This window comes from Mustelus asterias, chromosome 19, assembly GCF_964213995.1.
Source record: "Mustelus asterias chromosome 19, sMusAst1.hap1.1, whole genome shotgun sequence".
Classification (NCBI taxonomy): Eukaryota; Metazoa; Chordata; class Chondrichthyes; order Carcharhiniformes; family Triakidae; genus Mustelus; species Mustelus asterias.
Window position 1 is genome coordinate 66805667 of NC_135819.1, and position 60948 is coordinate 66866614.

Genomic DNA, 60948 nt, shown 5'->3' on the forward strand with positions numbered 1-60948 from the left:
ACTTCCCCTCTGACAAGGGAGTTGTGAAACACACATCAGACCATGATGATGTGAGACAACCTCTCTGAAGAGTACTGAAGAGACCGATCTGAACGGTCCATCTTCAGGATGCCAATGGTTTGCCCAATAATGTTTTGTGTTGCCTTATGCACCTCAGAGGATGAGGCACTTGTGTCATGAGCCATTTTTTTGATCAGGTACCCCTTATCCCTAAGCAGCCAACCCTGTATTTACAGAGGCCCTTTGACTATGTGAGGCACCTGGGAATGACTCAGGATGCACGAGTCATGGCAGTTCCCAGAGTACCTGGCATAAACTTGCATGCTATGCTTCCGATGATCACAAAGCAGACTGATGGACAATCTGCATGCAAACAAACTTGAGTCTGACAGTGATCTTTCGGGCCATTGGCAGAGGATGTCCACCGAGTCCACAGGGAATTAGTTCCTCCCACATATTGTAATAGCTTGGCACTTCTGGCATCATCAAGAGATTTCAAGCTTTGTTAGGAACAAAGGGTATTTATTGATAAGAGAAACTAGGTACAAGAGTTTTCAGTTCTAGGCTGCCCTGGAGTTAATGTTAACTACATGGCTGCTAGAAGATACTGCCTGAGAGAGGACTCCACCCTCTGGGGTAATCATTCAGTCTCAGTTCCCATTGGTCCCTCAAATCAGGTGACTCACTTCTTCTGTGCTGTCTTAAAGACAGTAAGGAGGCTAACAACACCAAGTTAAAGTCCAACAGGTTTATTTGGTAGCAAACGCCACTAGCTTTCGAGGAGCAGCGCTCCGAAAGCTAGTGGCGTTTGCTACCAAATAAACCTGTTGGACTTTAACCTGGTGTTGATAGACTCCTTACTGTGTTTACCCCAGTCCAACGCCGGCATTTCCACATCCTGTCTTAAAGAGACAGACACCACATACACAACAGATATGATCCACCAGTTCTCTTGACAAGTGCAGACATGCATGGCATTTTCTGTTGCTCACTCCAATTCGGAGAGTCATCTATGGCAGACCCTTAGTCATGCAAGTCACCTCCTTGGGATGGGTGTAACCTCCTCATCCTCTGGTTGTTGCTAGGCCTTCCCTGGGCCATGGAATTCAGCCCAGGCCTCCTCTGCAGTCTAATCATAGCCATCATTAAGGCGGTATTGAGTGCAGGGTCTTTTATTTAATCTTCCTTCTCCCTGGGGAATGATAGATGCAAGGCATTAATGAACACTGGGCAGATATAATAGATCTCCCACTCGCACATAGAAAGACAATGTACTGCCCCAGAGCTGGGTCTGTGCTAATACAGCTGAGATGCACACTTATATACCTAGGTGCCCACAATGCCAACCCTGACACTTTACATCTCAATCCCATTGAATTTGTGAGAGCTTTGGCGGCATTATGAAATATGTGACCTTACCAAAGGAACTCCTGCAATCAATTGTCATGTATACTGATCAACCTTAGCTTGCCCTTCAACAATGACTCAATTTCCTTTGACCCATGATCCATGTCAATTGGATGAAGCTTAGAGGTTTTCATTGAAGATGTGGCACATGGCCAGCAGCTGTGCTTCTTAGACTCTTTCCACATTAACATTCTCACATTCCAATCAGACCAGCATTCTATCTTTTGCAGCCCTGAGAACAGCACAGATGAGGAAACCACAGACACTGACATTGTTGGATTGTCACAGCATTCACCCACACCCCCCAGTAATGTAGAGACACACACCTTGGTGGGACTTTGTTCCACAGGGTCACAATCTAGTGGGCACATCATACTGTCTGATCCACAGCAGGTTGGGGCAGGGACATCCCAGGGTGCTAGCATTCGGAGGATTGGTGGAGGCCAGGAATCTGCTGAGTCTGAGTCAGATGTCTAGATTTGGCCATGCCTCAGTTGCTGGACCTGTAAAGACAAACTCGGAAACATCAGGAAGGGATGTCTGCTGCACTCATCAGACTGCAAGGCTGATAGAGGAGTCCGTCCACCTTCAGAATGAGGTGATTGCGCCAACAGGCCAACGCACTGAGATCAAGACTGATAGGTGGTGGCCACCATGGAGACCTTGGTCCGGGACCTCTATCCTGCACTGCTGCGGAAGCTGCACTTCATAGCTGAAGCACTTGCTGGCATCCATAATTGTCAATGCCAGAGGTGGGGCTGGGCATCTCAAGCTCACTCCAGCTGCCCCATCTTCTCAAGGAGGCAGCCAAAGGCCCTCAGGCATCCATAGAAGGAGGGGGATCAGCAGGTGTACACCCCAGGACCATCCACCCAGGTGACTCTGGGAGAGAACAGCTCATCCAAATCCCCACTTCCTGCGACCCCTTCAGTTCCAACTCCACAGGCCGAGGATTATGCCGCACAGCAGGACCCGAAAGCAGACCGGGCTCTCCAGAGCTCGGCTCTTCACAGGACACCCGCCAAGGTCATCATAGACACAGATAGCATTCAGTAGGTTGCCTCCACTGTCATTGTGGTTGTTGGGGATGCACTAAGATGTAGTAGCAGGACTAGAAGAGTCAAGAGGTTATAGTTGCACAGTGTGAGCACAGATGTAAATCATTTGTACATAATGTTAAATATTGTAAATAAACTCCCAGCAATGTTACCCTGTCAATGGCTCCTTGTTATGATAATCAGTGTTCGTGTACGTCCAAAGTGAAAGCTTAGTTCCTGCACAGATAAAGGCAAGTGTCTCTGTCCAGGGCTTCCTCCCCATTCTGTGTGCAATCTTCCCAGCACAATGATGGTGCACCTTCACAGTCCCTGGACACATCAGTCATATATACATCTCGATGGGACTTATCGTTGCTGCCAGAATGTTCTTGGCTGGTGTCATAGTGTTCTTTCATTTTCACTGTGTGCTCTCAGAATCTTAGAGGTGTGGTTGGGCCCCACCTTCTCTAATGACATGTGGTCCTGAAGAGATCAGCTTACAAAGAATGTCATAGGATTAAGAGGAGTTAAAGTTTCCCTACTGCATCTCCACGATATGACTCTGCTCATTAAGAGCAAACAAGCTGCTATCAGCCAGGCAGGAGTCCGACAGTCACATAATCTCTGTGAGGATTTATGGACTGTCCCCACTGCAAGTCAACAGCATCCTCCTGGAATGTAGGCACTATGGGCATCTGCTGAGTCTCCATGACAGAAGCTTTATAACAGAGGGTATGTGTGCTGCCAGATGTGAGTGTAATGTTTACAGATGCAATGTGGGGATAGATGGATTGTCTTCATTGCATGTCATCATTCATCCTCCATGAATCTAGTGGCTATGAGGGCATGCCAAGTGTACCTGCCTCATCTGAACATCGCAATAGCCTCGTAGCCATCATCTATGCCTTTGAGGGCCTCCTCACTCTCATCCCCATCTATGTCCTCTTCATCAGAGGGGATATGCAGCTCCTCCATCACCTCCTCGGGCAGTACCTCCCCATTGTTGTGCAGGATGTAGCAAGTGAAAATGATGCATGACATCCTTTGTGGATTATATTGTAGGGATCCACTGGACCAGTCCAGGCACCAGAATTTCATTTTCAGCATCCCAATGGTTTGCTCCACCAAAGTGTGAGTTGCAGCATAAGCCTCATTGTACCTTCTCTCTGCTGGACTCTGAGGCTTTCATCAGCCACATCCTCAATGGGCATTGCTTGTCCCCAAAGAGCCAACCCGTCAGCCTCTGGGGACCCTGGAAAATGTCAGAGATCTGAGACAAATGTAGGAATCATGGACACTCCCTGGGAATCATACACTGACCTGGAAGATGCATTTGCTACAGTCACAGACCAGTTGAACATTCAGCAAGTGGAAACCTTTGTCATTGATACAATTAACTGCTTGTTGCCATGGAGATCTTGAGTGCCACATGAATGCAGTTAGTTGATAGCATCCTGTATCTGTGGAAAACCAAAGATCTGTGCAAATCCCAGCACTCTTGCTTCCTGGCTTACCTGATCCCAGTGGAAATGCACAAAGTTGTGGACCTTCACGAAGATGGCTACAGGATAGAGCAGGGAAATGGACTGACTGCATTACTTTATAGAGCTGACACAGATTCAAAGCACCGAATGGCCTCTATTTGTGCCGTAATGACTCTATAGGTGGAATTTAATCAGGACGGCAGGGTTCAATGTCTGCCCCAAAACTGATCATATCCCAAGATAAAACATACCCCAAGACAAGATGCTTCATGAAGAATACATGGCATAACAGTGCACACCCTCACTTACAGGATACTAGAGACAGAGCCACGTAACGTACGTTCCAGGATTTTCAAAGTAGCTCCTGCCATTGTGTATTCACAATAAGAGTTTTAACAACACCAGGTTAAAGTCCAATAGGTTTATTTGGTGGCAAATACCATTAGCTTTCGGAGCGCTGCTCCTTCGTCAGATGGAGTGGAAATCTGCTCTCAAACTCTGTGCTGTCGTGTGTCGTGAAGAGTCGCTGAGCAGAAACTGATAGCCAAGTTCCGCACACATGAGGACGGCCTAAACCGGGATGTTGGATTTATGTCACACTATCAGTAACCCCCACTGCTTGCCTCCTGGACTTGCAGAATCTCACTGGCTGTCCTGTCTGGAGACAATACACATCTCTTTAACCTGTGCTTAATGCTCCCTCCACTCACATTGTCTGTATCTTTAAGACCTGGTTGGCTGTAGGGATTCGCATTCTAATCAGTATTCTGTAACTTGATTTTGTGTCTCTGTGCCCTGTTTGAGAGCAGATTTCCACTCCATCTGACGAAGGAGCAGCGCTCCGAAAGCTAATGGTATTTGCTACCAAATAAACCTGTTGGACTTTAACCTGGTGTTGTTAAAACTCTTACTGTGTTCATCCCAGTCCAACACCGGCATCTCCACATTGTGTATTCAGCCAAGGGGAATATAGGATATTGACACAGGTATAGAAAAAGCTGATCAGCCAAAGATTCCCACACCTTGCTTAGGCGCACACCAAAGCATACTTTCCCATTTCCAGTTATATAGTGGCACCATTGATACAAAACAATGTCTTTTCCCAAGATATGTGCTCTGTCTGCCCCTTTTATAGGAGTCTGTCAGAGATTCTTTGACCCCTAATTAAATAAAATACAGAAACAAACTACCCGACACGAATAGTTCTAAGGCGGCGTGTGGGGGGAGGAGGGGGGGATGTTCTCACAAGCTCTGAGGACTTGTTGGGTCATATCCGTTACACCAAACCACCCACCCACCTCCCCGCAGTGGTGCTACTCACATTAGCCATGACAAGAGTAAAAGATACCACACAATACATACCATCATTATCAATGCAAGGATTATAAAAAGAAAAACAGATAAATATAGCACAGCTCTAGTGCCATACAACCTATCCAATGCACTCCCCAACACTCTTCAGCTCTTTAAGGATATTAAACCATTGCATTCAATTTTGACACAGGACCAGAAGCAATGCAGGTAGTTCCCCCTGTGCTACCTTGCACGCCTGGCATAATGAGGATATAGTAGGATCAAATCTGTGTCTTAAGCTTGGAATAATTAAAAGGAACATGCTGAGGGATGCATTCCATTATAAATAAATGGACTTCCCTAGTTTTCAAAGGGTGACAGGCAAAATTTGCCTCAATGCTCATATACTAGATTACCCCCGTCAACGTGATAAATAACATTACAAAATCAAAAAAGGAGTGTAATGACAAGAGGTAAAGTCCACGATTAGTAATGAACTAAACCAATTTTGAATTTTTTCAGTTCTTCTTTAAATGTACAAATGTTTTGAAAAGTTCAAATTGATTCCTACCAATCCTCTTCATGACTTCAGACTTATCTTTATATTTTGGGAAACAAACTGTAGAGCCTTTTTCATTGCTGTACAAATACATTTAATTCACTTGGGGTCATACCCGAAAACCTTGCTTTTGCGAAGACTTGACGGTGTTTCTAATATATAGTACACATTCATTTGGGTAAGAGATAAGGATGAGGTTGAGGTCAGAATGCTGGTCATGGAGAAGTCAGAGTAGACCATCATGAATGGCTGATAATTTCCATTATCAACAGTGCGGACTTTTGATCTTGCACTACCTTTTGCATGCCTCTGTCACTACCTCATGTTCCCAACAGAGTTGACTGTGCAGAAGACTAAATGCCAACGATCATTTTCCTTTTAGAACATAGAACATTACAGGGCAGTACCGGCCCTTCGGCCCCCGATGTTGCGCTGACCAGTGAAACCAATCTAAAGCCCATCCAACCTACACTATTCCGATATCATCCATATGTTTATCCAATGACCATTTAAATGCCCTTAATGTTGGCGAGTCCACTACTGCTGGAGGCAGGGCATTCCACACCTTTACCACTCTCTGAGTGAAGAACCTACCTCTGACATCTGTCCTATATCTATTACCCCTCAATTTAAAGCTATGTTCCCTCATGCTAGCTATCACCATCTGAGGAAAAAGGCTCTCACTATCCACCCTATCTAATCCTCTGAGCATCTTGTATGCCTCTATTAAGTCACCTCTTAACCTTCTCTCTAACGAAAACAACCTCAAGTCCCTCAGCCTTCCCACCATACCAGGCAACATCCTATTAAATCTCCTCTGCACCCTTTCCAATGCACCCACATCCTTCCTATAATGTGGTGACCAGAACTGTACGCAATACTCCAAGTGCGGCCGCACCAGAGTTTTATACAGCTGCAACATGACCTCCTGGCTCCGAAACTCAATCCCTCTACCAATAAAAGCTAACACTCCGTACGCCTTCTTAACCACCCTATCAACCTGGGTGCCAACTTTCAGAGATTTATGCACCTGGACACCGAGATCTCTCTGTTCATCCACACTACCAAGTATCTTACCATTAGCCCAGTACTCTGTAATCCTGTTACTCCTTCCAAAGTGAATCACCTCACACTTTTCCGCATTGAACTCCATTTGCCACCTCTCAGCCCAGCAATGCAGCTTATCTATGTCCCTCTGTAAGCTGCAACAACCTTCCATTCTGTCCACAACTCCACCGGCTTTAGTGTCATCCGCAAATTTACTAACCCATCCTTCTATGCCCTCATCCAGGTCATTTATAAAAATGACAAACAGCAGTAGCCCCAGAACAGATCCTTGCAGTACACCACCAGTAACTGAACTCCAGGATGAACATTTCCGATCAACCACCACCCTTGTCGTCTTACAGCTAGCCAATTCCTGATCCAAATCACTAAATCACCCTCAATCCCATGCCTCCATATCTTCTGCAATAGCTTACCATGGGGAACCTTATCAAACGCTTTACTGAAATCCATATACACCACATCAACTGCTTTACCCTCTTTGGTCACCTTCTCAAAGAACTCAATAAAGTTTGTGAGGCACGACCTACCCTTCACAAAACCGTGTTGACTATTCCTAATCAAATTATTCCTTTCTAGATGATTATAAATCCTATCTCTTATAATCCTTTCAAAAACTTTGCCCACAACAGAAGTAAGGCTCACTGGTCTATAATTACCAGGGTTGTCTCTACTTCCCTTCTTGAACAAGGGGACAACATTTGTTATCTTCCAGTCTTCTGGCACTATTCCTGTAGACAATGACGACATAAAGATCAAAGCCAAAGGCTCTGCAATCTCCTCCCTAGCCTCCCAGAGAATCCTGGGATAAATCCCATCCAGCCCAGGGGACTTATCTATTTTCACACATTCCAGAATTGCTAACACCTCCTCCTTATTAACCTCAATCCCGTCTAGTCCAATAGCCTGTATCTTAGTATTCTCCTCAACAACATTGTCTTTTTCCTGCGTGAATACTGACGAAAAATATTCTTTTAGCGCCTCTCCTATCTCTTCAGGCTCCACACACAACTTCCCACTCCTGTCCTTGACTTGCCCTAATCTTACCCTAGTCATTCTTTTATTCCTGACATACCTATAGAAAGCTTTAGGGTTTTCCTTGATCCTACCTGCCAAAGACTTCTCATGTCCCCTCCTGGCTCTTCTTAACTTTTGTTTTAAGTTTTGCAACTTATCTATCTGATCCCTAAAATCCTTGTACTTTTTGTAAAGTATGTGTACTGTAGGCCAACTCTTTCTGAACTTTCTTCAACCTAATTTTGTCTTTCTGAAATTCTTTATCAAAAATATGCTAGTAATCTTTTCCTCACCTTCCAGAATATTTCTCGTTCTAGATGCACTGTTTTCGCTGTTGACTCTCTATCTGTGGTTCCGTGATTACTCCTGGTTGCAATTAATAAATACTCTACATGTGTTGACAGTTTACTCAATGTGCTTATCTCAGTAGCTTATGATGACAGCATTCTGCTCTCAGCTGAAATATTCAGAAACCCTTCCCCCGGTCTTCCTCTATCTTCTCTGGCCCATCTTCCATCTGAAGAAGGAGGCTGCCCTACAAGCGGCTGGCAGTTTCGCCATGTCAATTGCTTGTTTGAAAACTTCAAACTCATTAATGCAGGAAAGATACCCAAGATGTCAGGAAAGCCAACTCCCCCCACTCCACCACCCCGCGCCCCCCCCCCCCCCCCCCACCCAATCCATTACTTAGTTAAAGGTCATTCTTTTAGTGTACCGTATGCTGAGGATCTGTTGCTAACCTTTCCCAGATACTTGTACAAATAAAAGGATAGACAAGGCACTAAAAGGCTCACTGCTAGCAGTTCTGGAATGTGTACACCTTTGTTTTGTCTCAGTGTTGGCTGCTAGGAATATTTTTTTCTGAAGAGAGACAGAAACAGAAAGCATATAACCTTCTGCTAAGGGTTTACAGTACAATTCCTGCTAATTCTATAATATTCTTAGGGGGTGAGGTGACAATATCCATTAAAGATAACAATGCAGTGCTAAAGAGAGAGGATGCCTTTGACAGGGATCAATCCAGTTGACTAGAGCTAAGAAACAAAAAAAGGTGTCATTATATTGTTCAGTGCGTACTATAGGGTACCTACCATTGGGAAAGTTGTAGATGAACACATTTGCAAAAAAATTATTGAAAGGTGCAAGAATAATAGAGTGCAAGAATAATGGGATACTTTAATTATCCACATATAGACTTGGTTAGTAGAAGGTTAAAGGTCAGAGAGGAAAGAACAAAGAACAATACAGCACAGGAACAGGCCCTTCAGCCCTCCAAGCCCGCGCCACTCCCTGGTCCAAACTAGACCATTCTTTTGTATCCCTCCATTCCCACTCCGTTCATGTGGCTATCTAGATAAGTCTTAAACGTTCCCAGTGTGTCCGCCTCCACCACCTTGCCCGGCAGCGCATTCCAGGCCCCCACCACCCTCTGTGTAAAATACGTCCTTCTGATATCCGTGTTAAACCTCCCCCCCCCCTCACCTTGAACCCCTCGTGAACGTCACCACCGATCTGGGAAAAAGCTTCCCACCGTTCACCCTATCTATGCCTTTCATAATTTTATACACCTCTATTAGGTCACCCCTCATCCTCCGTTTTTCCAGTGAGAACAACCCCAGTTTACCCAATCTCTCCTCATAACTAAGCCCTTCCATACCAGGCAACATCCTGGTAAACCTCCTCTGTCAAACGCTTTACTAAAGTCCATATAGACGACATCCACGGCCCTTCCCTCGTCAACCATTCTAGTCACTTCTTCAAAAAACTCCACCAGGTTAGTGAGGCAGGACCTCCCTCTCACAAAACCATGCTGACTATCGTTAATGAGTTTATTCCTTTCTAAATGCGCATACATCCTATCTCTAAGAATCCTCTCCAACAACTTCCCGACCACAGACGTCACGCTCAGCGGCCTATAATTTCCAGGATTATCCTTCCTACCCTTCTTAAATAACGGGACCACATTAGCTATCCTCCAATCATCTGGGACCTCACCTGTGTCCAGTGACGAGACAAAGATTTGCGTCAGAGGCCCAGTGATTTCATCTCTCGTCTCCCTGAGCAGCCTGGGATAGATTCCATCAAAAAAAGCATTCCTAGAATGTGGTCAGGAAAGCTTTCCACAGCAATCTATTTTTAGTCTATCAAGAAAAATGGCATTTCTAGGTCTGACTCTTGGAAATGGATCGAGTGTCAATAGTTGAATCTAGTTGAATAGTGATCACGATATCATAAAGTTTAGGTTGGCTATGAAAAAGGACAAGGTACAATCGAGAATAAAAATAATTAACTGGGGAAAGCCCACCTCAATGGGGTGAGAATGGATATGACTCAGATCAATTGGAATCGAAGACTGGCTGAGGATTGATAGGGAGTAGATGTAGGTGAATATTGCTCCTGGGGAGAGCTGGTGCAAATATGATACAAGTGGCCTCCTCCTGTGCTGATTCAACACTTTGGCGGATGGGCAAGGGTATGGGGGCGGGGGAAGTAGCAGGTAACTGGAAAATTCCAATTCCGGACAAAAGCTCTGTGATCTTTAAATGCATTTAACTGACTATCTGTCACTTGTGGGTGGGAAGCCCTGCCGTCCCCCTTCCCGGCCATTTTGCTCCAGGGAAAATGGCCCTGGGGAAAGATGCGGCGGGCAAAACCAATTTTCACACCCGTCAGCACACCTGCATTCAACCCCCGGAATCCTGCCCGGTTGGAAAGTCTTGACTTTCCAATATCTCTAACTTTTATTTACAGATCAGACGGAGTCCAAAAGCTAGTAGCTGACGAGCGGATATCTGCAATTTTATAGATACAAGTTATTTATGTTAGCCGCTTCCTGTAAAACTTTGGGGAGTCGGTTATTCATATTTAGTTTCGATTTTGAATCTCAATACAGGAACTAAGTTAAACTAAAGCAGCTTCTGCAATCGACACAAAGGCCCACAGCAGAGAATGAATTCTGGAGCGGAGCTAACAACTTCATTGTGGGAATGGGTTTCAACAGAACCTGCAATTCAGAGTTCTCCGTGTTTTGACATTTGCAGCAATGTACAGTACAAAGTTCACTCTGACACTGTGACCTCCCACTTTCTGATAAAGCGATACCGGGAAACTGAAAATAAACTGCGCAACTTGTTAATGGAGAAGTGAAGGTGGTAAATTTATGAAGTTAAATTGCCCAAAATCACGGAAGGGAAAGATTCTGCAACATTTAGAAAAGTCTTGTAAGTGAATGTGTATTATTTTTTAATCGATGATTCGTGTTAAATGTTTATCTTGAAGTTTTACAAGTTAGTTTCACTTTTGCAATGTTGACCCCAACAATGACAATGGTTCTGAATGTGAGGCCGAAACCGACCCCGCGATCCTGACCTGAATTTCCTGCTCCCTGGGATTGCAGGGACGACCACCCCAGCTCACTGCCTGTCCCGACCTCACACCGATTTTATACTGAGGCCGTGAGGCCTCGGCGCGAAGCCCGCCCTTGCCCCGAAGTGAGGCTCTTAACCTGCCAATTAGTGGCCACTTTCGAGCCTCAAATTTTAGGCAAACGGGCGGATTGAAGCTCTGTGAGGAAATCCAGAAATAAAGGCTGGAATTCCCCAGTCTCACGCGCACCAGCGAGAACGGACAATTTGGCGCTCAGCCAAATCTCCATTCACAGCAGTGGAGACTCCAGGCCAAAGAAAATTCAGTAAGAAGTCTCACAACACCAGGTTAAAATCCTACAGGTTTATTTCGGATCACCAGCGTTCAGAGCGCTGCTCTTTCATTAGGCGACACCTGATGAACAAAGAACAGTACAGCACAGGAAACAGGCCCTTCGGCCCTCCAAAGCCTGTGCCGCTCCTTGGTCCAACTAGACCAATCGTTTGTATCCCTCCATTCCCAGGCTGCTCATGTGACTATCCAGGTAAGTCTTAAACGATGTCAGCGTGCCTGCCTCCACCACCCTACTTGGCAGCGCATTCCAGGCCCCCACCACCCTCTGTGTAAAAAACATCCCTCTAATATCTGAGTTATACTTCGCCCCTCTCACCTATCTATCCCCTTCATAATCTTGTACACCTCTATTAGATCTCCCCTCATTCTCCGTCTTTCCAGGGAGAACAACCCCAGTTTACCCAATCTCTCCTCATAGCTAAGATCCTCCATACCAGGCAACATCCTGGTAAACCTTCGCTGCACTCTCTCTAACGCCTCCACGTCCTTCTGGTAGTGTGGCGACCAGAACTGGACGCAGTATTCCAAATGTGGCCTAACCAGCGTTCTATACAGCTGCATCATCAGACTCCAGCTTTTATACTCTATACCCCGTCCTATAAAGGCAAGCATACCATATGCCTTCTTCTCCACCTGTGTTGCCACCTTCAAGGATTTGTGGACTTGCACACCTAGGTCCCTCTGTGTTTCTATACTCCTGATGACTCTGCCATTTATTGTATAACTCCTCCCTACATTATTTCTTCCAAAATGCATCACTTCGCATTTATCCGGATTAAACTCCATCTGCCACCTTTCCGCCCAATTTTCCAGCCTATCTATATCCTGCTGTATTGCCCGACAATGCTCTTCGCTATCCGCAAGTCCAGCCATCTTCGTGTCATCCGCAAACTTGCTGATTACACCAGTTACACCTTCTTCCAAATCATTTATATATATCACAAATAGCAGAGGTCCCAGTACAGAAGACTCACCTGAAGAAGGAGCAGTGCTCCGAAAGCTCGTGATTCCAAATAAACCTGTTGGAGTGTAACCTGGTGTTGTGAGACTTCTTACTGTGCCCACCCCAGTCTCAACGCTGGCATTTCCACATTAAAGGAAGTTCGACTTTGGGTGGGAACCCATCAACAGAAGCCCCCTTCGGAGGTTTGATAGTGCTGTTTGGGAGGGTTTAAACTAGTGTGGCAGAGGGGTGGGAATCAGAACAGCAGGCCAATAAGTGTAGGGACTGAGGAAGAAAATGAGACTGAGATAAACATAACTCAAAGTAAGAGCAGGCTGAGGAATGTTGCAGGGCTCTTCACGGATATCTTCACATCCTCTTCGATTTGATTTGATACATTATTGTCACATATTATCATACAGTGAAAAGTGTTGTTTCTTGTGCGCTATACAGACAAAACATACCGTTCATAGAGAAGGAAACGAGAGAGTGCAGTGTTACAGTCATAGCTAGAGTGTAGAGAAAGATCAACTTAATGCAAGGGAAGTCCATTCAAAAGTCTTGACAGCAGCAGGGAAGAAGCTGTTCTTGAGTCGGTTGGTACGTGATCTCAGACTTCTGTATCTTTTCCCTGACGGAAGAAGGTGGAAGAGAGAATGTCCGGGGTGCATGGGGTCCTTAATTATGCTGGCTGCTTTGCCGAGGCAGCAGGAAATGTAGACCGAGTCAATGGATGGGAGGCTGGTTTGCGTGATGGATTGGGCTACATTCATGACCTTTTGTAGATCCTTGCGGTCTTGGGCAGAGTAGGAGCTATACCAAGCTGTGATACAACCAGAAATAATGCTTTCTATGGTACATCTGTAAAAATTGGTGAGAGTCATAGCTGATATGCCAAATTTCCTTCGTCCTCTGAGAAAGTAGAGGCATTGGTGAGCTTTCTTAACTATAGTGTCGGCATGGGAGGACCAGGACAAATTGTTGGTGATCTGGACATCCAAAAACTTGAAGCTCTCGACCCTTTCTACTTCGTCCCCATTGATGTAGAGAGGGGCATGTTCTCCTTTCCTGAAGTCGATGACAATCTCCTTCGTTTTGTTGACATTGAGGGAGAGATTATTGTTGCCACACTAATTCACCAGATTCTCTATCTCATTCCTGTACTCTGTCTCGTCATTGTTTGAGATCCGACTCACTACGGTAGTGTCGTCAACAAACTTGAAAATCGAATTGGAGGGGAATTTGGCCGCACAGTCATAGGTGTATAAGGAGTATTGTAGGGGGCTGAGAACACAACCTTATGGGGCACCCGTATTGAGGATGATCTTGGAGGAGGTGTTGTTGCCTATCCTTACTGATTGTGGTCTGTGAGTTAGGAAGTTCAGGACCCAGTCGCAGAGGGAGATGCCGAGGCCCAGGCCACGGAGTTTGGAGATGTGTTTCGTGGGAATAATAGTGTTGAAGGCTGAGCTGTAGTCAACAAATAGGAGTCTGACATAGGTGTCCTTGTTATCAAGGTGTTCCAGGGTTGAGTGCAGGGCCAGAGAAATGGAGTCTGCTATGGACCTGTTGCGGCGGTACCACAGTCGAGGTTCTAGAGGACTGGAGAATAGCCAATGTTGTTCCCTTGTTTAAGAAAACAAGCAGGGATAATCCTGCAAATTATAGGCCAGTGAGCCTGACATCAGTGGTGGGGAAGCTTTTGGAGAAGATACTGAGGTACAGGATATATGCGCACATTTGGAAGAAAATGGACTAGTTAGTGACAGGCAGCATGGTTTTGTACAGGGAAGGTCATGTCTCACCAACTTGATTGAGTTTTTTTGAAGAGGTAACAAAAGTAATTGATGAGGGAAGGGCTGTGGATGTTGTTTATGTGGACTTTAATAAGTTTTGACATGGTCCCACTTGGCAGACAGATACAAAAACTAAAATCACATGGGATTCGGGGCTGGCTAGATGGATACAGAACTGGCTTGGTTATAGAAGACAGAGAGTAGTGGTGGAAGAGTGTTTTTCCGAGTGGAGATTTGTAGCTAGTGGTGTTCCACAGGGATCAGTGCTGGGATCTCTGTTGTTTGTAGTATATATAAATGATCTGGAGGAAAATGTGGGTGGTCTGATTAGTCAGTTTGCGGATGACACGAAGATTGGTCGAGTTGCTGATAGTGCCAGGGACTGTCAGAGGATACAACAGGATATAGATAGATTGCAGAGTTGGGCACAGAAATGGCAGATGAAGTTTAATCCAGAAAAATGCGAGGTGATGCATTTTGGAGGATCAAATTTTGATGTGAATTATACTGTAAATGACAGAACCTTTAAGAATATTAACATATAGAAGGATCTGGGCATGCAACTCCACAGTTCCCTAAAAGTGGTAACACAGGTGGCAAGGTGATTAAGAAAGCATATGGCATGCTTGCCTTCCATCAGCCGGGCATTGAGTACAAGAGTTGGCAAATCATGTTGCAGCTATATAAAACCGTGGTTAGGCCACATCTGGACTATTGCGTGCAGTTCTGGTAGCCACACTACCAGAAGGACGTGGAAGCATTGGAGAGAGTGCAAAGAAGGTTCACCAGGATGTTGCCTGGTCTTAAGGGTGTTGGCCATGAGGAGAGGCTGAATAAACTAGGATTGTTTTCACTGGAAAGATGGAGGCTGAGGGGAGACCTGATAGAGGTCTACAAAATTATAGAGGCATAGACAGCGTGGATAGTCAGAGGCTTTTCCCAAGGTGGAAGTGTCAATTACAAGAGGGCACAGGTTCAAAGTGAGAGAGGGAAAGTTTAAGGGAGGTGTGCGGGGGAGGTTTTTCACGCACAGAGTGGTGGGTGCCTGGAATGCACTGCCAGAGAAGGTGGTGGATGCAGGCACATTAGCAACCTTTTAAGAGGCATCTGGATGGGGAGATGAATAGGGAGGGAATAGGGGGATACGGACCGAGTAAGGGCAGGAAGTTTTTATAGTTTAGTTAGAGTATCACGATTGGCACAGGCTTGGAGGACCGAAGGGCCTGTTCCTGTGCTGTCCTTTTCTTTGTTCTGACTGGAGAGGCCCTCCCTTATGGGATCTACAGAACTCTACCCCCACCCCAGCCTCCAGAGACTGGGATTGCTCGCTACACAACACCCCAGGCTTTCACTGCTCTGGAACCCTTTACATTTATCTGGGCCTCTGGTTCCCTTGAATTAGCTTGAAACCACTGCAGCAGAGTTGCTGGAGAGCCCCTGGCCGGAATTCTCTGGCCATTCACACCATGCTGCCGCTGCCAGCAAGAGCGGAAAACTTAGCGTTCAGCCAAATTTCCGTTCAATGCAGCAGGACGTATATGTTCTCCACTGACTCCAACTGAATGATGGGGGCCAAGCTCTCATCTCTGGGAACATGTCTCCAGGAACTTTTCCCTGGGACCCATCCTCCAGGAGATTTCCTCCAGGACCATTTTCCAGAAGTTTTTCTCCGGGACCCATTCTCCAGGAACTTTTCTCTGGGACCCAGTTATTTTCACAAGTGTACATGGATTTTAAGGATACACAAGTTACACAATATATCTTGTTTCATAATGTTCTCAACAATCACGCACTTCCTGTAACCCAACAGGCTACCTGTGGTCAGACAACACCCCACTCCGAAACCCAATGGCAGACGTCACTCAATTGATCTGTGGATTTCTCCCAAGTTCCACACACTAACACAAACCGCCCCCCCCCCCCCGCCAACATGGTGGATTATTGTCACACAAGTCCACTTTCAGAAAGACACGCTTTAAAATCTTGTTTTACACAATCACTTCCCTCAGCTGTTTTCATCAAAGATCCGCTTCCAGGTTTTCCTTTCAGTATTCCTCTGTCTTGAATTACCACAACAACGAAACTTCTACAAAAACACTCAGGTACTCAGTCCTCAACAGACTATTAATGTTGACACATTAACCAACTGGACATAATTTTCTGCCACGTTCAACTCTTTAGTTTGAGCTTTTTTAAACCATTTGCAATTTGCCAAGTGACAGCAACCAAGGGAGCCACAGACCATCATTACTCTGTGCTAATCCAAGACTGTCAACAGAGCTCCCTGAGAGGTATTCTTGAAGGTGAGTAAATAGGGCAAGTGAATAGCAAGTAAATTCTTTATTTAACAAAAGTGGTCTACTGGAGGGCCCAGATATAAGTGACTACAAGACAATTGGTGAATAGTCGGTCAGTTTTTTTATAATTGAAAAGAGCAGAAGCTAAGAGCCAGATTTGTGATTTAAAAAGAGCAGTTTTCTCTGTCTCTTAGCTAGGAAATTGTAACTCTATTACTTACTAACTTAGTAACTAAAACTAGATAAACCAACTAATTAATGGAACTGAAATAATCCATTCAATTAAAAAATTGATCAAATAAGTAAACTACAGGCAGATGGATATGTCAGGGAAGACAATGTATTGTAACTGCCACATGTTGGAGTTTGTGGAGATCTATCTGTGAGAAGTATCGGCAGATCAAGCACATTCAGCTCAGAATTGTTAAGCTGCAGTCTGGGCTGCAAATGTTGCAGAGTTGGAGTGGGTGGACCCACAAAAGGATGAATTAAAAGCAACGTGGGAAATGTCAAGGCTCTGGAGCAGAATAATATTTTGGATAAAACTAAGCAGAGTGGGTCAGGAAAGGACAAAGAGTTATGGGGCAGAATTATTTTTAAAAACTTAAGTATTGAACCGACGAGAAAACAGTAGGGGGTTCGTTGGAGCCTCAGCTCGCCTGTGAAGCCAGCTGCTGAGATCCTGGGACGCTATTACGCAGGCACCCCGATCTCACCACCCTTGCAGAGTTCCACCTACTCTCCCCGATTGCCACTCCCACTGATCAACTCCCCCTACCCTACAGAGTTCCCTTCCCCCTCAGGCACCACCCTTCAGGCCCTGCCCCCTTGGCACTGCCAAGATTCCCGGTGGGCAAGGCCAGGGTGCCAGGTGGGCACTGCCTGGCTGGCACTGTCCCATTGGCACAGCCCAGCCCTGCTTCTCAGCACCCGGGGGGCATCAATGGCCTCCGGTCCCACCGGCGAGACCATCACGTCAGGTTCTCATTGGTGGGGACCATCTAGGATTCTTGCCGGTGAGAACCTCGACCGGCAAGTGGGTTGAGGTAAGTGAGCCGAGATGGTAGCGTCCGTCCAGGACTCATTAATGACACGTAAATTATGTCATTAATATTGAAATCAGCTTCGCTTCCTTTCTGAGCACAAAGCTGATTTTGCCGGCAAGACAGTGCCGCGAGAGATGAGAAACTGGGCACAAACCTGATTTTTCACCACTCATCCTATCTTTCTGGCTTGTCACGCCGATCGACTAGTAAGATCACACCCAAGAAGTTTATAGGATATAAGCAACTAAGATGATGTCAGGCAAAATTAGAAGAAAGCTAAAGGCACAGTATATGAATGCGTAAAGGCTTTGCAACAAATTAGACAAATTAATGAGAGAGCGAATTAATAGGTTTGATGTCATAGCCATTACAGAGACATGATTGCAAAGAGACCAAGACTGGGAAGTAAGCATCCCAGGATACTTCACTTTTAGAAGATAAAATGAAAAAGGATGATGCAAAAGTTTGGGATAAAGACAGTAGAGAGAAAGAATGTTAACTCGAATAATAAAGAAATAGGATCAGTTTGGGTGGAGCAAGAAACAGAAAGGAGGAGTGAACCCTTCAACTTACACCAGAGAAACTTGATAATGTGAAACTCTTTTCTGCTGCTTTGTTTATTGTCAGTCTCTCTGGATATATATTTGCCACAAATCTTGAATAGGTGCTTGGAGAAATAATGAAATCACTCATTCTTATTTAATGGGTTTTTATTTTTCAGGCCATGGCGAATCCACTGTGCATCACGCTGTTGTCACTTCTCTTCCTCCAGCAGTTTCTTTTCGGTAAGGTCCCCCTCCTCTGCAGGGGCATCCACCTGGTTCACCTCCTCCTCCTGGATGTCTCCCCATTGCTGTGCCAGGTTGTAGAGTGCACACTAGACCATGACGATGTGGGAGACCCTCTGGGGAATGTACTGGAGAGTCCAGGCAGCGGAACCACATCTTCAGAAGCCCGGTGCACTGGTCAATGACGGACCGGGTGGCAGCGTGGGCCTCATTATAACAGATCTCTGCCTCAGTGTCAGGCCTCCACACTGGGTGTCATCAACCAGGACCACAGCGGGTAGTCTTAGTCCCCCACAAGCCATCCCCGCAGCCTGGGGTGGTCCTCAAAGACCCCAGGGATATCTGAGCTGTACAAGATGTAGCAATTGTGCACACTCCCCGGGTGGTATGACACATGTGCATGATATCACAAACTATCTGGACATTCAGGGAGTGGAGCCCCTTCCTGTTAATAAAGGGCACTCGCTGATTCCATGGGGCCTGCAGGGCGATGTGCATGCCATCCATAGCCTCCTCTACATGGGGCACCCCAGTGATGGCAGAGAAGCCTGCAGCCCGGACTTCCTGTTGGGCCTGGCACATGTCAAAGTGGATGTAGTTGGCTGCCTGGGTGTACAAGGCATCCGTGCCAATGCCTGCGAGGTGCCGCAGAAGTCCCTGCTTGAGCCCTGGAAAGACCCATGCGCATAAATGTTTACAGCCACCGTCACCTTCACGGCCATCGGGAGCAGGTGTCTTCCTGCCCCACGAGGTGCCAGGTCCGTAAGGACGCGACATGGGTACTTCACAGTCTCCCTGCTGAGACGTAGTCTGCAGTGGCACACGGCGTCCAGCAGCCCATTGAAGGACATGCGGGTCCTATAGAGTTGGAGTCTCTGTCTCCATAATCCTCTGCGTGCCCTCCCCCTTCCCCACCACCTCGAGTCAATGGGCTTCCAGGTCCTGGCCCCTACCAGCGGCCCCTGACCTCATGCTGCAGCCTCAAGCCTGGGTTGGCCTTGTTCATCGCAGCAGCAAGGACAATTTCCAAAATGGTGGGTGGGGGAGTTGGGGGCTTGTTAAGGAGAGAGAAAGACAGTCCATAAGGTGATCCATCATGGGCCCATCAATCTCTCCCAGTAACCCGTGTCCCCATAACTCTGGACTCTGCCAACTGGACACCATCCCCAGTGCCGTGTCCCACCTTGATGGGCTGCCGACTGTTGCCACATCTTTGCCATGTCCCCTTATGGTCACCAATGGCCTCCTACACAGCTGTATCCTCACCTCACATGATCTGGCATGATGCATTCTGCATCCAGACTGCAGTTACGTGGTCGCTGGTGTGCATCACGAGCCTGCCCCTCCAGATGGCCAGTCCCCCAAGTGCAGACTCCCGAGACCACAGGCCATTGCCGGCAGCATGTGGCAGACTGGACTCTGTGCTACAGCGCTCACATAAAGCATAAGGGTGGCTATGAGGAGTTCCCCATTGGGAACCTTGAAGCATAGACTTGCCACCTCGACACTGGCGCACTAGCTTCCGGGAATGGCTTGCATTGCAGACAGATGGTGAAGAAGCACCCTCGTGACTATCATGTGATTGGAAATCATGCAGTCTAAGGAGCGGTGTGAACACTGCTGATCTCCCTTGATTGGAGCAGCAGCTGCCAGACCTGGTACCTGTTACTGTTAGTGGGGCCTGGGATGGAATGTCCACAATCAGCCACAGAGCCTGTTAGTAGGGTTGGGACTCAACCTCATATGAAATCCCTGAAAGATCATTCAGCGTCCAGGGGTAATGCGTGAAACACATGCCCCAAGCCAGAGGCGACACCGCCCCCCCCTCCCCTCCCCTCCCGACCTGTGGCCCTCCGAACATGTCCGAGCTCCCCAACGTCCTGCACCTATGCAAGCGCTCCACCCATCCTGCGCCATGGCAGCGACTGACCCCCCACCCTGCACCCCAGGGGTTTGTGCTCAGCAGTATTCACCTCCTCGCTCTCCTTCGCTACTGCTGCTCCTTGACCACACTTTTAAAGACCTGTACTAATTGGTGACAGTGTGACATCATGCTGGAGTGGTGGGAAACCTCCAGGAGTGTGTGCTGAACTTGCAAATGATATGGAAATCCAGTCAATTTCATGCTCAGCTGGTGCCTCCATGTTTCTCATTAAGATTATGTATTTTTTTATGTCCTATATTTTTATTAGGTGAGGGATCTTCCTCTCGGGTTAATGGAGTCTCAGGTAAAGACATATTGCTGCCCTGCACCTTTCCTATTGCACTCAATTTCAGACTGAAGGATCTTGTCATTACCTGGCAGCGAACACTCAGTTCAATCGTGGTTCACAGCTTCTACAGTGTGAAAAATCATCCAGAATATCAAGACTCAGCATTCAGGGGACGGACTGAGCTGTTTCCCCAAGAATTCCACATAGGGAATGCTACCCTCAGACTGAAAGGAGCAACTATGTCAGATCAGGGCAACTACACCTGCTTCGTGATTCAACAGGATGGAAATGGCTACTTGGAGAATGTGGTGGAACTGGAATTATATGGTGAGCACATAGATATCTCCCAGCAGTAAATGAAAGAACTTTGAAAATGTTATTGAGGGAATTGTGTTTGGGTAGAGACTCCTGATCGTCTGGAAAGTGTTGCACAGTTTTGATATATTTAAAAGTGACTGTTCTTGAGGGAGATTCGTGAGAATGGAGCTTGTTAGGTACGTAGGACAAATTGAGCAACCTTTGTGCTTTGCAGAGGATGAATTTCTCTTCAGTCTGAGTAAAACGTCCACTTATCAATTATTCTCTCCACTTGACTCAGGCTGTTATTGTATTTGAATTTGAGATACATTCCACTAAACTTGACTTGAAGCTGCCCATGGTTATTAACCAGACTCTGAAAGGTCCCCAGGCATAAACCTGACATTTAACAACTAATGGCAGCCCAGATCTATCGGTCTGAGAGGCATATAGTAGACCAGCAAATCCAAAATTATTTGGCTGCTATCCACCCCAGCCTGGAAGACCTCCGCCTCTGATCCCTGGGTGGGGGGGGCGGGGTCAGTGAAAAGGGATTTGCTCTGTTCCCGCCTCCAGCCTGTCACTCTCCAATCAGAGAAAGGGTGCAAGGTGTGAGGCGCATTTCTTTTAGGCATCCCTACAAAGAGGGTGCCCACCTGATTGTAGTAGAGAATGGGATGGGATTGCTGGTTACTTGCCCACCCATCTCATCAACATGTCCTGAGGTGCAGGAACCACCCCACCCCACCCCCCATTTCGGGTGAAAGAAACCCTGACAATCCCGAGCAGCGTAATGTGGGTAAAGACCCAGCATTGCATACTCCTTACCCACTTTATCCCCCTCCTTTCACCTGGTAACCAAGTTTAAAAGAGGAAAGCCAGACCCCGTACTCACCCTCCTAACTCTCTGACATTTTATCCTCCTGTTGGTTGCTCAGAGAACCTTCGAGCTGGTGACCAGGTGTTGGTCAATAATTTCCTAATAATTCATTTCCCATCCCATTTCCTATAATGTTTTCCTCCATTGTCACTGGCCACCGTATCCTTTCCAAGGGAGAGCAACAAAGGTGATCCTGGATGTTAGAAATCTATAAGGAAATATTATGGATATCACATTAGATATGGAGAGTTTAAGCTGCCTGTTATAATTTGAAGTCTTGTAATAACAGGCATGTAAAATTACTTAAATAGAATAAAAGGATAGCATTATTTAGAGTTATGAAATATTACAGAAGAATAATTCTTTGACCCTTTAGGTTAAAACACGGCAGGCAGACACACAGATGAGGCACGCAGGCTCTACAGCAATGCAGGGATGAAAGAATGAAATGTTAATTGCTGAATGGACTGCAGGGAAAAGTGGGAAGAAGGTTCTTTTACAATAAATATCTGAAGAGATAGATGGGCCATAACTTGCTTGTAGTGGCATTCGGCATCAAATTGCCACTTCGTACCCATTTACCTGCACTAAATTTCTTCAGTGCTAGTCTCACCCGACCTTCCTTACTCAGGCCAGATGAGATTCAGGCAGTGCAGCAGATCACCAGGTTCAGAGTCCACAGTGAAGGAGGACACACCCTTTTTTAACACCACTCGCTGCAGTAAAGTAGGTGAGTTTAAAGGTCCCATTGTAAATAGCAGACCAGGGAGAAAGTAAGTGTGTAAGGTAAACTGATGGGATTTGAGTTGTGAGCAATTAGCCAAGAAGTTACAACCCACAAAGTATTGAAGCAACAGAATATCATGACGAGTATAAGCATATTATCATCCAGAGTGTAACAATGCTAATTGATATGCAAGCTGAATAATCATGGCTGATTTAATCATTACTGATCATCAGGTGCTTATCACATTGCTGCTTGTTGGACCATGCTGCGGACTACCACATTCCCTACATTAAAAGTGTGCCAACACATCACAAACATCTCATTGGCTGTAAAGTGCTTTGGGATGTCCTATGGCCATGAAAGATGCTGCTTAAATAAAAGTCTTTTATTTATCTATCTATCTTATTGATCCCATGACTATTTGGAACCTGAACTGGATATCATGTAATTTGCATAGATCCCCAGGTGCCTTTTTCCAAAGACTGACTGAGGGAACATTTCGTAAGATAAAGCCAGGTGATATCATTCAGTAGGCTTATTCCCAGGAAATGAATACAGATCAACATTTATGATCAGATTAATTTAATTGACAATTAGTAATTATCCATTCTTTTCAAACCTTCTGAATGTGATGAAAACCTGCCTTGGCAATCTAGTTTTAAAATTGTCACTTCCAAATTGTCTTTCCCAATAATTATTATCTGCCATCTTTACCTGGTCTGGTGTATATATATTACACCAGATGCACAGTGTGTGGTTAATTCTTAAATGCCCTCTCAAATGGATTAGTAAACCACTTAGCTGTATTCAAGAAGGTGGCTCACAACCACCTTAGAGTAATGTATAGCAGGAGGAGGTCATTCAACTCATTGAAATTGTGCGAGCTCTGCATGGCACAATACAGTCATCCCATTCTCCTGCTCTATCCCTGTAAATTTATTTCCTTCAAATGCCAATATGCTTGTCCCTACATTCCCTCTGTATCTCTTTCCCAAAAACATACATCTATATATCCCCAGCCCATAAACCATCAATTAATAGCAATGGTTTGTCCACTTGTCTACTTTATTTAAACATGTCTTTTGGGTGGCACACTGGTTAGCACTGCTGCCTCACAGTGCCAGGGTCCCAGGTTCATTCCGGCCTCGGGTCACTGTCTGTGTGGAGTTTGCACATTCTTCCCAGGTTTGCGTGGGTTTCCTCCGGGTGCTACAGTCTCCTCCCACAGTCCAAAGATGTGCAGGTTGGGCTGATTGGCCATGCTAAATTGACCCGAGTGTTACGGGGGTTAGCACGGTAAATGTCTGGGTTTGGGGGAATGGGGCCTGGGTGAGATTGTGGTCAGTACAGACTTGAGGGGCCGAATGGCCTCCTTCTATACTATAGGGATTCTATGTCATAATTTTGTACAAATCTATCTGAACTTTCCTAGTCTCCTTTGCTTGTTTACAGAATTATTGATCGGTTACAGCACAGGAGGCCATTCAGTCTGTTTTGTCTGTGTTGGATCTCTGGAAGAGCAACTCGCCTAGTGTCATTCCCCTGACTTCTCCCTGTAGCCCTGCAAAGTATTCCTCTTCAGATAATAATCCAATTCTTTTTTGAAAGCTACGATACTCGAGGCAGTTCAATCCAGATACTAGCCAGTCATTGCATTAAAAAATGTTCTCATGTCACTGTTGCTTCTTTTGCCAATTGCTTTAAATCCATTTGGTCTGGTTCTCACTTCTTCCACCAAGGGGAACAGTTTCACCATATCAATGTTAATGAAGTTCTTCATTCCTGGAAGCATTCTTATGGATCTTTCCTGAATGCTTACGTCCTTCACATATTTCCTGAAAGGTTTCCAGACTGAACGTTGAGGCTGAACCAGTGTTTTAAACAGTTTAATTAGAACTTTTGTCCTTTTGTACTCAATGCTCCTACTTATAAAACCCAGGATCCTGTAATGGTTTATTAACAATATCCCCCTCCCAGTTCACAATATGTCCAGTTCTGTATCATTTACAAATTTTGAAAGTGTGCCCTCTACACCCAAGTCTGGGTCATTAATGTACAACAAGAAAAACAGGATCCTAACGGTGATCCCTGGGGAACTCCATCACAAACCTTCCTCCAGTTCAAATAACAACCAGTGTTTCCTGTTCGCCAGCAAATTTTATATTTTCAAGAGCGATTAGGGATGGGCAATAAATGTTGTCCTTGCCAAAGAAACCCACTGTGTGTATCAATGAATAAAAAGATCTGAGATAAATGCCACTGGTTTCAGTAGGCAGGTATTGTCATAAACTCTCAAGGTACAATATTCAAATTTTACCCTAATATCATTACCTAATATTATTACTACCAATAGATCTTAAACTGGTATCTTGTACTTTTTAATAATCCTGTATCTCAATTCTAACCATTAGCGGTGGGAAAACTTAGAGCTGTCATTTTAGTCAAAAGGTGAAAACAGGAGCTCAGTGTGCACTGCGTTAATAAGCCACAACTGTTTGAAATCTGGATTTAACACACATTTTTGCTCCTAACTGCTGAACACCATAATTTTGCTTGCATGGAGGTGCTAACTCAGATTCCTGCAGGTTTGACAGTGAAGTGCTGAGTACATGCAATTTTGGTGGAGTAGCTTTTGAGGGCTGCTCGCACCCACTTCTACAGAATGTGTGGAGTGTCCTAGTTGTCACTGCACAACATATCGCAAGCGGGTTCAGAATCTGAAGAGGGTGCACCACTTTTCGCGCAGCATTTAAGATGCTTGTGGAGGAGGTCCAGAGCAGGAGAAATGTTCTGTATCCACAGACAAAAAACACCACCTTTCCCTTCTGTCCCTCTGCTCATGCAGCAGCTGCTCAGGTATAGTCTTGTGTCCTTCTCCTAATCCTCGTCCAGAACAAAGGGGAATCTCGAACCAGATTATCATGACCAAGCACTCCCTTTTGGCTGCTGACCCCTAGGAGGCCGATTAGCAAAGCACATCAGTTTTTGGACAAAGTCCTCAGAGATTATTTGGATTAAATATTGCTAGAGTGTTAGTGAAGAATGAACAGTGTCCAAGAAACTCTTGCCATGTGTTTCAGAGACTCTCTTCACAACTGCAGTGGCATATACACAAGAAATGATAAGTATCCCTTTAATTAGCACTTCAAATCCACATCAACACCTTGTTTACCCTAAATAGTTAGTTGCTGTTATGAAAGGCCACCGGGATGCCATGCAGCCTCCTTAATAAGTTCTACAGGCATTTAGAACAGAATAGAATTTGAAGTAGTGAACTTTCAGGTTCCTTACCCTCGCTTCAATTCCTTTAAAAAGGTGGCATTTTGCTCTAAACACCAGCAGATTTGGTATTTCAGCTCAAAACTCCACTCTGGTCACATCAGGAGATAGTTAATGCCTGGACACACTGCTAAACATAGTTCATTTCACAGGAAGATTGAGTGATTATTGCATCACAGTTCTTAATAGAATCATTTAACCATAATGTCCTGCTTATTCCATATATCCTAGATGAACCACTGATTCCTGGAATTGATGATAAAAATCCAGCTTTGGAAAGAAAGAAAATCGAATTACCACTGGGGCTTTCAGCTGGAACTCTGATTATTTTAATTGCAGTCGGATTTGGAATTCGCAAAAAGCAAAACAGGAAGCAACAAAATCCTGAGAGTGAGTAAAATGTTTAGAAATTTTAGGCATTCGCCGATTGATTTGCATACATATAAATACAAATTTGATACAAATCTATGACAATTGAGTTGCAAAATTCAGTGCAAATTTCTTGAATATCTAAAGCAATGGGTTCTTGATATGGAAGTGAATTTACTGCTTTTAATCTCACTTCTATATTGGTTACATTTAAAACCAATGATGATGTGTGTCACTTTGATTTGATTTATTATTGTCACATGTATTAGGAAACAGTGAAAAGTAATGTTTCTTGAGCGCTATACAAAGCATACCATTCATAGAGAAGCAAAGGATAGAGTGCAGAATGTAGTGTTACAACCATTACTAAGGTGTAGAGAAAGATCAACTTAATGCGAGGTAGGTCCATTCAAAGGTCTGATGGCAGCAGGGAAGAAGCTGTTTTTGAGTCAGTTGGTACACATCCTGAGATTTTTGTATCTTTTTCCCGACAGAAGAAGATGGAAGAGAGTATGTCTGGGGTCTGTGAGGTCCTTAATTATGTTGGTTACTTTTCCGAGGCAGTGGGAAGTGTAGACAGAGTCAATGGGAGGGAGGCTGGTTTGAGTGATGGATTGGGCTACGTTCACGAGCTTTTGTAGTTTCTTGTGGTCTTAGACAGAGCAGGAGCCATACCAAGCTGTGATACAACCAGAAAGAATACGTTCTATGGTGCATCTGTAAAAGGTGGTAAGAGTTGTGGCGGACATGCCAAATTTCCTTAGTCTTCTGAGAAAGTAGAGACAAGGCGTTGGTACTCTTTCTTAACTATAGTGTTGGCATGGGGGGATAAGGACAGGTTGTTGGTGATCTGGGCATCTAAAAACATGAAGCTCTTGACCATTTCTACTTCCTCCCCATTGATGTAGACAGGGGCATGTTCTCCTTTACGCTTCCTGAAGTCGATGACTATCTCCTTCATTTTGTTGACATTGAGGGAGAGATTATTGTTGCCGCACCAGTTCACCAGATTCTCTATCTCTTTCCTGTACTCCATCTCGTCATTGTTTGAGATCTGACCCACAACAGTGGTGTCATCAGCAAACTTGAAAATCGAGTTGATGGGGAATTTGGCCACACAGTCATAGGTGTCTAGTAAGGGGTTGAGGACACAGCCTTGTAGGGCACCGGTGTTGAGGATCATCGTGGAGGAGGTGTTGCCTTTCCTTACTGATTGCGGTCTGTGGGTTAGGAAGTTCAGAATCCAGTCACTGGATCTACCTGTAGACTGGTAGATTTATCGATATAAATGATTATTGGTGCAAAATGTATGACATAATTGAGTTCTATAGATGTATGCTGTAAAGACGTTCTGAAAGATGTGCTGGTTAGGTGTATTGGCCCAAGCAGGTGCCGGACTGTGGTGACTAGGGGAATTTCACAGTAACTCCATTGCAGTGTTAATGTTAAAGCCTTACTTGTGACTAATAAATAAATAATAATAAACTGTATGATGTGACTGTTAACTTACTAAAGATAAAAATAGAGAAGTCTTGCTAAAATTATACAAGGCACTAGTTAGACCACTCCTGGAATACTGTGAACAGTTTTGGTCCCCTTATCTAAGGAAAGATACACTGGCATTGGAGGCAGTCCAGGGAAGGTTTATTAGGTTGATCCCAGATATGGAGGGATTTTTTGAGAAGAGGTTGAATAGTTAGGCCTGTACTCATTGGAGTTCAGAAGAATGAGAGGCGACCTTATTGAGAAAAATAGAATTCTCAGGGAGCTTGACAGGGTAGATGCTGAGAGAGTATTTCCTCGTGGGAGATTCTGGGACCAAAGGGCATACTCTCATGAGCGAAAGGCCTACCTCTGCACCTACATCTTATGGTGTTATAATTTAAACTGTATATTACGAGCATAGCTTCAAAGTGTAGTCTTGCTTTGGACCAACATTAAGAAATTGTGAGGTTAGATTTTCAAATTTTCACTTCAAGCATTGGACTCTCCGCATTAGGACTGCAGATTTTTAAAATCTCCTCCAAGTGTTAAGTCAAAAGTCAAGGATTGACTCTACTGAGGATTGACAATCCCTTCTCCAGAGAAGTTTCACTGTGGGTTCGAGCTACTTGACACCGATACTCAATTTGTGTGTGAATAGAGCCTGAAACTTTACCTCAGAGTCACTGAGCAACAAACTGTTACACAATAAGGATCACAGAACCACAGCTCCACAGATTCCTTGTATTCTCAATCATTGACTGTGACTTGTGGAAAATCTTTGTTGTAATTTAATCTAGTCCAATATTCTGTACAGGATTATGTTTTAGAAATGGTGGCTTGAATTTTGAATCCCCAATGGGGATGAGCACTGAAGCAGATGGGTATGACTACTGGCCAATAAGCCGGTTTCCCAGCACCATTCTACCACCCAGCAGTTGCCCAGCAGGTCAGCACTCCAGGCAGGCTTAGAGGCCTTCCCTGCCTGGCTAGCTTCAGCAAGGTAAGAAGTCTCACAACACCAGGTTAAAGTCCAACAGGTTTATTTGGTAGCAAAAGCCACTAGCTTTCGGAGCGCTGCTCCTTCATCAGGTAAACCACTTTAACCTGTTGTGAGACTTCTTACTGTGTTTACCCCAGTCCAACGCCGGCATCTCCACATCATAGCTTCAGCAACACAGCACAGGTTGCCCTTTAGTGGTTCCATGTCACACCCTACAGCGATGACCTGACTGCTAAGGGTTCTTTATAATATAAACTATTACAACATGTAAAGAGCACATCCATCTTGGGACCCTTTCCCCTTCCACCTCCTCCCCTCCACCCTCCTCCCCTCGCTCTATCCCTCACTTACCAGAAAGGTCAGATGGCTGCTTCCTGCATGGTTGAGGACCTCGTATTGTCCCTCCAGCTTCGGCAGCCTACCATGCATCTTTAATTGGAGGTGAGCCCATCCTCTGGCCTTTAAGTGGCCAATTCAGGGAAAATCATACCTGCTTGACTGTTCCCCAGATATTGCTGGCTGCTGACCTCTATTAGTCCCTGACTGCTGGATCCCAAAGCCCTATGCTTATGGTGCATTTGGATTTTCAGAAGATTTTCAATAAGGTTCCACACTGGAGGTTAGTAAGCAAAATTAGGACACATGGGTTTGAGCTGTTATACTGGCATGGATTGAGAATTGGCTTTTGCACAGAAAGCAGAGAATAAGAATAAACAGATCATTCTCAGGTTGGCAGGTTGTGACTAATGAGCCACCACAAAGATCAGTGTTTTCTAGCCCCTGCTATTTGCAAACTATATCAATGATTTGGATGCGGAGACCAAATATAATATTTCCAAGTTTGCTGATGACTCAAAACTAGATGGGAATGCAAGTTGTGAGGAGGATTGAAGGAGATTTAGACCGGCTAAGTGAATGGGAAAGAACATGGCAAATGAAATATAATGTGAAAAAAATGTTAAGTTACCCACTTTCATATGGAAGATAGAAATACAGAGTATTTCTTAAATGGTGAGAGATTGGGAAGTGTTGATGTCCAAAGGATCTGGGTGTCCTTGTTCATCAGTCACTGTAAGCTAACATGCCGGTACAGCAAGCAATTAGGAAAGTAAATGATATGTTGGCCTTTGGTGTAAGAGGATTTGAGTACAGAAGTAAATAAGTCTTGCTGTAATTCCCCTTGGTGAGACTGTACCTGATGCATTGTATACAGTTTTAGTCTTGTCACCTTAGGTAATATATGCTTGCTATAGAGACAGTACAATAAAGGTTCACCAAACTCATCCCTGGAATGGTGGGATTGTCTTGTTAGGGGAGATTGAGGAGATATGTTCTCTAGAGATTTGAAAAATGAGAGGTGGTCTCATTGAAGCATACATGGCTCGATAGTGGAGTTGCAGAAAGGATGATTCCCCTTGGGTTCTCGAGCCAGGGGACACGATCTCAAAATCAGAGGTAGGCCATTTAGGACTAAGATAAGGAATTTCACTCCTCAGAGGGTGGTGAATCTTTGGAATTCTATACCCCAGTCAGCTGTGGCGACTTAGTCATTGAGTATACTCAGGGCAGAGATAAATAGATTTCTAGATGTAAAGGTATTAAGAGATACGGGGATAGTGCAGGAAAAAAGGCGTTGAAATAGAAGATCAGCCATGATCTAGTTCAGCGGTCTCCAAACTCCGATCCGGATGCAGCCCGCTGCGGGCCAGATGTGGCCTGCGGGCCGTAGTTTGGAGACCCCTGATCTAGTTGAATGGTGGAGCAAGCTCGAGGAGCCGAATGATTTCCTATGATACCAGCAGTAAGTGAGACCATTTGTTAAGAAGCAGAAACTAACTCAAGCTTATTTTGTTTTTTTCAGAAATGCCTTTACTGGTAGACGCTGTAGAAGGTAATGTTCTGTTTTGCGTTCTTCTTAGATTCTAGAATATACAATGCTACTGCAACTGACTGCAATAATAAAACTTGTTTTGAATCCAATTTTCCGAAAAGAACCCCACCCAATGCTGAATGGACAGTGGTGACATGTTTGATTTTGTAATTTAGCCAGGCAAAAATAGAATTCTCACCATTAAGTAATTTGGAACTTGGACTCCATATATTAAAGGAGATTAAAAACTATAGACATATGTCAGTTTTAAGCTATGTATATTGAGAACATATTTAAAAAATGAACTTATCAAGTTTACTCCTTTCAGAACACATGCACAATCTAATAGATAATTGCAGTTCAATTTTCTCCCAAAGCTACCTGTCAACATTCATGGGCAAATAGGAAGAGAGGTATTCCTTTAAGACATTGATAATGTCATCTGGATGTCCCGCCCCAGACCGTACATTGATGAGAAATCTGACTTGGTTTTCATACTCCTTTTAGTTCGTCCAAATAATTCTTTGGAACGCTCTTCTACACCCTAGTCTCTTGGGGAGTAACCGTTGAAACTCTGCTCTGAGTATTTCACCTTTGATCACTTAATCCCGCAGCATTTTGCACGTCTATAAATTAGACATAAATTAGGACTCAATACAGGTTCAAATCGGATAACCTTTTCTCACAGGTTCCATTTGACAGTCTGGTTATGAAATTGAGATGGTCCTTTTGTGTTGAGTAACAAGGTAAAGGAACATAGGACTTAAAAGCAGGATTAGGCCATTTGGTCTTTTGAGCTTGCTCCACCATTCAGTAAGATCCTAGCTGATTTGGCTGTGGTTTCAATTTTTTTTTCTTTCCTGTCTGGCCACCATGACCCTTAACTCATTGGGTGGAATTTTCCTGTCCTGTCTACCACAGGAATCGTGGCAAGCGGGACACAGACCACACAAAGATCCGTTGACCTCGGGCGGGATTTTCTGGCCTTGGGACAAGCACGGCCGGAAAATCCCACCCTACATCTATCAAATCTCTAACTCTCCCTTCAATAAATTCAGTGACCCGGACTTCACTGCTTTCTGGGGAAAAGATTTCTACATACTTAAGACCCTCAGAGAAAAATTTTCTCCTCATCTGTCTTTAAAGACCTCGTTCTTAAACTGGGGTTCTCGTTCCATTCTCCACCACAAAGGGGAACCATTCTCCCGATCCAGTTTCCTCAGGGTCTTGTATGTTTCAGTAATATTACCTCTCAGTTTTCTAAATTGCAATGGGTGTGAGCCAATACAATAAGTCCTTCATTGTAGGAAAAAGTTGAATGAATCTTCTCTAAACTGTTTCTAATGCAATAGGATGAGATTCTCCTGAATCGGAAACACCAGAGTGTTTTCCACTAGCACTGGGAGCATCTATGAGTTGGAATTCTCCCATCTGATGAATGCAAATATGTGCATCCCGAGCAACCCACCGGCCAGACACACTTTTCAAAAGCGCCCTAATCTTCATGGTCGGAGACAGGCACTCCTCTCCCCCGAAATGGAAATGGTGACCCCCCCCCACCCTGAAATTGACCAGGGGTGCATCACCAATGCCTCAGCAAAGACAAGCATCCACCCACAAATAATGTGTAGCCCCCCCCCCCCCTCATTCAGGCCATGCGCCTTGGCGTTGTCAATGGTGTACTGCCCCAGGCACCATGGCACCATCACACTGGCCTGGTGCCTTGGGCCCCAAGGGGGATTAGGGAGGTAGGTCCAGTGGCCATGTGCCCCTCTGTCACTGCCAGGCTACAGAAGGATGGTTCCCCAAGGCTCCTGGGGTTGAGTGGGTTTGGGCTGGGGGCAAAGGGTTGATCTCACCACTTTCTTCTAGGTTGGGGGTGTCGTGGCTGGACTGCCCCTTCTAGCCGTGGCAGACCTGAAGATAACCCCTTGCATTGTGATTTCTAGCAGCTCTGTGATTAACATCTTCATTCCTGACTGTCAGTTGTAAAATTTTGAAGTGGCCTAGTCACTTTAACCTCCTTGCCCCCTGGGCAGTTGGCAGACTTCTAAATCACTGCAGCACTCCATTCTGCAGCAGGTATTCCCTTTCTCTCTGTCAGAAGCCGCAGGTGTGAACGAGCCCTTTGAAGTCCTATGGAAGAGAGGAGATGTCAGTTTCACCGGAGGGAGTTGTGGCTGGGAAAACAGCAGGGTGCCACTTTGAAATCACTCCCTGACATATTCTCACTGTCAAATACGTTTCCCAGGGATGGACTGAGAAATTCATGGTTGCAAGCTGAATGGAACCGGGCAGCCAATTTGCTTATTTAAGGCTGTAATTAGGGGCAATTGAGAGGGATCACCTTCATGTTGTCTTCTGCTCGCAGCCTTTGGAAGCTACCAGTTCCTCAGGGAATGACCCCCTTCTATTCAACCGGTCATTGGAAACAGAGGCTCCATCCCTGGAGGGGATCACTAGCAGCAAAGGCCATAGCCGTGGGCAACATCCTGCCATGAGGGGTTACTCCTCTGCTTCAAGAAGCCTGCCTGTGTGACCCTCTGAAATTTATATTTAAATTTATGCTTCTGAGGATACCTCCATTTTGAAGTTCTTGGAGCTGCCAAGACTCTGGAGCTGTTGGCCCTCTGATTGAGTTGGCAGATCGGGGATCCCATTTGCTTTCCTTATTTGAACAGTGAGCACAGAAGTGGTCAATTAGGAGGCCACCTCTGGGAAAAGAGCTCACTGGTCAGGCTTTAAGCAAATGCGAGCTCAGGACACACAATTGGTCCGGATATTGGGGGTCAAAATTCTTTCCCTTGAGTTTAGTGATCCATTATCCATACTTCTTTTGACATGAGACTGGAAATGTTTTTCATCTCACGCTGAGATCATTTTAATTTATCTTTCTCAGGATATTTATATTCCATCCATATGCCCATGTCCTTAAGCTTGAGGGTGAATCCAGATACTAAATGGAAGACAGTTCCGCACTTTGTCTGAAAACAATTCCTGAAACACGTACTCAGAAGAATCCAAATTCTAAACAGATGATTGGAAATGATGGATTCTTTCATCTCAGTTCCTGCCCTCATTTTACCACCAAAATCCTGCCCTATTTATCAAATACTGAGAATGAACTAGTAAATATTATAACATTTTAGAATCTAAAAGGAAATATGCATTTATAAAAGCTGGCTATGTAACTAATTGAATATCTGCTGCCCGTTTTGGAATTTCACATTTCCCATGTTTTGTTCATCCATTGTAACTAACACAAACTCATGTTGAGAAATTCAACCATTCCCTTCCAGATGCCATTCGAAGTTTCAAGGAACACACTTTGAGAAACACAGATTGCTTCGACAAGATGTCACACGGGACACTCAAAAACTATAGCTCACTTGCCAGAACTGTGAAAGTCACCTCTCCAAAGAAGCAAGACACACTGGATGACATTTTGGGGGCAGGTGCTTCGGATATTGAGAGAGAAGTGAAAGCTGCACATCTCCTGTCATTGCCCCAGGAAAAAAACTGCTCTTCAAAGCGAGTCCTGCTGGTAGGTGACGCAGGAGTAGGGAAAAGTTGGGCTGTGAGCAGCATCCAGCAAGAGTGGGCAGCATCTCAACCAAGTCAGCCGATCAAGTGCATCATTGTGTTCAGATTCTGCGACTTCAATGACGTTGAAGGAAAGACCACTCTACAGGAACTGTTTAAGAAACACTGTGAGCCGTTGTCATCAGTCCTAACAGAACTTCTCTGTAACCCTCAGGATGTGTTGATCATTTTGGATGGACTGGATGAATTCAGTCATCAGTTGCAATGGAATGCATTGGATGATGATTTTAACATAGACTCTGAGGCTGAAGTAAATATCCTTGTTTCCAGAATAATTTCCAAGCATCTCCTTCCAACAGCTCAAGTATTGGTTACCTCCCGCTGGAATACTAAGCAGATCGAAGCTATCAAGAAATATTTTGATTGCATGCTTATTATCTCCGGGTTTACCAATGATCAGTTGAGAAGATATTGTGAAGTATTCTATCAGGGGGGGGAGGAAAAAGCAGGAAAAATGTATCAACACATTACAGAAAATGAGACCATCAACTGCCTGACTTCTAATCCCCTCAACAGTTATATCCTGTGCAGTATTTTGGACAGATGTAGCTGCAATCCTGCTAAGATAGCAAAAATGCCAATGACGCACAGCAAAATATTCTTGCTGTTCCTTTACAGCCTGGTTAACTCTGGTACAGCTGAAGAATCAGTGATCACCATTGATAAGTCTGAGCCTGAACAGAAACTGCTTAAAGACACCATCCTGAAATTGGGAGAACTGTCCTTCCACAATTTGCTGTCAGGAAAACTTGAAATGAAAACAGGTGATCTGGGTGCCTATGAAATAGACCCAAACGTTCTTTCAAAGTATTTCTCAAATCTTATCCTGGAAAAGAAGTGTAACAGTCAAAGAATTTTTGAGTTCCAGCATGTTGTGCTGAAGGAACAGTTTGCAGCTTTGTATTGTGCAACTTCACTGACAGATGATGCTGAAGAGTTGATCAAATGTCTGGATCTTTGGTGTTTTGGGAAAATGCCGCTGAATCAAAAAAGCCAATATTACCTGAGAGCATTTAAACCTGAACACACAGAAAAAATGTACAATTTCACAAGGCTTCTCATGGGCTCCTTAACAGCAGGAAGAGATGGCACGTTGTGGAATTGTAGCGCTCCTCTCTCTCACTCTACAGCCAGAGCTCTGATATCTTGGTTCAAAAACCATCTTGAACGAGAAATGAAGTCAGAGTTGCTGAATTTAATGCGTTGTCTTTTTGAACTGCATGATTCAACTGTAACAGCAGCGGTATCTCCACATATCAAAAATGTAAATTTTTTCAACAATTCTCTGAGCCCACTAGACCTCGCTGCTTTGTCTTACTGCCTCAGTCATTCTACTGTGGATAAATTGGATTTAAGACTCTGTACCTTGGGGGATGATGGAATAAAACAGCTCAAGGAAATACTATCCAGCAGCAAGTATATCTTGTGAGTAAAAACAACTGTAATAACCTGCATTTATATAGCAACTTTTGCAGACTAAAACATTCTAAGTCACTTAACAGAAGCCTAATAAGATAAAAATTTTAGAAAGCCAAAGGAGGAGATATCATGACAGGCAATCAAAGAGCTATGCTTGAAGCAGCATCTCCAAAGAGAAGGGAGGGAAAAGGCGGGGGGATTTACAGAGGAATTGTAGAATTTAGAGACAAGGTGGTTGAAGGTACGGCAGTCGATATTGGGCAAAGTTTAAGTTTTAAGTTTACTTATTAATGTCACAAGTAGGCTTACATTAACACTACAGTGAAATTACTGTGAAAATCCCCTAGTCACCCCACTCTGGCGCTTGTTCGGGTACACTGATAAATAAACTTTAACTGAGGGAAAATTTAGCATGGCCAATGCACCTAACAAGCATGTCTTCTGGGAGGAAACCGGAGCACACAGAGGAAACCCACGCCCACAAGAATGTGCAGCCTCTACACAGATAGTGACCCAAGCCGGGAATCGAACCCAGTCTCTGGCGCTGTGAGGCAGCAGTGCTAGCCACCGTGCCGCCCTAATGTGCCATCCTCAGAGATGGAGGAATGTAGAGTTCCTGGAGATTTTTAGGTGTAGTTACAGAATGATGTAGAGTTAAGACTGTTGAGGAATTTGGACGAGGAATTGCATGAGGATGAGAATTGTAAGATTGATGTGTTGATGGACTGGAGGCTAATGTAGGTCAATGAGAACAGGGAATTTGCGTGAGTGAGAATACAGGCAGCAATGGATGAGCTTTCGTTTATTGAGGGTTGAGGACAGACCAGGGAATCATTGGAGTAGTCAAGCTTGGGCTAATATCAGGGAGGTGGTGGCATAGTGATATCATCGCTGGACTAGTAATCCAGAGAGCCAGGGTAATGCTCTGGGGACCCGAGTGCAATAAAAGATCTAGAACTAAAAGTTTAATGTTCACTGTGAAACTATTTCGATTGTCGTAAAAAGGAAATCTGTCATCTTACCCAGACCAGACCCACAACAATATGGTTAACTCCTAAATTCCCTCTAAAATGGGCTAGCAAGCTACTCAATTGTATCAAACTACTAAAATGCGTCAAAGGAATGAAACTAGATGAACCAACTGGCCTCAACCTAGGTACCGGAAATGGCAAACCCAGCCCTGTCAACCCTGTAAAGTCCTCGTTACTAACATCTGAAGTCTTGTGCCATAATTGGGAAAGCTGTCTCACAGACTAGTCAAGCAACAGCCTGACATAGCCTTACTCACGGAATCATACCATACAATGTCCTGCACACTGCCATCAACATTCCTGGGTATGTCCTGTCCCACGGCAGGCCAGACCCAGCAGAGACAATGGCGGCAGACTGGTGTACAGTTGGGAGGGAGATGCCCTGGGAATCCTCAACATCAACTCTGGACCCCTTGAAGTTTCACGGCATCAGCTCAAACGTGGGCAAGGAAACCTCCTACTGATTACAACAAACCACTGCCCCATAGCTGATGAATCCGTACTCTTCCATGTTGAACACCACTTGGAGGAGGCACATGGGGTGGCAAGGTTGCAGAATGCACTCTGGGTGGAGGACTTCAATGTCAATCACCATGAGTGGCTCGCTAGCACTACCACTGACCGAGCTGGTCAAGTCCTAAAGAACATAGAAAATGCATTGAAGATACATAAGAACTAGGAGCAGGAGTAGGCCATCCACCCCTCGCGCCAGCTCCGCCATTCAATAAGATCATGGCTGATCTTTTTGTGGACTCAGCTCCACTTACCCGCCCGCTCACCATAACCCTTAATTCCTTTACTGTTCAAAAATTTATCTATCCTTGCCTTAATACCCTTCATCATGTTGTGTGGCCGTACCACCAAGCTAAATAGGATAGATTTCAAACAGCTCAAAATTGGAAATCTATGAGATGCTGTGGGCCATCAGCAGCAGCAGAAATGTACTGAACTACAATCTGTAACCTCATATTTCCCACTCTACCATTACCACCAAGCCAGGGGATCAAGCCTGGTTGAATGAAGAGTGAAAGAGGACATGCCAGGAGCAGCAACAGGCATACTTAAAAATGAGGTGTCAAGCTGGTTTGGCTACAACACAGGACTACTTGTGCGCCAACAGCACAAGCAGCAAGTGATAGAGCTAAGCAATTCCACAACCAACGTATCAGATCTAAGCTCTGTAGTCCTGCCACACCCAGCCGTGGTCGGCAATTCAACAATATTTCCATGTTATGATGAGGGGGACCAGAACATCATTGCAAAAGATAAGGCAACAATCTTAACCAAAATTGCCAAGTGGGTGATCCATCTTGGCTCCTCCCGAGTTCATTAGCATTACAGGTGCTGATCTTCAGCCAATTCGATTCACTCAGTGTGATATCAAGAAATGGCTGAAGGCACTAGCTACAGGAATGGCTATTGGCCCTGACAATATTCCAACAACAGTACTGAAGACTTGTGCTCCAAAACTTGCAAAACCCCTATCCAAGCTGTTTCAGTACAGCTTATAAACTGGCATCTACTCAGCAGTGTGGAAAAGTAATCAGATATGTCCTGTACATAAAAAGCAAACCCAACATGGCCAATTACTGCCTCCATCACTCTACTTGGAGTCATCAACAGTGCTGCCAAGGAGCATGTACTCCACAATAACTTGCTCACTGATGTTCAGTTTGGGTTTCGCCAGGGTCACTTAGCTCCTGATCTCATTACAACCTTGCTTCAAACAGGGACAAAAGAGCTAAATGCCAGAGGTGAGCTGAGAGTGACTGTCCCTGACTGAGTATGGTAACAAGGAGCCCTAGCAAAGTTGGAGTCAATGCGAATCAGGAGGAAAGCTCTGCTGATTGGAGGCACAAAGGAAGATGGTTGAGGTTGGTCATCTCGGCTCCAGGACATCACTGCAGGAGTTCCTCAGAGTAGTGTCCTAGGCCCAACCATCTTCAGCTGCCTCATCAATTACCTTCTTTCCATCATAAAGTCAGAAGTGGGGGTGTTTACTGATGTTCAACATCATTTGCAACTCATCTGACATTGAAGTAGTATGTGTCCAAAAGCAGCAAGACCCGGACAGTACCCAGGCTTGTGCTGACCTGGCAATAAACTCGCACGCCACACAAGTGCCAGGCAATGACCATCTCCAACAAGAGAGAAACTAACCATAACCCTTGACATTCAATGGTACTGCCATCACTGAATCGCCCAGTATCAACATACTGGCAATTATCATTGACCAGAAACTGAACTGGGCTAGCTATATAAATACTGTGGCTACAAGAACAGGTCAGAGGCTAGGAATCATGTGAATAACTCACCTCCCGACTCCAAAAAAACTCTCCACTATCTATCAGGTACAAAAGTCAGGAGTGTAATGGAATCCTCTCCACTTGCCTGGATGAGTACAGCTCCAATAACACTCAAGCGGCTTGACACCATCCACGACAAAGCAGCCCACTTGATTTGCAGCCCATCCACAAACATTCACTCCCTCCCCAACTGAAGAACAGTGGCAGAGAAATACAAAGAACAAAGAAAATTTCAGCACAGGAACAGGCCCTTCGGCCCTCCAAGTCTGCACCGACCATTGTGCCTGACAGAACTAAAACCCCCTGCCCTTCTGGGGACTGTATCCCTCCATTCCCATCCTATTCATGTATTTGTCCAGATGCCTCTTAAAAGTCACTATGGCATCTGCTTCCATTACCTCCCTCGGCAGCGAGTTCCAGGCACCCACCAGCCTCTGTGTAAAAAAAAAACTTGCCTCATACATCTTCTTTAAAACTTGCCCCTCGCACCTTAAACCTATGCCCCTAGTAATTGACTCTTCCACCCTGGGAAAAAGCTTCTGACTATCCACTCTGTCCATGCATCTCATAATCTTGTAGACTTTATCAGTTCGCCCCTCAACCTCCGTCGTTCCAGAGAGAACAAACCAAGTTTCTCCAACCTCTCCTCATAGCTAATGCCCTCCATACCAGGCAACATCCTGGTAAATCTTTTCTGTATCCTCTCCAAAGTCTCGACATCCTTCTGGTAGTGTGGCGACCAGAATTGAACACTATATTCCAAGTGTGGTCTAACTAAGGTTCTATAAAGCTGCAACATGACTTGCCAATTTTTAAACTCAGTGCCCCGGCCAATGAAGGCAAGCATGCCGTATGCCTTCTTGACTACCTTCTCCACCTGTGTTGCCACTTTCAGTGATCTGTGTCTGTACACCCAGATCCCTCTGCCTATCAATACTCTTAGGGTTCTGCCACTTACTGTATATTTCCTATCTGTATTAGACCTTCCAAAATGCATTACCTCACATTTGTCCGGATTAAACTCCATTGCTCCGCCCAAGCCTCCAACCTATCTATATCCTGCTGTATCCTCTGATGGTCCTCATCGCTATCCGCAAATCCACCAACCTTTGTGTCACCCGCAAACTTACTAATCAAACCAGTTACATTTTCCTCCAAATTATTTATATATATTACAAACAGCAAAGGTCCCAGCACTGATCCCTGAGGAACACCGCTTGTCACAGCCCTCCATTCAGAAATGCACCCTTCCACTGCTACCCTCTCTCTTCTATGATCGAGCAAGTTCTGTATCCACCTTGCCAGCACATCTGGTCCCAAGCGACTTCACCTTCTGCACCAGTCTGCCATGAGGGACCTTGTCAAAGGTCAAGGTGCTGTGCAGAAATTCACAAGGTTCTTTAAACAGCACCTCCCAAACTCATGAGCACCACCATCTAGAAGGACATGGGCAGCAGACACATGGGAATACCACCAATAGGAAGTGATTCTCCGAGCCACTCACCATCCTGACCTGGAAATATATCACTGTTTCTTCACTGCTGCTGGGTCAAAATCTTGGAACTCCCTCCCCAAGAGCACTGTGGGTGTACCTGCACCACATGGACTACAGCAGTTCAGGAAGACAGCTCACAACCACCTTCTCAAGGGCAGTTAGGGATATGCAATAAGTGCTGGCCAGCCAGCGATGCCCACATCACTTAAATGAATAAAATAAAATTACTTTGGTATTCTATATATATTCATTAGAATGAAATGATATGGTTGAAGAGCTATAGACTGTACATTAGAATACAGAAAAATTGGTGATGGTAAAAGAGGTGACATGCAATGAAAAAGAGTTCTCTTGCTGCAGTTCATCTCCACCATTGGATTTGGACAGTGACATAATATAGTTGAGAAGTAAACAAACATGAAATGGAGGATAGATCCAGTTATCATAAAGCTATTGATTGTTGCATTGAATTTTCATAACTGGTCATCTACAAACTGGAAAGTTGGCAAAATTAAGAAACATTTAGGTCCTCAGTTACATTTCAAAAGCTTGTTTATTCATTGAATGACAGAAATTTGGGCAAAATCTTTCCAAACTCAAAACATATTGGGGGTCAGGAACATTTCTGGGTCCTGATTCTGCTCGCTGTCCTAGCACTGCCCATTATCTTAATTTTACAGTAGACAGCCAATCAGCAGGCCTCCTCCATGTTTGCTGTTCAATTCGATGACGAGCAGATTCCAGAGGTGGGAGGTGAAGTCAAGCGCAGTCCATAGCAAGCGATGTCAGCAGTCTCTCCCCTTGTCACATGTGGGAGTACTAATCAGGGCACAGGAGCAGGTAGGAAGCACTGTATCTGTCATCAACATCTGGGGAGTGGCTGAGACCTCAGTAGTTTCATGACAATCAGAGACATCCTTCAACATGAAATCTTTAGAAGCATGGGAAATAGGTGCAGGAGTAGGCCATTCAGCCCTTCAAGCCTGCACCACCATTCAATATGATCATGGCTGATCATACATTTTCAGTATCCCACTCCCGCTTTCTCTCCATATCCCTTGATCGCTTTAGCTGCAAGGGCCACATGCAGCTCCATCTTGAACATATCTAACAAAGTGGCCCCAACAGCTTTCTGTGGTAGAGAATTCCACAGATTCACAACTCTCTGAATGAAGAAGTTCTTCCTCATCTCAGTCCGAAATGGCTTGCCCATTATTCTTAGACTGTGACTCTAGTTCTGCACTTCCCCAACATCGGGAACATTCTTCCTGCATCTAGCCTGGCCAGTCCCATCAGAATTTTATATGTTTCTATGAGATCCCCTCTCATTGTTCTAAATTCCAGTGAGTACAAGCCCAGTTGATCCAGTCTCTCTTCCTATTTCAGTCCAGCCATTCTGGAAATCAGTTTGGTGAACCTTCACTGGACTCCCTTAATAGCAAGAATGTGCTTCCTCAGACCAGAAGATCAAAATGGCCCACAATACTCAAGGTGTAGCCTCAACCATGGCCCTGTATAACTGCAGCAAGACATCCTTATTCCTATACTCAAATCCTACTGCTAGGAAGGCCAGCTCGCCATTAGCTTTCCTTATCGCCTGCTGTACCTGCACGCCAACCTTCAGCGACTATTCACCATGACACCCAGGTCCCATTGCATTTCCCTTTTTCTTAAACTGCCACCATTCAGATAATAATCTTCCTTCCTGTTTTTGCCACCAAAGTGGATAACCTCATATTAATCCACATTATATTGCATTTGCCATGTATCTGCCCACTCAGTTAGCCTGCCCAAGTCACCCTGCAGCCTCTTAGCATCCTCCTCAGAGCACACACTGTCACCCAGCTTCGTGGCATCTGCAAATTTGGAGATATTGCATTAAATTCCTCCATCCAAATCATTAATGAAAATTGTGAATAGCTGGGGTCCGAGCACTGAATCCTGCAGTATCCCACTAGTCACTGCCTGCCATTCTGAAAAAGACCCATTTATTACCATTCTCTGCTTCCTGTCTGTCAACCAGTTCTCTATCCAGGTCAATACATTACCCCCAATACCATGAGTTTTCATTTTGCTCACTAATTGCTTGTGTGGGACCTTGTCAAAAGCCTTTTGAAAGTCCAGATACGCAACATCCACTGATTCATCCTGGTCCACTCTACTGGTTACATCCCCAAAAACATTCCAGAAAATTTGTCAAGCTGATTTGGCAAGTATGTCTCAATGAAACATAGCAGCCTTGTCATTTTCTGCCAGTACTATTTAAATTCTTTCAGCTCTAATGCAGCTTTGACCTCCTAATGTGCATCTGCCTCATGGTTGCTGACAAATCATGGCTTACACCATGTTGCCAAAATTGTTTTAAAATCAGTGCTAGCTGGCTCTGTGCTTACCTTGATTGGATTCCCGCTGCTGCTACCATCGCAACTGCTTGCTGCCTCTGGGAAAAGCACAAAGAGGCAGGAACATGTTAGAGAAACTGTCTGACATTTGGTCCAATTTTCCTGGAGGGACCCCCACCCTCCCCCACACCTCCAAAGCCATCTTCACAGCCTGGGAAAAGTCTGTCCTTTAACTCACAAACTTTAGCTGTCTTTACAGCTCCTCTCAATGTATATGCTTCGAAATCAAATTTGTTGAATTTCAATTAAAGGTTACAACATTTTAATTTAACCCTCATTCAAATTGCCTTCATCCTGTATTACAGAGTAAGCGCTAACAGGCTGACTGAGAAATCTGCCAAGATTTTCAGTGACATTCTCAAAGGGAAAGATTGTGTTGTTGAAAAGTTATCGTAAGTATTTCAAATACATCATTCTGTTCATAAAGAACAAAAATATATCTATTTTAAATGCAGATCACAAGCTGTGACAGTTCTGTTCTTGTGCCTTTCTAGAATTGGAACAAATATCCTTAAATCTGGAGTTCAGATGTTGTTCGAGGCACTCAAAAGTAACAAAAGTTTAAAATCCCTTTACCTTTATCATAATGAAATCACTGATGATGACACGGTGAAGATGAGTGACTGTCTCAAACAAAATGAAACGCTGAAGATTCTGCAGTAAGTCTGTAATTAATTTGATATTTGTTTGGTTTACACCAAACTCCTAGAATTTTTCCAAAATTTTCTAAGTGTCATAACAACGAGAAACCTGGAGTGAACCGCGCCAGTCTCTCAGGTGCACTCTGGATCGCAATCTTTCGACACTCAGTCACTTTTTTGAAGGAGCTCGGTGCCGGTACAGGGTGGGGTGAGGGGGAGGGGGGGGGCGGGGCATGAAACTGGCTTCATAGCGCTCGGCTACCATTTTGCAAGGATGGCCCATTCTCGGTGCACTGGGACCCCCTCCCACCTCCAACAGACATGGGGCCCCCCCCCCGTTGGTGAAATGCTCTCCCCCCAACCCGACATGGGTCGCCTGCATTGGGGCATCAGTACCTTCCGGATGGGTCCTCTGGCTGATCCCAACATGCTCCCCCTCCCATCATGACCCCCAACATTCCTCCCTGTCATGAACCCTGACATACCCCTTCTGTCATGACCCCCCCTTTGAGATCCACCCCTGTATTACCGCCCTGCGTGGCCCCACTGCATAACCCCTCCCTGCCATTGCCCTCACACCAGCTGTGCTTGCTATCCACTGCCAGGCTGTCTGGTGACCATCTAATGGACACCATCAGGTGGGCACTGCCCAGCCATGCCCCCAACCACCCAGGGGCTTCGAAAACTTCCACGGCCCTTGGCATGACCAGCTCGCCAGATTTGCACTAGTGCAGACCAGTGGTGATTCACGCCAGTGTGATGTCTTGCCGAAGAGGTGGGAAGCATCCAGAAAGGGGGATTCATTTGTGCCAAACTCCCTAATAATACTGGAATCCAGTCAATCGGATAGGGTGCAAAGCAATTTGTACCACTCGAAAGAAGCCGGGAAGATAGCAAACTGTTTTGTACCGGGTGCGAATTGGATTTTTAGCTTTGCATGCTATTCCCCCAGCTCATCGTGCTGATCACTGAGCACATCAAGATGGTAAAATTGCACCCAACATGTCAAAGTGCAACTTATTGCACCATCCTGCCTCTTAGGTTGCCAGGTTTTGATTTAGCTTCTTACAAATGCCTGTGGTAAATTGCATCATTAAAATCCACTTGTTACTTATTCACCATCTTTTTAGGCCTTTGGCTGTCTCAGCCTCTCCTTCCCCATTTTACTTTTCATCTCTGCCATTCTATTTCCTTTCTCCCTCAGTTCAATATGTCTTCTATTTTCTATCTCCCAATCTCCAGCCATTTCTTGCTATAAGTTACTGTGTGTCTCCAAAGAGAGGCAGGGACATCTTCCCCAGGGAATTGGCTAAACGCTGCTTTGGGTGGCAGTTAAACTAAATTAAAATCACACTTATCTCTTGTTGATAATTTCAGCTTCATTGATGGAAACACAAGGTTTGATTAATTTCGGTCACCTCAGCTGAGTTAGCATCTTCTTTAAGGGGACAGAATACTGGAAGTGAGATTCAACTTTGGTGGTTTGCGAAAAGAGATTAACCTCCTATACTATACATTGACGTCCTTTGTTGTTTTTGTTTCATTATCTTCAACTTTGCCAAGCTCAGATTTCTCTGCCTGAATTAGTGAAGCTCACCAGCTCAGGTCTCTCTTACTCGGGTTGTTCCATGCTATATATGTGGACACTGGGCAAGAACAGTATCAGGCCCATTGATCATGCCTCCCTTAAAATGGTTGGCTAACAGTCAATTCTGCAATTGCACACCCGTACTGTGGAGCTGCACTTGAAGAGATTTCAGATCAGATAATTAGGACTAGAGAGTTGTAACTCCTTCTCTCAGTCCCCCACTCCCTTTGAGTATGGCTCAATGTTGGGAGTCCAAGTTCACCTCACTGTTAATTCACACATTTAGGAGGGCTGCTGGACACCGTCCATGAGCTTACACTATTATGCATGACATCTAGGAGTAGTAAGGAGAGAAAACTCAAAACATGGAGACTAAAAAGAAATTGGATTGGAATAATGTAGAGAACTACACAAGAGTATAACATTTATATAATGTATACATGTCTGGTTAAATGCTGCTCTGTGTAACTTCACCTCCGCATGACAGAAGCAAGTGTACACAGAGCCAATAGGGAAAGACGTATTTCTGTTTAAAGCTTTTCACAACCAAAATACTTCATTATTTTCAGTTTATGTGGAAACAAATTTGGCGAGCCTGGTCTGAGAAATATTCAGCAACTCAAAAAGCAGCGTACCAATCTGAAGATCATTACTTATATTACAGAAGACGAAGAACTGATTGATCATGTTTATAAGCAAATAGAAGAGACCATGGCTGAATCAATGCAGTATGATACAGAGTGGATTTCAAATCTCCTGGATGTCACACTCAAGAATCTTGAAGAAGGCATGTGCCATATAACCAATCAACACACACAAACAAAGGTGGACACAATAAAGGCGAACATTCAAAAACTGCAAAAGAAACTGAGCTGGAATAAGCAGTTTCCCACTGCTTAATTGTGATTCAGAGGTTTATGTGGCTTATTCTCAACCAGGTCTTTATTTCCATTATATTGTTGGAAATCACCATGCATTAAATAATTTGTAGAGAGCAGTCGTAGTTGAGGGTTGTTCTTTCTTATTTCCATCAAGGCAATCACAGGCTGCTAAACTATCAAAAATAAAGCACAGCATTGCCTCTAAGCCTAATTTCACTGATCATTAACTACTTCTCCAATAGAATTAGAGCTGGGGTGGGGAGCCTACCTGCCTCTGCGGGTATTTTATCAGCAGCTTGGTAGGTGGTGGGCACCTACCTTGGCCAATTGTGGCCCTTAATTAGTCATTTATAGGGTCTCTTCCCATCACTGCTTTTTTTTTTACCCAATCATCTGAGCCATGTAAAATTTAGTCCTGGCTTCCAGAGTCAGCAGATGTATCCTCCACTTCCCAGCCAGTTGACATGGCCACCATCTGTGTTAAATCCCAGCCATAGAACCTTGCAGCATGGATTAGGTTCATTGTGCCTGTGTTGGCCCTTTGAAAGAACTCTTCAATTCAATCCCATAGATTAATTACTCAGCAAGAAATGGGACAATTTCAGCAGCTTTGCAGTTAACTGTGGTTTGAAGGCAAGGTTGCTGGAGGATTCCAGCAGTTAATCTCTATATTGGTTACTGGTTAGTGCAAATACTCTACACATTGTAATGTCTGGGAATGGAGGATACAAACGAATGGTCTAGTTGGACCAATGAGCGGCACAGGCTTGGAGGGCCGAAGGGCCTGTTTCCTGTGCTGTACTGTTCTTTGATTAATGATTTGAATATTTCCATTATTTCAAGTTGGTGCAATTTAAGTGATGTCTTTCAACCTGTACTAAATGTAAATCCATACATTGTAAATCTTGCAAATAAATTTATCTTGCCCTTAAATCACCATTATTCAGTCAATCTTTCACTTCAAAATTGTCTTCGGTAATATCAAATGGTATTTACCATCATGGATTGTAGTATAATAGAGTATTTTAGTCAAATCCTATAAAGCTTTAACAGTAATTGCCTGTGACATATACTCATCTGACCTGAGACTCTGGGATAGTTTAAAATGAAAGTAAAAGAAAACATGATCAGAAGCTTACAAAGTGTTCTCTGAGTGTTGAGTGGATCTTCCATCTCAGCCTCCTCCAGAGGTCCTCAGCATCACAGATGCTGGTCTTTAGCCAATTCAATTCACTCCATGTGATATCAAGAAATGACTGAAGGCATTGGATACTGCAAAGCTAAGGGCTGTGACAATACTCTGGCAATAGTACTGAGGGCTTGTGTTCCAGGACTTTTCATGCCCCTAGCCAAGCTTTCCAGCACAGCTCCAACACTTGCATCTGTGGAAAATCGTTCAGAAAACAGGACAGGTCCAACATGGCCTATCACAGCCCCATCAGCCTACTCAACCATTAGTAAAGTAATAGAAGGGATCATCAACAGCGCTATCTAGCAGCACTTGCTTAGCAATAATATGCTCACAGATGCTCAGTTAAGATTCTAACAGGGCCACTCAGCTCCTGACCTCATTACAGCCTTGATTCAAAAATGGGCAAAAGAGCTGAACTCCAGATGTGAGGTGATAGTGACTGCCCTTGACATCAAGGCCACATTTGATCAAAGCAAAGAGCCCCAGCAAAATTGCAGTCAGGAGGGATCTCTTGGATAAAAGCAAATTACTGCATATGCTGTAATCTGAAACCAAAAGAGAAAATGCTGGAAAATCTCAGCAGGTATAGCAGCATCTATAAGGAGAAAAAAGAGCTGACGTTTCGAGTCCAGATGACCTTTTGTCAAAGGCTTTGCCAAAGGGTCATTTGGACTCAAAACGTCAGCTCTTTTCTCTCCTTATAGATGCTGCCACACCTGCTGAGATTTTTCAGTATTTTCTCTTTTAATCTCAGGGGGGATCCCTTTACTGATTGCAGTCATACTTAGCACAAAGGAAGATGTGTCCGAGGCCCAAACATCTTCAGCTGACACGTCAATGACTTCCTTCCATTTGAAAAGTCTGAAGTAGGGATATTCACTGATAACTGCACAATATTCAGCACCATTTGAGACTTTTCAGATATTGGAGCCACCCATGTCCAAATGCAGCAAGATCTGGACAATATCCAGGCTTGGGCTAACAAGTGGCAAGAAACTTTCGTGCTACACAAATGCTGGGCAATGACCATCTCCAAAAAGTGACAATCTAACCATAGCTCCTTGACATTAAATGGCATTACCACTGTTGAATCTCCCACGATCAACATACTGGGGGTTAATACCATTGACCAGAAATTAAACTGGCCAGCCATATAAATACTGAGGCTACAGGAGCAGGTCAAAGGCGAGGAATCCTGCGATGAGTAACTCACCTCCTGTTTTTCACACCGAGTGGTGGGTGCCTGGAACGTGCTGCTAGGGGAGGTGGTAGAAGCAGACACATTAGCAATATTTAAGAGGCATCTGGATGAGTAGATGAATAGGGAGGGAATAGAGGGATATGGATGGAGTAAGGGCAGAAGGTTTTTTTTTAGTTAGGGCATTATGATCAGCACAAGGGCCTGTTCTTATGCTGTACTTTTCATAGAATTCCTATAGTGCAAAAGGAGGCCATTTGGCCCATCAAGTCTGCACCAACCACAATCCCACCCAGGCCCTATTCCTGTAACCTCTCATATTTACCCTGCTAGTCCCCCTGACACTCGGGTCAATTTAGCATGGCCAGTCAACCTGACCCGCACATTTTTTGGACTGTGGGAGGGTACCGGAGGGAACCCGCGCTTTCTTCATTCTTTGCCATTATTGACAGTCCGCCATGATCATGGGACCCAGTCATGGCGGCTGTAGCCCAGCCCCTCTGACGTCACGCGAAAGTGGTTTATTCCTGCCCTGAGCGCGGTGCGGAGCTGAGTCCTGTACCGAGAGGCTCCAGCTGAGCAGCCAGTGAGTTTAACCAGGGTTTGCATCTTCTCTTCTGCTTGTATGAATGTGTAAACTTACAGATCGCTTTACAAAGAGAGAAAGTGAAGTTTTTCACGACGAAAGAGAACACTTTTTTACGATGAGGGCGGATGCGGAACTCTTTTTACATCAGCGGAACAGGAAGAGCAGCTTTCAGTGGCTGATTTGCAGTAAAACTCCCCATACCTGCCTTTGCCGTTTGCCCCTATAATACCTTTATTTAAAAAAGCACTACTTGATCGAGCGTCAATAACCAAATTCCATACTTGTGTCACGGTTTGAGTGTAGAAGTGTTGCATAATTTCACTCTTGAAAAATCAAGTTCTAACTATGGCCCCTAGTTGTAAAGCCCCCAACCAGTGAAAATAGTTCTATCTACTTCATTCTGAACATCTTAATCTTGGGTCAAATCACCTTAACCTTCCAAGTTCCAGGGAATGTGCTGTAGTTTGTGTACTATTTTGGCAAATCCATACTTCACTCCCTTCGAGGCCAATATATCCTTCCTAGAGTGTGGTACCTAGAACTGCTGCCTATTCTAGGTGTGGTGTAACCAAGGATTTATATACCTGAAATATGACTTCTCCCTCTTGAATTCTAACTCTCTCTAAGCCAGTATGCCATTAGCCTTTCTTGTTAGTTTCTATAAGTGTCCATGACATTTTAATGATCTGTATATCTGGATCCCCAAGTCTCTTTAGATCTTACTTGCATCCAAAATGGATGACCTTATATTTGCCTATATTTAAATCAATTTTGACAGCTTTGTCCATTCGTTTAATCTATCAGTATCACTTTGAAATATTCTTCCTTCTACTGTGCTTACCATGCTGGCTGCTTTTGTGTCATTGGTAAATTTGGATATATGGCTTTTTATCTAATTGTCTAAGTCATTAACAAATAAGGTAAAAGGTTGAGACCCCAACACTTCCTTGCAGGAGAGCAGTAGTCACATGCTGCCAAATGGAGAGCCTGCCTATCGTTCCCCTGCCTTTGAATCAATTTCCTAGTCAAGTCAATAAGTTGCCTTCATTTTCATTAGCTTTAACTCTGGCTAACATAAGAATGAGGGAATTGAAGCCCATTTAAATAAAATCCTAATGAATTTGCCAGCTAATTTTGTCAACTTTTCAAAAAATGTAAGCAGGTTTGTAAGGTGCAACCAACCCATTATTATACTCGATCAAGATTTTGTTTGTTTTTTCAGTTGAGGAATTCCAAAGGAAATTAGACTGTTACTTGAAGAGGAAGAATGTGCAGGGTTACAGGGAGAATGGCACTACGTGCATTGCTCATTCGGAGGGAGTCAGTGCAGATGTGATGGGCTGAATGGCCTCCTTATGCACTACAACAATTCTGTGACTCTCATCTCAATAACAGATGATAGGATAATTGGTCTACAATTCCCTCTGTCACCTTTCCTAAATGACAGTGACCAGCACAATTTTCTAATCTAAAGGAGTTGAGAGAACTTTGGAAGATTAGGAAATCTGCAATGTTTTCAGCCATTCTCTTTAAAACATTGGGATAAGAACCATCTGATCCTCTGGATTTGTCACTCTTTAATGCCAAGCAGAGTTGAAATCGACACAGTGGGATGTTAAAGGAGATAGGGAGTGGGATTAGTCTAGGTAGGATTTTAAAGGGAGTGAGCAACAGAGTTGGGTATCTCACTGCTCAGAGATGAATTATGCCCGTTCTAAGGTTTGAATGCAGTTTTCCTTCTATTAAAGAAAATATTGATTGTTTGTGCAATGCCACATTCTAGTCTTCCTCACAAGAAATAACTTACATTTGTATAGCACCTTTAATCTAGAAATGTGCACAATAGGATGCAAGTGGTAGAGTTTTGGATAAATTGGATTTGTGAGATTGGCCGGTGAAAATATTGGAGATGTCAGATTGGAACTGGCAGAGTATGAATGAGAGTCTGAATGTCAAGGTAAGATAGGTTAGAGGAAGGCACAATTTAAGAATGGAATAGGCAATCTTGGTGATTGCTCCTTCGTCAGGTGAGCCTGACGAAGGAGCAGCGCTCCGAAAGCTAGTGGCGTTTGCTACCAAATAAACTTGTTGGACTTTAACCTAGTGTTGTTAGACTCCTTACCCTCTTTCAGGTGGGATGTCTAAGATTGGATGTCAGATAAGCAGTAGAGAAAGCAAGAGAGGTGGTGGAGAGCTGTAGCTGGCTATCATCAGTGAATGTTTGGACTTGCTAACAGAACAAGCCTAAACTGTTGCGATATTTTACTGGAGATTAAGGATCAAGTCCAAAGATGTGCAGGTTAGGTGGATTAGCCATACTAAATTGACCCAAGTGTCAGGGTAAATATATGGGTTACGGGGATAGGGACAGGGTGGGGCTTGTGGTCGATGCAGACTCGATGGGCCGAATGGCCTCCTTCTGCACTGTAGGATTCTATGATTCATCTCTGACTTGGTCAAGTTGACGCCTTCTGTGGCCAGTAAAATTCAAAAGGGACAGACAAGAATGGTGTAGCTATGTTCCCTTTTCAAAAGCCAACAATGACACTTTCCTGAAATCCTTACGCCTCAGGAAGCAAGAATGGTGTCTTGTTTCAGAGGACAGAAAAATCATTGATTGAGGTCTCCCTCTAGAGGTGGAACTTGAAATAATGGAAATCATTGTGCCAAAAATGCTGATAGCCTTGCCGTTATGCTATGTGTTAGACATGTGGGATATTGCATGGTTGTCACATATTCTCTTGTTAGGTAGAGTCTTGGATTTTAACATTTTTTTGACAATATGCAGCTACATTCCACAAATGTCAAAGTCTTCAATTCTGCTTTATTGTCTCTGGCCATCAGCCAGTTCTCATAATGTCAGAATATTTGTCTCAAAAATTTGGATTTCACCCCACTACGGTCAGTCAGAATTCAATATCTGAGCGTTAACTTCTCTTTAAGAGGGGTATTTCCGAATCTCACTTCCGCGTCCGATAAAGTGGCCTCCTGTTTCAGACATTGATGGAATCCATAGAGCTCTGTGCTCTATTTCTACTGAAGGATCGTGCTGTGGTGGTTTGAGTGAGGAAGCACTGAATAAATCACCAGTGTATCTTTGCTTGCTCTTGATAAATCATCAACCAGATTAATTGTAATTATGTCGCATAAACGGAATAAATTATGAGCTATGGGAATCCAATCTGGCTGGACTACTCCACCCGGGAGTTATCAAATCATATTCATGTCAGACTATCATGCCTTGAAAGTGCCTCCATTGCACACGGCTAAATATTTCCATCTCTTGTGCCAGCCATTCGTGAAGCCAAATTAGACCCAGGTTATTGGCAGTTCTCTGATTGTGTACCTGTGCCCACTGACATCTGGTTAGTGCAGCAGATTAATTTCAGGTAGACGCCTGTGGGTAGCAGGGTGAAGAGAGGCTCTGTTCCTATTGTTAGCTTGGCTCCGTGATAGCGCTCTTCTCTGATTTAGGGAGTTACAGGTTTGGGAACTCCAGGGAATTGAGTGCCTGATCTTGCCTGGCTCTTCAATGCTGAGGGATGGGCTAGTCAAAGCTGAGATGGAGGACATCAGATTATGTTCGGAAAAGACGTCCATGACTCGAAACTTTCGCTCTGTTTTTCTCTCCACAGTTACTGCCAGATCTGCTGAATATTTCCTGTCTTTATTCCTGAGTTCCATTCCCAGCCTGGGCTGGGTTAACTGTCTCAGCTGGGATTCTGGTAAGGAAGCTCCAATTGCTCTCACTGTGTCCCTGAGCTGGATCAGGATCCCATTCCTGATTGTCCGATGGCTCTGTGGTGTACACATGCACAGTCTCATGTTGGAATCCTCTTATCCTTACCATCAAATGCACCACATTGACCATTAATGATGTCTACATGTGCTTAGACGTCTGGCATGGTTCAGTAGGTAGAACACGCACTGCTAAGTGCCACCACTGAGCCAAGAGGACAATGGAATGAAAACTCTTCAAGAGTCTTTCATGAAATTAATTTGAAATTCAAAGTCATTCCAGAAATTTCCCAACTGCAGTACTGGAGGTAGTGTTGCACTGTCAAGGTGCCGCTTTCAAATTCGATTTGAAACTGAGCCACCAGTTCACCTGGATAGAAAGAAAAGACCAGGGAGTATTTTGAGAAAAAGTAGAGGCGTTATCTCTGTGTCCTGACTAATATTGATCCCACAACAATGTCAGCTAAACAGTTACCTGGTGGCTATCTGTGTATGAATCGTGTACTGTTTCCTAAAAGTCACTGTACTTCAATAAGTACTTTGTTGGCTCTAAGATGCTCTGGGGTATTCTGAAGTTATGAAAGGTCCGATATGAATGCAGTTCTTTTAACATGCGATCAATGTACCCCATAGACTGTGTACATGCACAACTGCCCGACAACAGTGGAGGTATTGTGTGGGAATTTCAACTTATGTAAAAAAAAATGTAAAGGTACAGAACATAAAAGTCGAAGGGAATATCACTCATGATAAAGAATCGCAATTAGAGTTATAGAGTTTTACAGCACAGAAAGAGGCCCTTCAGCCCATTGTGTCAGCACTGGCCTTCAAGCACTTATCTATGTCAGTCCCATTTTTAAGCGCTTGGTCCGTAGCCTTGTACGCGATGGTGTTTCAAGTGCTCATCTAAATGCTGCTTAAATGTTGAGGATTCCCACCTCTACCACTCTTTCAGGCACTGAATTCCAGATTCCCACCACTCTGGGTGAAAATGTTTCTCCTCAAATTCCCTCTAAATCTCCTGCCCCTAACCTTAAATCTACATCCCCTGGTTATTGACTCCTCTACTAAGGGGGAAGGTTTCTCCTTATGTACGCTATGTCCCTCATAATTTTGTACACTTCAGGTCCTTTCATGGCCTTCTCTGATTAAAGGAAAGCAACCCCAGCCTAATTCAGCCTCATCTACTGCTGTTTAATACCGTTCTGATCAGGCTGTGTGTTGAGTATCCTGCAAGCCCACCCTGTTGGGAGGCAGTGTGTAATTTTGTTCAGACTCATTGTACCTTCCCTTTGGGTTGGAGAGCCATGTTTTACTGTGCAGAAGCTGAGGATCCTCTTGTGATGGTACTTCCCACAGGTAGTGTTGGAGATTCAGTGTGACAATGGCTGGAAAGGAGGCTGTGGCACAGTGCGATGTACCTATTGCCATCCTTCAGAATCGGATCAAAGCTGCCAAGGACCCTGTGGAGACAGCAAAGCTTCAGAAAGACCTGGACCAGCTCCTTGAGGTAACTGAGGATGGGGGTGGGAGGCCCCACACCACATCCCTCCATCCACTGAGTACTTCCTCCCTTCACAGCCAGTGACTGAATATTACTGTTCACTGGTGTACTAAGGAAGTGATGGGACTGGATGCCCATTGGTTGTCTGAGCGATGGGGAGTGCTGCCCCCCTCACAGCCTGCCTATCACTGGGATTTTCATTTGGCTTCCACAGGTGGTCGGGGCGTAACTAAATGGATCCATTACTTTACAGATAAGAGAGCTGATCCGACAGACGGTGCAGCAGATCGTTAGACTGGCTACAGACTCGGAGGAACAGGCCGAACGTGTGCTAACCACAAAACTACACCTCACGCAGCGGGAAAACTATTCCACTGCAGTGGAGTATTTCCGTGTTCATTGTTTTGACTGGCACAAGCAAGAGGTATGTCTGCGAAGCTGGCATTTAGTGACAGACCAGCAGAACAACAACATAGGATCTCTCCTACAGCTTCCTCTACTCCCAAGAATGCAACCCCAAGCAATCTAACCTTTTCCCTTGGCTAACATTCTCCTGTCCTGGCAACATCTTTGTCTCTGTACCCTCTCTAGTGCTATTACATCTTCGTTTTAGTTTATTTATTAGTGTTACAAGCAGGCTTACATTAACACTGCAATGAAGTTAATGTGAAAATCCCCTAATCGCCACACTCCAGTGCCTGGTCGGGTACACTGAGGGAGAATTTAGCATGGCCAATGCACCTAACCAGCACATCTTTCAGACTGTGGGAGGCACCCGGAGGAAACCCATGTAGACGTGCAGACTCCACAGACTCCACACGGACAAGCTGGGAATCGAACCCGGGTCCCTGGAGCTGAGGCAGCAGTGCTAACCACATCTTTCCTATAATGCAGTGACTAGAACTGTAAGCGGTATTCCAGTTGTGGCCTAATTTGTGTTTTGTACCATTCAAGCATAACCTCCCTGCTCCTACATTTTATGCCTTGAGTAATAAAGAAAAGTATTCCATATGTCGTCTTAACCACCACCTCCTTTGTCCTGCTACCCTCAGGAATCTGTGGCCATGCACTCCAAGATCCCTCTGTTTCTCTACACATCTCAGTACCCCACCATTTGTTGCTTTCCCTTGTTCTCTTCCCTTGCCCTCCGCAAATGTAATACACTTCACTGCATTGAATTCCGTTTACACAGTAAGAATTTTAACAACACCAGGTTAAAGTCCAACAGGTTTATTTGGTAGCAAATGACATTAGCTTTCGGAGCGCTGCTCCTTCAACAGATGGAGTGGATATCGGCTCATAAACAAGGCATACAGAGACACAAACTCAAGTTACAGAATACTGATTAGAATGTGAATCTTTACAACTCATCAAGTCTGAAAGATACAGACAATGTGAGTGGAGAGAGCATTAGGCACAGATTAAAGAAATGTGTATTGTCTCCAGACAGGACAGCCAGTGAGATTCTGCAGGTCCAGGCAAGCTGTGGGGGTTACCGATAGTGTGCCATATTCCGTTTGCCATTTTTCTGCCCATCTGACTAGTCTACTGATATCCTTTTGTAGTCAATACCAGTCTTCCTCGCACATGGCCATTTGGTCCATCAAGCATGCACATGGCTAAATTGTGTGTCGTTTGCCAACTTTTTAATCATAAGAACATAAGAACTAGGAGCAGGAGTAGGCCCTCGAGCCCGCTCCGCCTTCAATAAGATCATGGCTGATCTTTTTGTGGACTCAGCTCCACTTACCCGCCCACTCACCATAACCCTTAATTCCTTTACTGTTCAAAAATATATCTTTGCCTTAAAAATATTCAACAAGGTAACCTCAACTGCTTCACGAGGCAGGGTATTCCACAGATTCACAACCCTTTGGGTGAAGAAGTTCTTCCTCAACTCAGTCCTAAATCTGCTCCCCCTTATGTTGAGGCCATGCTCTAGTTCTAGTTTCATGTCCCTTGCATTTAAATCAAAATCACTGATGTACACCACAAAAAACAATGAGCTGTGTGGAATCCAACAAACAGCCTTCCAGCTACAAACATCTGTCAATCAGTACCCTTTGCTCCCTGTCTATATTTATGCTAGTGCCCTTCTATTCATTATTCCAATTCCCATTCTTGGCTCGGGGAATGTTGTATTTCACAGGGGATGGGAGTGGGAGGCGCGATTGGAAATAGTTAGCGAAATAAAAGATTCAACATAAGGACAGCGTGGTGGCACAGTGGTTAGCACTGCTGCCTCACGGAACCAGGGACCCGGGTTTAATTCCAGCCTTGGGTGACTGTGTGGTGTTTGCACATGCTCCAGTGTTTGCGTGGGTTTCCTCCGTGTGCTCCGATTTCCTCCCACAATCCAAAGATGTGCAGGTTAGGTTGATTGGCCATGCACAATTGCCCGTTACTGTCCAAAGATGTGTAGGTTAGGTTGATTGGCCATGCACAATTGCCCCTTGCTGTGCAGGTTAGGTGTATTGGTCATGCTAAATTGCCCGTTACTGTCCAAAGATGTGTAGGTTAGGTGTATTAGCACAGGGTTACAAGGATAGGATGGAGGGGTGGGCTTGGATGGGATGCTCTGAGAGTTGGTGCAGACATGATGGGCCAAATAGCCTCCTTCTGCACTGTAGGGATTCTGTGAAACCTCTAAATTAATTTAACATTTTGGAGCATCACATTGTAACTGTGTAGAGGAAAGAGTTGCTCTGTACTGGTGTGGACGCCATGAATAATTGTCCATTTGTGGTTTTATTTTTTTGCAGTACGAGTATGCTCGTCACCAGCTGAGCGCCTTTGTCAATCTATGTGAGGAGCGGGTCCCACTGACACGGTACGGTATCATCCAACAACCGCATACACGGGCACTTCAAATAAGTGTGTAAGGTCTGATGTTATGAAGTATTAAGGAAGAATGCAACAATATACAGGAAGACGTTAGAAAACATGTAGACTGGGTAATCAGCAGCAAATAAACTTTAATATAAATAAATGTGAGCTGGTGCACTTTGGTAGGAAGGACAGAAACATTCCCTACACCTGAGAAAATAAGGAACTGAATGGTGCAAAAGGACCCAGGGATAAAGGTGAACAAATGATTAAAAGCAGCATCACAAATCATCATGACAATTAAAAATGCTCACAAACTAATGGGATTTACCTTTTGGGATAGACAAAAGTATTGAAGCTGTGCCAAACCTTTGTGGGACACCGCTCCGGCTGCACTGGGGCTACGGTGTACACTGCTGATCACCAAACTATAAAAAAAACACTGGAGAAAGTGCAAAATAGATATGCAAGAATGGTACCAAAACTGAACCCTGGCCATGTCCAATCAGGATGCCCAGGTTTCCCCTACTTCAAGGTGAAGTTTGGTATTGGCTTAGATTGCAAGATGATTTCAGGTCGGTAATTCAGGTTTGTAATGACTGAGGTAACTCGGGTTTTTCATTTTCAATTGACAGGAGTATTATTGCTGTTACCCTGTACAACCTGCCCCTACTCCCTCCCTGTTACAGTTACAGCTTCTCAGTATTTGTACAATAGAGGTTTCTCCCCATTTATTCCGGATAAATAGTATTTCTCTATGCTGGATAGCCAGGTCATTGAAATAGTCTAAATTATAGGAGATGTTTCTCCCGACTTGGATTCGAGTGAAGCACCTGCTTGCAGAATGAATAAGAAACAAAATACTGTGGATGCTGGACATCTGAAATAAAAACAGAAAATGCTAGAATTGCTCAACAAGTCAGGCAGCATCTGTACAGACAGAAGCTGAGTTAACGTTTCAGGTCAACGATCTTCATCAAAACTCTGAAAGGTCATGAGCCTGAAACATTAATTCTATCACTCCAGGGATTCTGCCAGATCTGAGTAATTCCAGTACTTTCTGCAGAATAAATCACTTCTTTAAGATGTTTTCTTGTGTTCTCTCTCTGTACATGAGCTGCATTGTAATCACTCTGCTTTTGAACAGGATCAAGGAAGTGATTGACCAAGTGAGTGAGAAGCTGAAGAAATGACAAAGTGGAACATTCTCCCCCTCCGTGTAGTCGAGACAGGGATCTCCCTCTTTTAACTTGTTGTGTCTTTTAACTGGAATCAAAACTTCTAAAGCTGGTAGCTTCTTGCTCTCTGGTGCTGCTAGTTAGGCCACATTATTCAGAATAACAGGACAGGAAATCGCTACTGACCCGCAAATCACTTGGTGCAAAAGCAATCCACAAAGAAGCCTTGTATTTTTTTTCTACAAAATAGCCACTGAGAGCATACATCACTTAACACTAATAAAGCAAATTACGTTATATATAACGGTGCAAATCAAATTCAAGGCCTCTAGATATGCTATGGGATAGAGTTCACACCATTGTACACTGCAGTTTACAGGATAAGTTCTGTGTTGATGGTCCTAAAGATAAACAGCTTGGTTACCTGATGGATGCAACAATCAGCTAGCTGGACTGCTCAGCTTCGAGGATTGATCTGTTGTGGGTACAAAGGTCTTCTGTTGTTACTGGGATGCTGTCTTGATGTAGATGATGAACTTTGAAACGAGAGAAATTTACTCTATCACAGTGAAAGTGTGAGGCCATTGATGCAATGAATGACGTCATTTCATTGTCCATCTGCAAACAAATGAAAACATTTCAACAAAATCACTTTCTTGAAAGTTGTGTCACTTATAAGTGCTGACATTTTCAGGAGCATTTGGGGTCAAATATCAATTTTCTTTTTGATTAAGTTTACCATATTTTGTGATTTCATTAGTTGTTTCATAACTTCATTAACTCTTTGAGTGAACAGGTTTTGCCTGGCTTTTTTTATGTATGCAAATTCTGTCTCTGAATTGGGCTCCCTCATTTTTAATTTGGGTCTCTGGATATTTGAAGTTTTCATTGCAGCTGACATTTTATCTGGCTGAGCTTCACACATCCTCTTCCTACTCTTGAAAATGTTGATTCAAAGTCTCTTTTCGAACAGGCCCAAATTTTTCCTCTTCACTTGGTTGTGGGGACCACATTGGACTCTTATCCACATTACCTTCCCATTTCTCAAGAGTACACAACAAAAGTACATAATGAGAAAAGGCCATTCAGCCCATCAAGTTTATTCCACTCCCAAGTCCAAGTCTGATTGGGTTATCAAGTACTTCCGTCCCACAATACCCATCAATGTCCCTGCATTAGAAAGCATCAATTTCTTGATTTGATCTCCCTCAGTAATTTAAAAACAATCAGTGCAATTTATATCTTTCTAACCCTCAGTCTCCCTGTCAACAGATAAGGACTCAGCTCAAATTAAATGTTGGTACCAAACCAATTGAGTTGGGGGATTTTTTTCTAATTTCAAGCCTTGATTGTAGTTGAGGAATGCTGTACCATGTACCCAGTTTGATCTACTTTACTCTGTCCACATTGCCCAGTGTGGTCGTCTCAAATGCATGTACGACTAGGGTATTAAACAAATCAGTTTATTTATTTCCACCTCTTTGATACCTTTCATTAGTTTAAAGGGTGTGCCATGTCTCCTTTGTACATCTTTAATTATTGTACCGAACCTTGCTTCTCTGTGTACCAGTCCCTATGAATATGCAATTCTTGCTGTAGTTCACACTATGAAGCTTCTGATGCTGTGGTAGAAAGTATCCTATATTTTAGAATCATATATAACAGTTTAAAAGATATGCAAAGAAAATCATTTTGACCAAAATTTCAGTGGTGGCCATCATTTCTCTCGTCCTTCTAATCCACAATGTAAATGGACCCAATTCATCTGATATCCACCGTCATGCTCTTTTTAAAACTTTTAAATATTGTTGCCTTTTTTGATACAAATTTCTATGTTATAGGTTTTGGGGGTGGTTAGGACTTGAACACATAATCTAGGGTGATACAGCAGGGCTCTACTTAAGGGGTGAGGTTTTGGTGAATGTACCATCTTGCAGGTGCGATGTTGAATCGGCCTATTGAGGTGAATGTAAAATATCCTGTGGAAATATCTTGGGGTGGGGCGGGGGGGAGCCTGGATCTTGTTCATCCCTCAACCTACGCCAACAAAACTGATTTACTGGCCATTCATCCCATCAGCAGTTTATGGGACCTTGCTGTGTGCAAACATTTCTCTTTGGTCATCACACTTTCGAAGTAATTAATCATCTGGGAAGCATTTTAGGACACCCCTGGGTTTTCAAAGATATTATATAAAGTTCTTTATTTCCTATCACTAATTTAGTTTGAAGTAAATTGAATGAATTGGGTGTTTTCAATTGATTTTAGTTGGGTTTTATTTGTACTGTTTATTCATTGACCACAATTGCATTGTGTTTTTTTAAAAATAATTAAAGTTTTGAAACACTTGAACTAAAAGTGCAAATGTTTTACTGAATCTAGTGAGAGAGAACCGGAATTTGTAACTCATAAAAGTTGAAATCTATTGAGAAGCAGGATTGAAGTTTATGAAACAGAGAATACTGGAAAAACTCAGCAGGACTGGCAGCAACTGTGCAGATTGAAAACACAGGTAACGTTTCATGTCCGTTTGACTCTTTCTTGAAACTAAAAGAGCAGGAAAATGTTTTGGATTTAAGTGTAGCTGGGAAAGATTGCAACAAAGAGTAGTAAACTTAACAAGCGATGGGGGCCTGGTTTGGGGGGGGGGGTTGCTTTGTGATTAAAAAGTGTATGGAAAATATTTTAAAAGGAGTTGAGATTGAGGTGCAAGGTCACAGCCTAAAGTTGTTGAACTCAATGTTGAGTCCTGAGGGCTGTAACGTGATTGATCGAAAGATGAGAT

At 44.2% G+C, this 60948-nt stretch overlaps 2 protein-coding genes across 3 annotated transcripts; both read left to right on the forward strand.

Annotated features, from left to right (window-relative positions):
* Nucleotides 1–10477: 10477 nt before the first annotated feature.
* LOC144508035 (NACHT, LRR and PYD domains-containing protein 5-like) lies at nt 10478–46876 on the forward strand. Its single transcript, XM_078235748.1, has 9 exons — nt 10478–11083; nt 18386–18449; nt 20645–20992; nt 26080–26238; nt 30564–30593; nt 33872–35600; nt 43134–43220; nt 43323–43487; nt 45627–46876. The coding sequence occupies exons 2-9, from the start codon at nt 18389–18391 to the stop codon at nt 45955–45957; spliced, it is 2910 nt and encodes a 969-aa protein (XP_078091874.1). The 5' UTR covers nt 10478–11083; nt 18386–18388; the 3' UTR covers nt 45958–46876.
* A 1960-nt stretch (nt 46877–48836) lies between these two features.
* On the forward strand, nt 48837–60517 carry LOC144508045 (legumain-like). 2 transcript variants are annotated; one of them, XM_078235790.1, is made up of 6 exons: nt 48837–48914; nt 52553–52642; nt 54015–54165; nt 54413–54583; nt 56922–56989; nt 58133–60517. In XM_078235790.1, the coding sequence occupies exons 3-6, from the start codon at nt 54040–54042 to the stop codon at nt 58176–58178; spliced, it is 411 nt and encodes a 136-aa protein (XP_078091916.1). In that variant the 5' UTR covers nt 48837–48914; nt 52553–52642; nt 54015–54039; the 3' UTR covers nt 58179–60517. The 2 variants fall into 2 exon arrangements, with proteins under 2 accessions (XP_078091916.1, XP_078091918.1); XM_078235792.1 differs by lacking the exon at nt 52553–52642.
* The last annotated feature ends 431 nt before the right edge of the window (nt 60518–60948 follow it).

What these genes read in the sequence shown, in the direction of transcription:
- LOC144508035 (XM_078235748.1), top strand. Translation starts at nt 18,389, where the DNA reads ATGGCGAATCCACTGTGCATCACGCTGTTGTCACTTCTCTTCCTCCAG. An exon ending in GAAGCAACAAAATCCTGAGA is followed by an intron (nt 26,239 to 30,563) that starts GTGAGTAAAATG and finishes TGTTTTTTTCAG; the next exon opens with AAATGCCTTTACTGGTAGAC. An exon ending in ACTGGTAGACGCTGTAGAAG is followed by an intron (nt 30,594 to 33,871) that starts GTAATGTTCTGT and finishes ATTCCCTTCCAG; the next exon opens with ATGCCATTCGAAGTTTCAAG.
- LOC144508045 (XM_078235790.1), top strand. Translation starts at nt 54,040, where the DNA reads ATGGCTGGAAAGGAGGCTGTGGCACAGTGCGATGTACCTATTGCCATC. An exon ending in TTGACTGGCACAAGCAAGAG is followed by an intron (nt 54,584 to 56,921) that starts GTATGTCTGCGA and finishes ATTTTTTTGCAG; the next exon opens with TACGAGTATGCTCGTCACCA. An exon ending in GAGCGGGTCCCACTGACACG is followed by an intron (nt 56,990 to 58,132) that starts GTACGGTATCAT and finishes GCTTTTGAACAG; the next exon opens with GATCAAGGAAGTGATTGACC.